This window comes from Peromyscus leucopus, chromosome 1 (genome assembly GCF_004664715.2).
Source record: "Peromyscus leucopus breed LL Stock chromosome 1, UCI_PerLeu_2.1, whole genome shotgun sequence".
In the NCBI taxonomy this organism is placed as follows: domain Eukaryota; kingdom Metazoa; phylum Chordata; class Mammalia; order Rodentia; family Cricetidae; genus Peromyscus; species Peromyscus leucopus.
Genome location: NC_051063.1, coordinates 4,434,891 through 4,501,684, shown reverse-complemented (window position 1 = coordinate 4,501,684; position 66,794 = coordinate 4,434,891). Strand labels below are relative to the sequence as shown.

General features: G+C 50.3%; 1 pseudogene; it reads left to right on the top strand.

Annotated features, from left to right (window-relative positions):
* Nucleotides 1-15,871: 15,871 nt before the first annotated feature.
* LOC114703461 lies at nucleotides 15,872-66,173 on the top strand (annotated as a pseudogene).
* Nucleotides 66,174-66,794: the final 621 nt, after the last annotated feature.

The window sequence follows — 66,794 nt, the reverse complement described above, 5'->3', positions numbered from 1 at the left end:
ACTTAATAGTATTTAACATCTTTTTCTTTTCTTTTTGAAAGAGGGTTTCTCTGTGTAGCTCTGGCTGTCCTGGAACTTGCTCTGTAGACCAGGTTGGGGATCACAGAGATCTGCCCCACCTCTGGAGTGCTGGGATTAAAGTCGTGAGCCACCACTACTTGGCTTATTTAGTATCTTTCTAAACTGCCAATGCACTGGAGATCCTTCTTTTATTTTATTTCTTGAGACAGGGTCTCATCATGTAGCCCAGGCTGACCTTGAATCCTCCCTCCCTCTCCCAGTCCCTCCACCCCTGACCTCTGAGCCTGGGGTTACAGGCAGGCACCACTACACCTGGCAGTGGGAACTCTTTAAATACAAGAATTACTTATTACTATCCATCTCCATCTTCTTTCCTTCATATTTTTACCTATCTATCCAACAAACATGGGTTGAATAGCTACTTTATGCTAAACATTGGCTATGAAGGAGTCTAACTCCGAGCTACCTCTGGGTGCCAGGCATGCAATGCAATCAAGTCAATGATAGAGGGGTGTTTGAGTGTATTCAGTATGCTAGCCCTGCCCGGTGCATGCCTTTCCATCCACTAGCCACCGGAATGCCAGACTTTAGGTGATGATATGCAGCTGACATAAGACCAAGCCCTGCAGTGAACAGTACAGCATGCCCAATTGCAAGTGTGAGTCAAATCCTCTTGAACTTGACAATACCTTAGCCCTGGAGAAATACAGAAGCTTCCCAAATGCCCACTGTGTGGCATCAAGCATGAGTCTCATAAATCGTTGCTGAATTAAGTGGGTTTGAGGAGAAAAGGGAACATAAATGGGACGAGAGAGGAAAAGAAAGGTTATGGGGACCAGGGCGTTTTCATAACAGCTGCACAAAGTAGCCCTGCCATCTACTACAGAGGGATAGATGAGATCATGGACATACACTTCTCTGAGCTCTAAAGAGGAGAGCTAAATAAATGTATTGGTGATATTATTAGTCTGTCCCCATCAGGCCAGGTAAGTCCTTCTAGCTCGGAAACCTCGGCTTCTCCACGACCTGAGAAAATCAGCCAGGCCCCTGTGGCACCTCACTGCTCTCACTGGGGCCTCAGTGTCTCTCCTTCGGTGTACAGATGTGAAAAGGTGTGGTCCTGAGGAGCCCTGGTTCTGCTGGTGACATAGTCCCAGGGTCAGTGCCTGTCTAGGACACACCTTAGTTCTCTCCTGCTTGCCACTCCCTGGGCTGAGCTGAGCTGTCCACACAGTGTCCTCAAGGTCACTCCCTGACATATTTGTCTTTCTGGTCAAACAAGGCCTTGGGGACTTTTCATCAGTGAGCACCCTGGAGCATGGGCTTATAGTTTTTTTTCTTTCTTTTTATCTGTGTGTCTCTGTGTATGCAGATATATGTACATATGTGTGTATGCACATGGAGACCAGCAGTCAACGTCTTCCTCAATTGTTCTCTACCTTATTTTTTGAGACAGGGTCTTTCACTAAACCTAGAGCTCTCTGGCCAGCAAACCCGGGGGTCACTTTCTCTTTGCCTTCCCAGCCCTGAGATTACAAGTGTGCACAGCTGTGTCAAGCTATTTACACAGGTACGGGGGGGGGGGGCTAACCTTGGGTCCTCCACAGGTGCCGGGGGGCTAACCTTGGGTCCTCATGCTTACATAGTGACAGTAAGCCACTTTGCCAACTGAACCCTGTCCCTAGCCCCTTAGAGCCTGTTTTCTAGAACATTCCTTTGCGTAGACCTTCTTTTCCATCCCAAGCCCATGATCTGGCCCCTTGGGGCCTTCCTACCCCAGTCCACACAGGTCTTGGAGTACCAAACCCCCTGGAGAAAGGATGGGGACCGCAGCAGGAGAGACGCTCCTCCAGAGGACCGCCGTGTCCCCTCGGATCATCTCCTGACATCAACCAGGTCCCTCTTGCTTCTTTTTCTTTAACCAGCATGTTACTGCTGCTGTATGTGTTACTTCTGTGTCACTCTGATCAGGTACTGGACAGAAACGACTCACGGGAAGAAGGATTTATTTTGGCTCACGGTTTTAGGGGGTTTCAGTCCATCAGGGTGGGGAAGTCGTGGTGGAACAGTTCCGTCTGCAGCAGTGGGAATGTGAGAAACTGTTCCGATGGCCTCGGATCAGGAAGCAGAGCTGGAACTAGGGACCAGATCAGGACTTTAAAGTCCCAGCCTTAGTGACCTACTTCTTCCAGCTAGGCTTCACAAAATAAAATCATCAGCTGGGGGATAACCACTTTAATATGAGCCTGTGGGGGGCACTTCAGATTCAAAATTTAAGAAATGATAAGGTCCCCCCACATAGTATCCCTCAGTCCACAACTTCCCATTGCCCTCATCCTCTGCCCTCTACCTCTACCCTCATCTCCTCTCCACATCCTCCCTGTCCTCATCCCCTTCCTCATCCTCTGCCCTCCTCTCCTGCCCACAGCTCCTCTCCACATACTCCCTGTCTTTATTCCCTTCCCTCATCCTCTGCCCTCCTTCCCACCCTCTCCCCTGTCCTCATCTCCTGTACTCATCCCCTGCCCTCATCCACTGCCCTTCCAAGGTGAGGCTTGCTCCACAGTCTCCACTCAGCCTCCAGCCTGGCTTCCGCTTCTGTGTGCTCACCTATGGCATCAAAGCATCAGCTCAGAGCCTTTCCGTGGATCCCCTTTGCTTTTGAGCAAAAGCTCAGATTTCCTTCTTCACCGGGCCAGGCCTTTGCAGGGTTGTCAGAGGGGACTGAAGGAGATAGCTCAGCTGGTAGAGCGCTTGCTTAGCATGTAGAAGTCCTGCATTTAATTCCCAGTACCGCATAAACCAGACGTGGTAGTGCACGCCTGTAATCCTAGCACTCAGGAGGCGAAGGCAGGAGGATCAGGTGTTCAAGGTCATCCTCAGCTACAAAAAGAGCTCAAGGTCAGCCTGGGCTACATGAGAAATTGTTATAAAAAAACCAACCCTGCCAAAGGGTTATGGGGAGCACACTTCAGACAGTGGGTGCAAAGGCGTGATGGTGCCTGGGTGGGAAGAGTCAGAAACCTGATATGACAGGAGCCTGGGATGGGCGTCAGGGCATATCAGGCACACCTGCTATGTTCTGAGTTCTCATACTGAGGATGCAGCAGGCTCTGAAATAAAGATCTCTGCCCTTGGAAAGCTGATAGCCTGGCCTGGCATGGTGTCATCAGCCCTAAGCATTAGATATAGAATAAGTTGGAAGACAGGAGCATTGTGGGAATAAGGGATGGCTATGGCAATATTCACCAGGTGAATGGGGCAACTTGCCTTGAGAAAAGGTCATGTGACTAGGCTTGAGGGAGGGGAGGGATTCGGCCCTGTGTGTAACAGAGGTATCGGAGGATAGGGAGTAGCCAGGCAAAGACTCTAAGCCAGGGCTAGAGGAACAGCAGGGACACTGGTGGACATGAGCAGGAGGGGAAGGGAGAGGAGGTGGGAAGGGCAAAGTCACGGCAAGGACTTTGGGCGGCGGAGGGCCACTGAGTGCTTTGTAAGGAACAAGGACAGATGGGAGCTGGCTTCCGTGTTGGGAGAGCCTCTGTGGCGGTGTGGAGGAGCTGGGCAAGCAAAGGGAGGCAAGGTGGATGCTGTTGTGATAATCCAGTTGAGAAATGAAGGTGGTTGGATGACATGGGGGAGGCGGACTGGGGATCTATTTTGAAGGCAGAACCAAAAGGATTTCCTGATGGATTGGCTGTGAGTTGTGACAAAAAGGAGGTGGTGAGGCAGCCAGCAGGGTTTGGCCTGGGTGATGGCAGGGTAGGATTGCCAATGGCTGACTCGGGAGGTTCTCATGCCAGCTGCCCTCCCTTCCAATCCTTTCTCATATCGCCCACCACCCAGGAAACTTTTTAGACTTTTCCCCCAGTTGCTCCTCACTCTGGAATTTTAATTCCAAAGTTACCATAAGTCCATATACTTTGAGAAAACACAAACCATTTCTCTATGTAAGATGGTTTTTGTCATTCAGGAACCAACTTTGTGTGTGTGTGTGTGTGTGTGTGTGTGTGTGTGTGTGTTCCCTGGAGGATGTATATGATGGTTATAGTCGAAAAGGGAGAACTGAGCTCAGCTTTGCCCATGTTGGGCCAGAGCTCCCTAGTACAGGGAGAGATCATATATAGATGAATGGATGGATACTTGAGGGTCAAGGCTGGAGATGAGGATTTGGAGTCATAAGCATATAGATACTGTTTAAAGTCAGGAGAGTGTGTGGGCTCACCAGTGGAGTAAATGAAGAGAGACCAAGATTAAAGGCTGAGCTTGGAGTACACAGGGTTGTCTGGGGGAAGAGAGAAAAAAACCTGCAAAGAAGTTGGAAGGAGCAACCAGAGATGTAGAGAAAGAAGGGAAGGGAGAGGAGAAGAGGGGAGGAGAGAGGAGGGGAGGGGAGGGGAAGGGAAGGGGAAGAGGAAGGGAAGGGGAAGAGGAAGGGGAGGGGAGGGGAAGGGAGGGAAGGGAAGGGAAGGGAAGGGAAGGGAAGGGAAGGGAAGGGGAAGGGGAGGGAAGCTGATGACTCCTGGGAGCATAGTAGAAACCATGTTCCTAGAAGCAGGAGGGCTCTACTCTCAAAGGCTTCTAGAAATCCAGTTGTAGGAAGCCGGCAAACTGATCATTGGTGAACCTTCAGCCATCTTCATGAGACTGTCTCTGACAGAGGAAACTCTAGCTGGAGGTTTTTCAGAGAGGAGGTAGGGAAATGAGCAGTTGCTGGGAGAGGACAAGCCAGGATCCAGGGGAATGCATGAGATTTGGAGAAAAGGCATCAGATTTGTGCACAGAGAGATGACTGATGGGTGGGAAGGGTTGGAGGACGTCCTTGAACAGAGCAGCAGTTCTGGGTTCCGTGCCTGAATGGCTGGGAGCATAGGTAGTCATAGGCAGGGTGTGTTGGGGTATCCTGGTGGGTGCAGACACTGGTGAGGGGAATGCACCATTCAAGCATGGAGGTGCTTCTGGTTGGATTGTCTTCAGGGAGTGGGGAACAGGGTCAACCTCCAAATGAGGAAGAGAAGGGAGGGGAGGCCATGCATGGGGAGGGCACGAATGAAGGGAACAGTGACTGCAGCCCTGAGCTTCCAGACCCTCTCCCTGCGAGACCAGGCTGCTCACCTCCAGGTCTCAAGCTCCCCACCTCTGCTGGACTTTAGCTGTGCTGGGTAGCAATGGAATCAGGTGTCATTCTTCGGATGCCGTCCCCTTGTTAGCTGAGAACCTGGACTTGCTCATTAGACTAAGTGAGCTGGTGATCGAGTTCACGGAATCCACCTGCCTCCACCTCCCCAACACTGGGACTGCAAATGCTCTCTGCCACATCAGGCATTTTGGTGTAGCTACTGAGGATTGAACTTGGGTCCTTGCACCTGAATGGCAAGGACTTTAATGACTGAACCAGCTCTCCAGGACCCAATTTTAAATTTTTAAAATGTTCATTCCTGTGACTCCACCAGAAGAGGGTCCTTATCCTTTAAATCCTAGTGACTAGCAAGGGCCGTGTAGTCAGGCAGCCAGTGTGGGAAGGAATCTGGGCCTTTTTACTGTTTCTTTTTTTTTTTTTTATTTTAATGCCCTGTGCCTTCTGGTCTGTGAAAAGAAGCCAGCACCATGTTGTGGGTGTTTTATTCGTGTTGCCTGGAGAGCAGATGAAGGTGCAGTGGGAGGAGAATGAAGGGGGCACATGGGGTGGGTTTGTTCTTCGCCCCTGCAAGTCAAGGAGAATGAGGAGGATCGTGTCACATCTGTGTCCCCACTGAGAGAAGACTGACTCTCTGAACCCCAGTACTCAACTCCAGCATGTGAGTTGAAAAGTGCTCTGTTAGCAGCTGGGTGTGGCGGCCCCTGCTTTTAATCCCAGCACTGGGAGGCAGAGACAGGTGGATCTCTGAGTTCAAGGCCAGCCTGGTCTAGAGAGCAAGTTCCAGAACAGCCAGGGCTACACAGAAAGACTCTGTCTTGAAAAATAAAAAAATAAAATAAAATAAAATAAAAAGGCACTCAATTATGTGTGGACCCTGGGGACAGACCCACTAGTAAACTCAGAACAGTCAAAGGTCAGGGCCACACTGGTCACTTTCAACTTTCAACAGAGCATACAGGACCAGGGAGGTGAAGCCTCTTTTCCTAGGCCCCACCCTTGGACTTCCTCCCCAGCCTGGCCCTTCCTGTTTGCCTCCCTGCCCTCCACCTCCCCACCCCTGGACACTTCCTCCATGGGTTCAGGATAGGTGTGGCTTTCTCTCTTAAGAGCCTAGAGTTATTCCTATGAGGGCATGTCCAGTGTGCAAGTGTATGTGTATGTATGTGGACACAGGTGTATATTGAATATGTGTGTGCACATATGTGTGTATGTGTGTGAACATGTGATGTATGTATATATGTGTATGCATGGGCGTATCTGGGTATGCATAAGTGTGAGTGTAGAGGATAAGAGGATTGAAGGAGATGGTGTGGTCTTGCTCTCTGCTCATAAAAAGACTTCAGAAAGAGCAGTCATGAGAGGGGCCTTGTGTCCTGCCTAGACACCTGCTGAGAACACACACAGAGCAGGGCCTTTTGCTCCAGCAGTTCACTCTCTATCCCCCGAAACCTGGAGGCAGCAATAAAACCTCATCACAGGGGCCTTCAGGGAGCAAGTGCTAATGGGCCGGGATGGGTTCCATGGCTTGAAAGGACAGCACAATGTTCCCTTCCCATCCAAAGGCCTAGTAGAGGGCTGGGCAGGAGCTGCTAAGTGCCAGGTGGTGGTAAGGCTGGAGTGAAGTGGGTACAAAGTGCTCTGCAGAGCCCTAGCCCTGCTTCTCACCTCTTAATGACCAGCCAGAGAGTCACGGGAAGCCTTGGCCTCAAGTCTCAGTAGAGGCTGGCTCCTGCACTAATGGCTGGCTGCCCCAACCACTCATGTCCTTCAAGCAGGCAGCCTAATGGAGAGCTGGTTATCAGGTGCTCTGGCCCCTCTCTCTGCCCTCCTCCACAAGAAGGTTATGGCCGTGGGTCTAGGAGCAATCAGTCCACAAACGGGTGTCTTTGGGCATCACCCAGCCATGCTCACTCTTCTTGCACCACAAGGCAAACCAAACAGAAAAGCATGGGGCCAGCCTACCGATCTGCAGCCATCATTCCTAGGAAGCCTGCTACCTCTTTGGCCTCCTTCAGATGACTGAGATAAAAGAAGTCATTTACGGCCCTCACTCACGGTGTCCAGCCAGAAGCACAGTAAGATAGGATGATAATAACCACTCTTTTTTACTGAGAACCTACTGTGTGCCACACAGTGTTCTAGATGTCAGGAAGAGTGCTGAATGAGAAGCTTCCCTTAAAGCCCATATTGCTGAGTTCAGTCCCCATCACTGCCATTCCCAGTTTACAGATGGGGAAACTGAGTAAGAATGGCCCCCATAGACTCATATATTTGAATGCTTAGTCACCGGAGTGTGGCACTATTCCAAAGGATTATAAAGATTAGGAGATGTGCCTTTGTTGGAGGAAGTGTGTCACTGAGGGTGGGCTTTGAGGTCTCAAAAGCCCATACCAGGCCCAGTGTCTCTCTTTCTCTCCCTACCTATCAGTATATAGAGCTCTGTTACTGTCCTATCACCTGCCTGCATCCCATCATGCTCCCCACCATAATGATGATGGACTAAACCTCTGAAACGACAAGCAAGGCCCCAGTTAAATGCTGTCTTTGTGAGAGTCACCTTGGTCATGGTGTCTCTTCACAACAGTAGAACAGTGACTGAGACAGAAGAAGGACGACACTGCTTACCCAGTCCTAGTGTCTCCTTTACCCATCTGTTTCCCCAAGACTTGCATCCTTAGCCCCCTCCCATTGTTCAGGGGGAGACCAGAGATGTGGAAAAGATGGAGTGGACCATAGACAGGTCAGGATGGGTGGTGATGAGGACTCTTGGAAGAACATGCTGGGCTGGAAAGGCATTTCTCATCGAGAGCATGCCTATCTAACATGGCTTAGAGAAAGGCTCCCAAGTAGGAAGATGAGCCAGGGGTCCACATCTGGGCTCTGATGGGCAGATGCTAACTTTCAGGACCTCCTCTACATCAATCAGCTACAGACCCATGCCCAATCCAGGCTGCAACTCCAGGCTGGGAGAGAAATGCTTGCTTGATTTTCTCTCATTCAGGTCAATTACAATATTAAGACGTGTGTGTGTGTGTGTGTGTGTGTGTGTGTGTGTGTGTGTGTGTGTGTGTGTGTGTGATGATCTGCCTCTTGTAACAGATTAGGCAAACCAAAACTCAGAGCAGAGAAGTAACTGGCTGATCCTGGGGTATGTGCCAAGTCACAAGCCTCCGGAGGGAGAGGGGGTTCCCTGGACTCCTCAGGTTTGAGATGTCCACCCAGTGAGAGGGGATCAATTCTTTAGTCACAGGATGGAAGGGAATCAGAGGGACAAAGAGGGCCTGGAGCGATGGCTCAGTGTAAGCAGACGCTGCTCTTGAAGAGGATCCAAGTTCGGTTCCCAGCGCCTACGTTCAACAGCTCACAAATTCTTGTAACTCTAGCTCCAGGAGAGTCCAACATCCTCTATAGGATTCTGCAGGCAACCCCCACACACACACACTAAAAATAAAACCACTATTTTAAGAGAGAGGGGCTCTGCAAACCACAGTGAGTCCCCAGGAGGCTGTACCCGCACTGCATCACATATCTTCTCCTCCCAGCCCTTCACTTCCAACAGCCTCCCCCTGACTGGCCAACTTCCATCCATCCTCCAGGGCAGTTGAGGTTCTGTTCCTGCAGGAAATCTCCCCTGGTTTCTCTGGTATTCCTGGTACACTTCCCTGCTAGGGTACTAATCATCTGGTATGTCATGAACTGACATCTCTGGGGTTTTTTTTGTTGTTGTTGTTTTAAATTATGTATGTTAATTATTATTATTTTTTGCAGTACTGGGGGGTGGTGAACCCAGGGCCTCATACATGCTAGAGAAGCCAACTACCACTGAGCTTCATCCCCAGACCCTTATTTGTTTATTTATTTTAAGATTTTATTCATTTTTATTATTTTCTGCCTGCATGTGTGTATATGCACCACGTGCATGCCTGGTGCCCACAGAAGCCAGAAGAGGGCGCCAGATCCCCTTGAACTGGAGCTACAGACCATTGTGTGCCATACTGTGGTGCTGAAAACTAGACCCAGGTCCTCTGCAAGATCACCAAATGCATTTAAACACTGAGCCACCTCTCCAACACCCCAGGCCTGTTTCAAATGTTTTATTGGGAGGCAATGTCTTGCTAAGTTTCCCAGACTTTACTTTTCATTTTTACAAATCATTTGTTTATCTTTGTTTTTATGTGCATTGTTCTTTCTGCATATATGTCTGTGTGAGGGTGTCAGGTCCCCGAAACTGGAGCCACAGATAGCCACGAACCACCCTGTGGGTGCTGGGAATTGAACCCCAGGTCTTCTGGAAGAGCAACCAGCACTCCAAAAACACTGAGTCATCTCTCCAGCACCCCCAGGCTTTTCTTGAAGGAACTTTTCTTTCTTTCTTCCCTTCCTTCCTCCTTCCTCCACCTTTCCTCCTTCCCTTCTTCCTCTTCCCCTTCTCCTTCCTCTTTCCCTCTTTTCCTCTCTGCCACCTTCTCTCTCTTTGAGACAGGGTCTTATGTATCATAGGCTGGCCTTGAACTGGCCATGTAGTAGAATATGACCATTAACTTCCTGGGTTTACAGGTTTGAGCCACACCCAGCTTATGCGCTGCTGAGGGCTGAACCGGTCGGTGCATATTAAACAAGCATTGTACCAACTGAATCATATCCCAGCCTTAGCTTTAAAATTTCAATCCTCCCATCTAAACCTCCTAAACGCTGGGATTACAGCTGTGCAACATCACATCCTGCAATATCTATAGAGATCAGCTACATGCTGTGCCAGGTATCCAGGGCCAAACAGGACCCAGCCCAGCACTGACACGCACAGTAGCCCAGGATGTGTGTGGCTTGAGTCTAGCTAGACGGGTGTAATGGGAACTCAGAGAAGGAAGGGGTTGCACTGGGGTGGGATACCAGACATCTCAGGGAAGAGTCCAGGGACCTTGCCTGGCAAATCACTGAGGGCAAGGATTAGAGCAGAGGGCTGGTGTAATGATCTGAGAGGATGCTGCTTGTTTTGTTTTGGGGCCTAAGATTGTATCCGTGAGTGGTCCACAGGTCTGGGAAACTAAGGCATGCCATGGAAGGTCATTTCCAGGGTGTCCAGAGAGGGTAAGCAAGATGTTCGAGGTAATGTATCTGGGCTATTGTTCTGGACCAGGGATCTGTACCATCATTACCCAGCTTCCCCTGCCTAGCAGCCTCCTGTCTCTGGGTAAATAAGCTGCCACAGGCTCCAGGGATGCAGCATCAGAGGGAGGTGACAATAAAGACTTATCAAACCACCATGTAGGAGGCAGCCACACATTTCAGCGGCTAAGTAATCTGTGTCTACTGTTGACTTAGCAAGAGCTGGGGCCTCTAAAATGTCAGTGTCATGATCTGCCTACAGCTGTCAGGGCTGTTGAAGCTGGGGAAACTGAGTCACTAGAGGAGCATAAAGCACTGTGTGGCAAAAGGTTTCAAAGGTGGGGAGTGGGGGTTTGAGGCTGGGAGATGCTTGAATGTTTGGACACCAGGCCATCAGGCCCCAGCTGGTCATTTCTAGGGAGACTAAAAGTTCCAATTTTTGGCATGGACAGGAGTTAAAAATTTCAGCTGCTCTGGTACAGACAGGGATGGTGCTGGCTAGTTTTATGTCAACCTGACACAAGCTAAAGCCGTCTGGGAGGAGGAAACCTCAATTAAGAAAATGCCTCCATAGGATCAGGCTGTAGGCAAGCTGTAAGGCATTTTCTTAATTAGTGATTGATGAGGGAGGGCCCAGCCCATTGTGAGTGGTGCCATCCCTGGGCTGGTGGTCCTGGGTTCTATAAGAAAGGAGGCTGAGCAAGACAGGGGAAACAAGCCAGTAGGTAGCACCCCTCCAAGGCCTCTGCATCAGCTCCTGCCTCCAGGTTCTGCTTCAGACCTGTCCAGACTTCCTTCAGTGATGAACAGCAGTGTGGACGTGTAAGCCAAACAAACCCTTTCCTCCCCGACTTGCTTTTAGTCATGGTGTTTCATCATTACAGCAACAGAAACCCTGACTAGGACAGGGATGGATGAGGCTCAGCTGTGAGGACCCACTGCTCGGTGACTGTAGAGCCTGGCTTTACCCACGAGCCTCTGCCAATTCACTAAGGACCTTATAACCCGTCTCACACGTGGTATAGGGAGGAGGTCTGCCTTGGCCCAGTGCTTCCCCACCCAGAGCATCCTAGAGAAGCTTCTTGTGGGCAGTGTTGAAGAGTATAGGACTCGGATCCTTTCTGAATGCCAGAGAGGTCACACTCACCTTTAGCCTACATGGGTAGCTTTGGGACCTTCCTCCAACCCAGCAAGTCTTCAGTCTGCTCGGTGCCTCAGTTTCTTCCACCTGTCAAGTGAATGTGGAAGTCTCCAAGGTCCTGCTCTTCCGTGGTGAAGGAGTCATCTTCCCTGCACGCCCCTAACAACCTGCTCCTCTGTTCTCCATGGCAGAGGGTCTTGATTTCTTTTTATTTTATTTACATCTGTGATTGTGTGTGCCCCGACAATTCATGAAAACACAAGCATGTACCACAGAGCACATGTGCAGGTTGGCATACAACTTGCAGGAGTCAGTTTCTACTCTGTGGATTCTGGGGATCCAGCGCAGATCATCAGGCTTGTTGGTAAGCACCATTACCCACTGAGCCATCTCTATGGGCCCTAGGGTCTCGGTTTCTTTCATTACAGTCTCCCAGGCGCCTGTCACGCAGCTCAGACATGCTACTGGCTCCCAGCTCCCAGTGACCATCCTACCTCCTCCTTCCAGGTCCCTTTTCCCAGGAAGCCCGGCTGGTGCACCAACCCCCCCCCCTCAGGTTCAGCTGGGCCCTGCAAAGCTGGGCTGTATCAGGGCTCCTGGGCACGTGTTGGGATACAGATCTGGAAGCCTCCCCCTGCTTCTCTTCCACCTTCTCTTTTCCATCGGGGGTGCGTGGGCACAGTGTCTTCTTTTAGATTCCCCTCGGCACGGCTAGGATGAGTGCCAGGGCCTTGGTGGTACAGCCGGTGCTCCAGGGGGTTGTTTACAGCCTGCAGTGAGTCACCCACAACAGCCCAGAGAAGACTGGGCTGGCCTGGGCTCAGGAATGGAAACAAGGAGACCATGGCATTTTTATTCTTTAGACAGAGACTCCTGTAGCTCAGGCTGGCATCCAACTCACCGTGTAGCTGAGGATGACCTTGAACTCTGGACCCTCCTGCCTACAGGACCAGAGTGCTGGGATTTTAGATTTACACCACTAAACCTGGTTTATGTGCTACTGGGGTTTGAGCGCAGGGCTCAGGGCATGCTAAGCAAGTACTCTAATAATTAAACCACATCTCCTGTTTGGGACCGTGTTTTGTGAGGCTAGGGATGAAGATGTTTGTAGAGGGCTTGCTCAGCATGCACGAAGCCCTGGATTCTAGCCCCAGGCCTGCATAACCAGTGTAATTCCAGCACTCTGGAGGTAGAGGCAGAGGATCAGAGAAGTTCAAGGTCATCCTCGGTTAAATAGTGAGTTTGAGGCCAACCTGGAATACATGAGACCCTGTTTTTAAAGGGGGAAGTATGGAGAGATACCTTAGTGGTTAAAATACTTGCTACACAAGCATGTAAATGAGAGTTTGAGTCCCTAGAGCCCACATAAATGCTAGATGGGCCTGTCTGTAATGTCAGGGCTCAGAAGATAGAGACAGGGCCTTCCTGGAGCAAGCTGAGTGGGCAGACTAGCCATATCATCAGGCCCTGAGTTCAACTGAAAGCCCTGTTCCAGAGACAGGGGGAAGAGAGCGACTGAGGAAGACTCCTGACATCAACCTCCAGCCTCTCCAGGAACACTTTAGAGCTCATATGCATGCATGCATGCAAGCACATGCTCCTGTATGTAACACCACACACACACACACACACACACACACACACTCATACACCACACACACACATTCACACACACCCACACTCACTCACATACACACATCACATATACGCACTCATACAATATACACCCACACACATCATACATACACACTCATACATGCACACATACCCCACATACATACACACACATACTTATTCACATACATACAAACACACACACCCCACCATACACACATACTCACACACACCCACTACATACACACACACAAACACACATGCACACCCCCCACATACACACACACCCACATACATACACACACACCATACATACACACAAATTCACTCACACATCCCCATATACACATACTCACATACATGCACACACCCCACATATACACACCCACACACACCCACACACACACTCATAGACACACACAAACACTCACACACACGTACCCCACATACACATCACATATATCCATATAAGCCTTTTGAGATGCTGGAACAGGGACCCAAAGTTCTCCTAGCTCTCCCCAGTCCTAGAGGAGCAGGGACTGGGATTTGAGAAGCCAAGCTGGGCCAGGATGGAGCGGACCTATTCCGTTTAAGTCCACTGATTCATTCATTCATCTCCCATACCTAAACAGGGCATCACTTTGGGAGGTCTTGGGCTGGGAACCCCAGGTGTTTATGTGTGTGTCTCACTCAAGAATGAATTATTTCAGACCTTGGCCTCTAGGCGCTTATAAGGGGTGTTGTGAGCCATTGGAGGCCATCATGGGGTGATTTGAGGTACCATTTATTTGGTGGCTCAGGCATCACTGGGGCAAAAGCAGTAGCATATGCCCAATTGAAGAGGTTGTGTATCACAGTGAGTGTCTGGGTGCTGGCCTGACCGTCTGTGTGTGCCTTGGGTCCAATTCTCCTCGGGTCTCGGTTTCCTCATTCAGAACATTGACATGATGCATTAGTAGGGGGCTGGGGCCGGCCTCAAAACTTTCATAGGTCTCCCCAGTGATGACGGGGTATCCCACCAGAACAAGAGGTGTGAGTTGTCCACAGGGCAGGGATCTGGGTATTGGTGAGGTCCTGGGGGCTGGGCAGGTAGGGCAAACAGGGCAGTCTGTTTAAGCAAGGAGGGGAGCTTAGAATAGGACACTGCCAGCCAATAAGACCATCTCTCCAGGCCCGGTGTTTGCGGTCGGAACAAGAGCCGGGTGTGTCAACAGTAGAGGATGAGGTGGCCCTTCACTGCATACACAGCCTGTCCCTGGAGCCAGCTAACAGAGACCTGTGGAGCCCAGTGTTCCCATAAAGTGGGGTGCTCAGAGAGCACCCGCCTGAGCTGTACTCTAGCCTGAGGTGAGGAGCAGGGATGGCATGCCCCCTCAGGAAAGGAAAGGGCCCCTAGTGCCAGCAACTAAGGCCTCCAGGTTTTCTCCGTGGGGAAAGCCTGTTGCCCACAGGCTCAGTCTTTTTTATTATGTTAATGACATTTTATTTATTTATTCACGGGGTAGGGGAGGTGCACACCATAGCGTGCACATGGAGGTCAGAGGCAACTAGCAGGAGCTGGTTTTCACCTCCCACTGTCTGGGCCCTGGAGATCAAACTTGGGTCATCTAGCTTGACAGCAAGTGCCTTTACCCGCCCCGTGAGTCATCTTACCATCCCATAGGCTCAGTCTTGACTCTGATGCCGATTTGATGGATGACCCCGGGCCAGTCCCTTGCCTCTCTCAGATGAGTCTCAGTGTCATTTTCCCTTCCTGAAATGAGAGTAGGAGAGATAATATATCAGTCATTTGCCCGTGGGACCCTGCCTCTTCTACCTGATGGAGCTTGCAGGCTGACTCCATTATGTATTAGCCAATGGTCACGTGTCTGCTAGGTGCCAGATGGTGGGGACATGAGGGTGCAGCTGGCTCTCCAGCTTTGGTGAGCTTCTCCTTTAGAAGGGAAGGCACTATGGGTCCCAACTGTGCACAGGGGTCACCTGTGGCTTCATGGCTCTGCAGAGGCTCTGGAGTCACACAAAGCTTAGGTCACATCCTGACGCTACCATTGGCTAACCATGTGGTCTTACACAGTGCGTGTCATCTTTGAGCTGGGGGTGATGATGCCAACCTATGGGATTGTGGCAACACCACTTAGCCCTAGCATTGTGCCTTCTCAGGATGCTTGGAAGGTGTTCAGAAAGCCTTGCTGTTATTATTGTAACCAAGGATCCTGACAACTCCTCTCAGCCATGGAAGAAAAATCTCTGGCCCTAGCATGGGTAAGACAAAGTAAATCAAGTGCCCCCAAATTGATGGGCAGCCTGGGGCTGCACGGGACAGAAGGCTTGGGAAGCAATGATTATGCCCCTCTGCCTTCCATTTCATCCCATCCACACCCCATTAAACTTGTAGTTCAGATGTCCTCAGAAGAACCCCCCTCGGGCTGGATAAATGGCTTAGTTGGTAAAGTACTTGCCTTGCAAGTGTGAGAACTAGAACTCTATCCTCGGATCTCACATAAAAAGCCAGGTCCAGCAAGCAGGCTGAGTTTGTAATTCCCATTATGACGATGGGAGGAAGTGGACACCTGAAGCCCCCTGGTCAGCTAGCCTAGCCTACATACATAATGCAGTTCTAGGCCAACGGGAGACCCTATCTCAAACAAACAAACAAACAAACAAACAAACAAACAGAAGGCACATGGGGAACAACACCCAAAGTTATCCTCTGATCTCCACATGAATTGCATGCATGCATCTGCACACACATGTGCACTCTCCCACAGGCACACACAAGCCTGTCAGATCCTGGCTAGCTGTGGTTGGTCAGAGAAGAATGAGGGTGCTGGCTAGGCGGGCTTCCCACCATGCAGGTAGGGAAACTGAGGCTCAGGTGTTAGGAGAACCATCAAGAGCCCCCAGCCTGACCCCTTACCTCTTTATAGACAGCAGAATGAGGGATGGACGCTCCAAACCCTAGACCTTGTGAGCCTGAGCCCTGCCCTGCTCTTTCAGGTCCCCAGCAATTCCAGCACCCCCACTGAGGAGCCTGAGTCTGGGGAAGCAGATGGTGCCAGAGCCTGCCAGGTACTGGCTGCCCTGGAGCCCAGCTGTTGCACAGATGTGGGGCAGGGGAGGGTGTGTGGAACCAGGTTCAGAAGGCAGGGGCCCTTGGCAGCTCCCGCCTGAGTCACGCATCAGCTGTGGGAGTGGTAATGAGGGGATCAGGGTTATTACCGCCGAGTGACTGGGAGTGTGCTCGCTCACCCGAGCAACCGCCGGCGGCGGCAGCGGCGGCGGCAGCTTTTTCCACTTAGCTGTCCAGCTGCCTCACCCCTGCCCTCCTGTCCACCCTCAGTCTCTGGCCTCTGCAAGCCTCATTAGAGCTGCCAGGGTGTGCCTCCCAGACACGTCATTTCTCCCAGCGCTCTTCCTGGGCCCAGGTCTTGGGGGCCTGGCCTTGGAGGTCAGATAGGTACAGTGATCCTTGAAGCTGATGCAGATAGGGTATGGCAGGGACACCATCACCACGGCCAGACTTTGGTCACTCAATGGGACTCTGAAGTCAGCAGAGCCAGGAACACCTCACTGTCTAGGGAGGACTGTCCCTTCTCCCCAACTGGGCCTCATGTCTTTGCTTCCACTCCAATCAGCAGAAATAGATCCACACATTTGAGTGGCCTAGAACTGGGATACGAGACAGAGGACCAGGGTAGCAGTCATAATCGCAAATGACAGATGGCCAAACCTTAGTGCTTGCTCTGTCCCAGCTGCCCTGGTCTGTGCTGGGCTTGTTTTAATTTACTCGGTCCTCCAAACAGCTCTGTGGACTGGTGTATTATCACCCCCATTCTATAGATGAAATAACTGGCCCCCAAAGGTTAAGTAAGTGGCCTCAGGTCACAGAGCTGGTGAGTGCTGGGCTTTCATCCAAACATCCTGGCCCCAGACACGTCTCTTTCAACTTCAACCTCACAGGGCTTCCTGACACCTGCCCCCAGGACCTCTCTGCTTGAGTCAGCTCCTGCTCCCGTCCTTATATTCATGTTCTAGAGAGACAGCGGCCGTCCCATGCATTTTCCAGAATCTTCGTTTATGTTCTCAGCCGTTCCTCCTCTGTGTGCTGGCTTAGGTCTTTCCATGGCATAAACCTGGCTTCAAGGCCATTGCCCCATGACTGATCTGGCTCAGATACATGAGCACTCACGAGGCACAGGGCGAGGAACATGAGGGGAATAATGGAGAGAAAAGGACCTTGGGGTCAGTTCAGCGGCTTAGGGACATGTAAAGTGGCCACCTCCCTGATCTTCAGTCTCTGGAGGTGGGGTGTCCTCCCAGCCTTCCTTGAGGATTCATGATGCCAAGTTCCAAAGGTCCTGTACCTAATGGATTCATAAGCAGCCAGTGTGACCAGTGCCGGGTCCCTCTCCTCCACTTGGGAAGCTGAGACAGGACCTTTTGGGTTCAGGGCGCCAAGAAACCTTCTCCCCTCAGTGTCTCTGTGCTGGAGTCCTACACTCATAGCAAGACCTGAAAAAGAGACCACTGCTCGCCAGGCAGCCCCTTGTGACCTGTGGTGGGCGACTACCCTCATCCTGTCTCCTGGAGCCCAGCACCCGCCCTCGTCGCGGCTGGAAAGGTAGGTGGCACCCTGCCGCCTCCATGCTGTCCTCTCCACCTCAAAGAGTGAGAACCCAGGAGACCGTCTCCTGGCAGCGGAGCTCCTGCCTACCTGCATGGGTGTGTTGGATGCGGCCACACCACTGAGGGCTGGCTAGACCCTAAGAGGGGGTTTGGGGATTCAATTCTGTCAGGGGCACAGCACCCCCGTGGGAAGTGGAGGCAGATGAGATGGCCATCCTGCTGTGACTCCTGCTTTTAGGTGAGAGGAGGCACAGGTGCATGGCAGGTGCCGGACCAACATCCCTCAGCGGGGTTCTTGAACACTTTGGCCACCAGCAGGGTCTGAGTGCCTGGGGGGAGTTTCTTAACAATGGCTGTTGAGAAAATATTTGTTCAGCCTTTTCTCAAGTGAGTGATAGTGGTGGGCTCTGCCCAAGACTGCCCTCTGTCCATTCATGCACACCAGCTCCTTCTTGGCCAGTCTCAGTGGACAGGATATTGAATGGAAGAAAATGAGGACAGACCTTTCCATGGTGCTCAAAACTGCAATGAAACCATGTCTACGCAGGTGCAGATGTAGCCTCGTCCCAAACTCTCCTTGCCTCGGGAGGGTGCTGAAGCCATTTCTATCCCTGGAAATTTTTATGGAGCCCAAAACACATTTGAAATTTTGTCTCAGTCAGAAGGGTCTGAAAATGAAACCAATAAAATAATGAGAAGTTGTGTGTGTGTGGTTTAATTTTGAGGCAGGCTGTAGCTCAAACTGGCCTTGAATTCCTGATCCGCCTGCCTCTTTCTCTAAGTTCTGGGATTCCAGGCATGCACCACCATGCGCAGCTTAATTAACGTTTATATTTTGAATGAGCAGCACATGCACAAGGTTCAAAATTCAAGTTTAAAAAGAAAAAAAAAACCCACAGAAACAAGCTGGGGATGCTGGTGTGTGATAGCAGCACTCTGGAGGCTGAGGCAGGAGGATTGCCATGAGTTCCAGGCCAGCCTGCAATATAGCAAGAGATCCTATCTCAGACAAACAAACTAACAAAAAAATCTCCAAGCCAACTAAACAAACCCTCTCTAAAACAATGACTACAAAACCCCAAAACAGAGCTAGGAGGTAACTCAGGGTGTAAAAAGGCTCTTGCACTGAATCTGAAGACGTGAGTTTGATTCCTGAGACCTACAAGGTAGAAAGAACTGACTACCGTAAGTTGTCCTCTGACCTCTACATATGTGCTGTGGAATGGGAGAGTACACACACACACACACACACACACACACACACACACACACACACACCAGGCAGCCAAGAGTCCTTTCAGCCTCCCCATTTCCCCTCTGCAAAGAGAGGCATCCTTATTTCCTGGAACATATTATGTATGAACCATACCCTTCACTGGTGTCCATGCCCGCAGTCTTTTACCTTGTGTGCACATCCTTCTCCTACCTGCCTTTCTTCCCTGGCAGATGCATCTTGGTTACCACTAAGGCATTTTTTTTTTTTTTTTTGGAAACAGTGCCCTCATCCCCAGTTTATGGCTATGCAGGACTTCCTTATATGGAGGGACCACAAGTTAGTTAACAGATCTTATTGATGCACACTTAGCTTGTTTCCAGCCTTTGGCAATTACTTTAAATGTTGCAATAAATAATCTCCCACGTGTGCTGCGTCAGTGGGTGCTTGCAAACCTGCAAGTGGAGGCCCTCCTGGGGGAGGTGTGGGGATCTGAGGTCCTGACGGGGTGGAGAGGGTCACAATGCCTTCCACAGTGGCGTCCCCAAGCTGTACCAGCCCAGCCTTGTCTGCTTGCCCTGCTCCCCTGTGGCTTTGCCAGCAGGCATGTTATCAAACTGTGAGCTTTGCCAATCTGATATTTGAACAGGGCTGTGTCAGTGTGGTAAGAAACTTTAAGACAGCAATTATAAAGTCGGCTGTCTGTTGAGCTGAAGAACATTGTGCCAGGCACGTGGCACACGTGACGTGGTGCTCATTTCTCCTGAAGGACCACTGGATGTAGATAGCAATTGCCTATTCCATACAGGAAGAAACTGAGGCTAAGAGGAGTTAGGTGCTTTCTGAAGACCCCACAGCCTCAAAGAGCAGAGTGAGATTTCAACCCAGATCATCTGCCCTAAGCAGCCCTGATGCTCTTACCCTGTTCCGGGCGGCCTTCCGATGATAGGCTTCTGAAGGTACCCGAGGTTGAGATCACTGGGCCCACCCAGAGTTATTGCCCTCACTAGGGAGTGATGGACAGAGATTCAGTCCCCACAGCCTGGCCTGACATGGAGCCCTCCCTGATTTGAGCCCTCTGAATCTCAGCTCTGTCTTCAGGACAGAGGGCAGGCTCAGTGGGAAGTGGGCAGGTCAACATCCCCTCCCTTGGCAATCACAGGGTTCATTTCCAAGCCCTGACTCCCTCAGCCTCTCCCGGAGGACTTCCCTCTCCGGAACCATCCGCTGTGCTCTCCCAGGGAGTCTATCCACAGTTAGCCCGGGATCCAGCATGCGGCCCCTCTGCTCTCTGATTTCCGGCCCGGTGACACTATGCCTTCCAGATACACCTACTCTTCTTCTAGAGCTGACCTGGTCCCCAGGGAAACCGAGGAGACTCCAGCGGCCAGGATTTCTTCTGGTTGCACCCAGGAGGTGACTCTGTGGACCCAAATGGCTTTACAGAAACTCTGAACTCTGATCCTGGCCAGCGTGGGTGGGGCAGGAGGTTCCGTCAACAGTGGGAGAAACTCGTTAAGTGAATGTCAACAGGGATTAAAGGCTTGGATGGTCCTGGAGACACCAGTGACATCACCTGACCGTAGGGAAGGACTCCCTGGAGCGGGTGGGGGTGGGGGTGGGGCAAATAGTAGCACAGATGTCGCGAAGGAGGGAGGGAGAGAGAGGGGTGACTTATGAGATGAACAAATGATGGGGAAAGGCAAGCCACCCAGACAGACAGACGGTCCAAGAGGAGAGAAAAGAAAAGCAGAGAGGGCTGGCAAGATGGCTCACTGGACAAAGGAGCTTTCCGCCAAGCCTGACCACCTGAGTTCAATTCCTGGGACCCACACACACGGTAGACGAAGAGAACTGAATGGTACAAATTGTCCTCTGAGTTCCACAGTCCCCCGGCGCATACTCCACCCCTACAAACAAACAAACAAACAAACAAACAAATAAATGTCCTTGGAAATTAAAAAAGAAAGCACGAAAGCCCAAGAATGAGAAAGAGCATTTAGAAAGGAGGATGAGAGGGCGATAAAAAGATTTAGAACCCAGAGACATACCCAGGACGCAGAGAGAAAACCAGAGAACGGGAGAGAACGCACGCATGGAGGCTGAATGGGTCTGTAGACAGAGGCAGGAAATGAAGATTGAGCTACTGGCCGTGTTCTGGCCCGAGAAGCCTTCTCAGGAAGCTGTGGACGGCATCCCCAGGGACTCCGAGTGGCAGGTTTGTCACTCAGGCAAGAATAAGATGGATTGGACACCCACATGTTATCCAGCTTGGCTATAGGTGTCCGGGACAGGTGGGAGACTGGCAGAGAGAGGAGGAGATGGTCTCTGTCCTAGGGGTTATAAGCACACAGGGAAACTGACACCGGTTGGCCCAGAAGAGCCCCTGACCCTGGAGACCCATGGTGAGGTCACATGGCAAAAGCTAGAAGTAGATGTAGTCCTAGTCACAGTGCTTAATCTATGGAACCACAGTACTGCACAGTCCAGGGTGTGTGCGCACAGGAGTCCTCAGCCCTTTAACACACAGGAGGAGGTGATGTAGCCTGCCTGGTGTCTGGTGTCTTTCACCTGGAGCTTGCTAGGCTGATCACAAAGGTTGGGGAAAGGCAGGGTTCTGAGCAAAGACTGGGGTCTGACCCCTATAGGTACGGGTTAGGGACCAGTTTGAGCTCCAGCTCTGCCGTTGTTTGGGGTACCATCTTGTCAAGGGACTCTCTTCTCCAAACCGTTTTCTGGGGGATAACGGCAGGGCTACTGAGGGATTCCCAGAAAGTTCCTGCACATTGAAGGGCTCCATCAGTCTGCCTTGCCTTGTCCCAAGTTCATGGAAAGGTCAGTAAGATCCCCTTGGCTGCCCTTGACCCTGGGAGGAAGCTGGGAGAAGCAGAATGTGTGGGAAAGAGAACTGGTCTTGTTCCCTGGCCCTTCAGCGGTGGAGCCAGGAGAGGTGAGGGTGGGAGGAGGAAGCTGGGGCAGATAACTGGAACCCCCAAGGCTACATCCCACCCAGCCCTTGCACACCTAGGACCACAGGACACACGGGAATTCCTAGAGCTGTCTAGCTCCTGGCAGGGCCCAGGATTTCTGCTGTGCCTGCCAGGCCCGGGCTGCTGGTTGGCATACAGACAGGCAAGGCAGCAGGCAGGCTGGCCGGCCAGCGGGCACTGCAGGAGGGTAAATTCCACATTTGCATTTGGATGTTCCTGGCCCCAAGGGCCGCTGACCTTTACAGCTGTTACTTCCGCCCCTCTTCCAGGCCCACTGAGCTCAGCCATGCTGGCCATTCAATGTCCCAGCCTCATAGGTAGGTGTCCAGGGGCCTGGGAAATGCCCTGCAGACCCCCAGCTGGCCCTCCTCACTTATCCAACTGTACCCCAATATCAGCTGCTGCCCCCTCCCCAATCCCCTCACAAGCCCAGGATCCCCTCCTTCCCCCACAGCGAGTCACTGACTGATACACAGACAGCTTGGGCCCCTGGATTAGCATTGTCACAGAGAAGTCAGTCGCCCCCAGCTGCTGTGACATCTCCCGGGGAATCCCCGTCTATACTGAGTGGCAGCAGTGCTGAGCACAGAGCACTGTCAGCCTTTCTGGGCTCAGCAGTCAGGCCTGAACCTCTGAGAGGAGAAATGCTTCCCAGCCCACCTGGTCCCCAAGGACTCTTGTCACGGGTGACTTGGCTAGCCAGCTGACTGAGCAAATCCCATAAGATTTTTGTAAATTAAAATCCATCTCCCAGATGGCTCAGTGCAGAAGACTTCTTGCTCTACAAGCATAAAGACCCGTGTTCGAATCCCCAGAACCCACATACAAAGCTGGGTGTGGTAAAGTACACTATGGGTAGCAGAGACTGATAATTCAGTGAGATACCTAAGGTATAGGGCATAGGGCAACGGATGGAGCAGGACACCTGATGTCTTTCTCTGGCCTCTGACCATACGTACATGCATGCACACCTGCACACACACACATACAAAGTTTGGTTTTTTTTCTTTAAAATTTTCTGTATTTTGTGTGCATGGGTGTTTTACCTGCGTGTACGTTATGTACCACATGTGTGCCTGGTACCCACACATGCCAGAAGAGGGTGTTGGATCTCCTGGAATTGGAGTTAGACAGTTGTGAGCTGCCGTGTGGGTGCTGGGAGTCAAGCTCAGGTCTTTTGGGAGAGCAGCAAGTACTCTAAACGGCTGAGCCATGTCTCCAGCCCCCACTTACAGAATCTGAAAACAAAGTCGATCCCCTAGCCCTCTGGGGACAGGTTCTCTATGCAGCCCCAGGAACACAAAGACAGGACATGACTCCTTTGTGACCAGTGCTAAGGACTGAGCCGAGGGTTTGGGGATGCCCGGAGAGCACTCCAGCACTGAGCCCCATTCATTCTTTTTCAAAATCAACACTTTGTTATCTTTTTATGTATTTACTTCGTGTGGTGGAGGCGGCGTGGTGTGGCACGCGTGTGGAGGTCAGAGGACAACTTGTAGGAATCACTTCCCTCCTTTCTCCTGGCTTCTGGGTGTGGGGCTCTGGTTGCCAGGCTTGGCAGCAGGTGACTTTGCCATCTGAGCCATCTCGCTGGCCCTGCTGTTTCTTCTTCCTCCTCCCACCTCTCTGGCCAGGAGTGTGTGTGTGTGTGTGTGTGTGTGTGTGTGTGTGTGTGTGTGTGTGTGTGTGTCTGGGCTGGGGGGAGCTTGGTGATTATCAGGGGTTGAATTGCCGGTAGAGGATATGCTCAAGTGCCTTCCCCCATTACCTCAGAGTAGGGTCACATTCGGAGACTGGCATTGACCATGCAGGCCTGCTGAGGTAGGGTGGCCCTGATTCTAATACACCTGGTATCCTTAGGAGGAAAAATAGTAAAGACTGACGCAAGAAGAGGATGTCACATGACAGCAGACACAGGCTAAGCCTCAAGGCTCCAGGTAGGGAGCAGCAAGGGGGGCCAGGAAGGGGCAAGGAGGGGTTGTCCCCCCAGAACATGCCTGGAGGGAGGCCCTACCAGGACTTTATTGAAGATTTCAGAGCTGGGAGATAATCCGTTATTGTTTGAAGATGCCCAGGTTGTCATTAGTTACCGCAGCCCTAAGACGGGAATGCAACCAGGGACAAGGGCCCCAGTCTGCTGTCGCTTCTAGGAGAGTGGGGGAGAGATGGCGGCAATCCAGGAGGCTGGCAGGTGAAGACACAACAGCGGGCTGAGGGGCTGAGAGAGCAGCCAGCCTTGTGAATGCTCGCTCCTGCCTGGCACTGTTAACAGATCCGTTTGTTTCTTCCCGTGTTGCCCAGGCTGGCTCAGAATTCCTGTGCTCCAGGTCCTCCTGACTCTACCTCCCAAGAGGCTAAGCCTGCAGAGGCTGGCCACAGCACTGACTTGTGGAAGGTCTTAAGGCAAAATTCACCTAATCCTATCAATCCCAACACCAAGGCTGTGATATCCCACTCTATTTTTATTGTTGTTGTTGTTGTTTTTGTTTTCCAAGACAGGGTTTCTCTCTGTAGCTTTGTGCCTTTCCTGGAACTCACTTGGAGACCAGGCTGGCCTCGAACTCACAGAGATCAGCCTGGCTCTGCCTCCCGAGTGCTGGGATTAAAGGTGTGCGCCACCACCGCCCGGCAATGCCACGCTTTAGGTGGGGCTCAGAGAAGTTGACGGTGCACAGTGCTCTATGGCAGGGGAGGACTTGAACCCAAGATCTGGATTCCAGACCCCACACACTTAACTATTACTCCATGCCCTGGGTAGGAAGCAAACAAGGGGCTATGGGTAGGAACCACTTGGAGAAAGAACCAAAGACTCTTTCCAGCACAACCTGGTCGTGCGTCACCTTCCTCTCACTCAGATCTTCCATAGCTCCCCGTCTTCCAAGTCTAAGCTCTCTCATCTGGCACACAAGGGACTCACCCAGCACACACACACACACACACACACACACACACACACACACACACCTGCTCCTCACCCTGCCGCAGCTGCAGAGAAACCAGCTGGTGGCGGGCGAGGCAGAAAGGCTGAGCTGAGTAGGATACCTGTGTTGTCACTTGCGAATGTGGCTTCTGACCCTGGTACTTCACCTGTGAGGTAGGAATGGGACCAGGCACCGTAGTTGAGGGAAGGCTTTGTGGAAGTCACCTGCCCACAGGTCTCCTCCACCTGGGCTTCTTTCTGCCCTTATTGATGAGGTTTCCAGGCTGGCCTTGACCTGCTGGTGAGTCTCGCTGCTACTGTTCATCCATGCTTCTGACTAGATGCTTTTCCCAGAATTCTCTGCTCTCCTTCAAGATCCACCTTGAGGCATCCTCTGCTCTGCCTGTCCCCACTAGGACCTCTCAGGGACCTCTAGCCTGGAGACTCATCTACTAGAGACCTTATATCCATTACCTCATCCTTTCCTCCTGGGTTAGCAGCAGGGGGCACATAGGTTTCTTGCCTCAGTTTACCTATCTCCATGATACAGCATGCCTGATATGATTTCTCTACCCCTGCTCCCATTGCTTCTTATCATTTGTCCATCTGCCCTCTAACTGGTCTCCATGGCTCCAGCTGGCTGCCCTGCCACCTCCTGTCAGTTGTGGCCTCAGCAGGGGGTGGGGGAGGGGCAGACCCCTCTCTCCATCTGACAAGCAGATTACAGAGCTGTCTTTCCCAGAAGGCAGTGGGTGACAAGGGTAATTAGCTGCCTGCCAGCTAGCCACCCTGATGAGCTGGCTGTGCCCTGGGGGTTGGTGACAACTGTGGCCAGTGTCTCCCTCCCCATTGTGGTTCTGGGTACAGAGATCCTTGTACTAGCCCCAAAGTGTACTAAAGGGGGCTTGCCGACCATGACATCATCTCCTGCTGGGGGCCTTAGAAGGCCCGGGTTCCAGTCCCACTCCTGTTCGGCCGCATCCGTGATTGAACCCTGGTGCCAGGTGTACAGGTGGGTCTGAGTGGGGCGCAGTGGCCTGGAGGACACCATGCCTGCAGGCGCCCCTCCATTGGGTGATGGTGTAAGCTCTCCACTACCCATAGCCTGCCCAGTACCTCCCACACCACATGCTAATCACACAGGGTTGTACAGGGTTGCCATGGCTCTGGGTGGATTGGGCTAGCCTCAGTTAATTCTCTTCCTCTGTTACCTACCTGTTCTTTACTCTATGTCTGACCAATAGGCATGACTGGAAGTTGACCAGGTGGAATTCCAGAAGAAATGTATCTTGAAAAGTAAGAGACACACTGGGATAAGTAAATTCCTTTCGACCTTAACCTCCTTTTTTTGGCCAGGTGTTGTAGCCATGCTGCCTGGAGGTAGAGCAGCCATTGAGCTGCTGCAAGACTGAAAGTCAACCTTGAAAGCTGGAGACACCCTGAAACCGGCACACGAGCCCTGGGCCTTCACCTCTTAGACCCCTTGTTACACGCGAAGAACACAGCTTCCAGGTGTTCTTTGGCTGGAGATCAAATGCGCCGCTACCGATGTTCCCATTGTGCCAGGCCACTTTGGGCCTGTGCTTGAGTGGCTGCACCACTCAATACCTGTGGATGGGCTGAGATCTCAGGATGCCACAAAGTCCCCCTCATCTGTCCCTGCAGTGGCCCTCTGGGTGGATATCTGCTCGTTCCCCTGAGACCTAACCAGAGAGAAGAGTGTGAGGAGGAGGTCAAGGCCAACCCTCCCCTGAGCCTTTAGAATGTGACTCTCACTTGCTCAGCCAGTCAGCCATACCAACATGGCCAGGGGACGTCCTGGGTGGAAAAAACCACCAGGCCAGTAGTCCCTCTTCCTGTGGGCATACCCTGCTCAGAGGGAAGGAGCCCAATCCCGACATGGAATATCAAGGGACAGCCAGAGCTGAAACTGATGGGGGAGAAAGGCAGAAAGCAGAGCGGTGGCTGGGGTGTGGCTCGGTAGGTAGTGTGCTTGCCTAGCATGCGTGAGGTCCCAGGTTCAGTCCCCAGCACCACATCAGCCAGGCCTGATGCCCACTCCAGCACTCAGGAGGTACAGGCAGGAGGACCAGAAGTTCAAGGTCATCCTCAGCAGCATAAAAATTCAGGGTCAGACTGGGATACATGAGACCTTATTAAAAAGCATTTTAGGCCAAAAGGGTGTCTCAGGGAGAGGAACCAGTCTGTGAGTAGGCCTTGCTAGCTCAATGTGAGGGACAGGTGAGAGAGAAGTTAGTGGGAAGTGAGAAGCCAGCCCTGGGCCTGATGAGCTGTATTGGGTTTTATATACAAGGGCATGGAGGAGCGGGCAGTGATCCAGCAGAGAAGTAACCTGGGGTTAGAATTACAGCATCCCTCGGCTTCTCCTGACCCGAGTCTCTGAGGCTGCAGCTAAAAACCAAACAACTCTGTAAATCGAATGTTGGCCACATGGAGATGTTCACAGGGCAGTGACTATGGAAGGTCTGAGATTTCCTTCAGTACCACAGGGAGACAGGAATAAGAGGTAAGACATCCCTTAAGTTCAAAGCCAGCCCCATACAGCTCTTGACATGGGCTCTAACTACCAACACCGTCAGGGAGACAGCATCTCCTCTTCTCCTGTCTGGGCTCTGGACACAAAGTGTGATCTGAGAGAGAAAGCCATCATTGTTCATGGATTATGTCACTGCTCTCCCGAGAGGGGACTGCTGCTGAGGATGGGAGGGGGGAGAGTGTCCTGAGCGGCAGACGTGCTTATTAGAAGGCTGTAGTTTGATTCTTCATGTCTCCCGAAGTCCAGGGCACCAAAGGGCTGTGTGTGAAAGACTTGGTGCTCAACTTGGCATTATTAGATGGTGGAGAGGGGCCTAATGGTAGTTTTTAGGCACACATTGGGGGGTGCCCTGGAAGGGTAGAGTGGAAATCCACCCTCCTCTTATCTCTCTTTCCTTTTGGCCACAATAAAGTGAACAGCTTACTCCACCCTATGTTACCTTGACACAGGGCCAAAGGCAAGCCTGGCCGACGCCTCCAAAGCTGTGAGCTAAAGTAAGTCTCCCGGGCGACGCCTTCAAAGCTGTGAGCTAAAGTAAGTCTCCTGACCGACGCCTCCAAAGCTGTGAGCTAAAGTACGTCTTTTCTTGAGTTGTCTCTGGTGTTTTGCTACAGTAACAGAAAGCTAACATGTTAAGGGACCTGTTTGGCCCTCTGTAGAAAGCAAGAACCCTGTGCATTCTTGCAGACCCAAGTCTTTTCTCGGAGGGGTCCCTTTCCCTGCTTTTCTTGGTGCACTAGCTCTCAATTCCAGAGATCCTTGTGAATTGATGCAATATCCACAATGATGCCCGCTGTGGCTGAGGGACCTTTTGCAATGTTTAAACAATTCATACTACTCTTATATTTGTATATATAAATTTAGATATAATGTGCATGAAATATGATGCTGATTTTTTTTATTTTATTTTATTTTATTTTTTACTGCTTCCTGGGTGCCGAACACTACAATTGCTAATCATTTTTTTTAAATGGTTAACAGGATTTTAGTAAAATTTCAAAAAACAACTCATTCAGATTTGATTTCAAATGAAGATTTCAACTATCACATTAATTATAATTTCTATTTTACCTCTTTGTTTCAATGAATAATTCTGAATGTTAGAAAAAGTATCTTTGGGGGACAATACTTTAAAATTTCATTTGCTGGAGAGATGACACTTACTGTTTTTGCAGAGGACCTGGGTTTGGTTCCCAGCACCCGTGTGATGGCTCACGACAGTCTGTAACTCTAGTTCTAAGGAACCTGACTCCCTCTTCTAGGCTCCTCAGGTACCTGCACACACATGGCACACACAAACTCCTGCAGGTACACATACATTCACTAAACAAGTCTTTAAAACTTTCATTCACTGTAATTTGTCTTTGACTACTTTTGTAGTTAGTAGAAATCGAACCCAGAACCTTCAGAATGCAAGGGAAGCACCCCAGCACTGAGCCCTTCCTCCAGCCCCTCAGTTTATATTTTGGCAAACTCTATTTCTTTTGATCACTACCATCACTGAAATTAGTCATTTTTGGTGAAATGAAGATGTGGACATTTTATAAAATAAAATAAAAATTTATGAATTATGTATCACGCTATCGCTTGTCTAAACACAGCCGTCCCTGTCAGTGGGCTACCCAAACAACAGTTTCCAAGCATTTAAAAACCAAGGCCTTACACACATTCCTGTTTTGCCACTGTGAAGGTGTGTATGTCGAGGTAGGAGAAGAGAACATATTTTATTTAACAGCTTGTTGGGTTTGGGAATATTTAGGCATATGGTATGTGGGTCTTCATCTGCAGTCCAAAAAATTTCAGAGGCTGGTCTGGATTTAAAAAAAAGAAATAGCTTCATTGATACGTAATTTACATTCTATCAAGCCCCGTCTAGACGCTGGAGGGATGGCTCAGCAATCTAGAGCATGTACTGCTCTTGCGGAGGACCCAGGTTCAGATCCCAGTACCCATATTGGGCAATTCACAAATGCCTGTGACTCCAGCTCCAAGGCATCTGACTACCCATTCTGATCTGCTAGGGCACCTGCACACACACACACACACACACACACACACACACACACACACACACACAAATAAAATTTAAGATGTTTTTTAAGTGCTCACCCTTCTAACTGTATGCTTCATTTTTTAGGATATATTTCCAGCCTTGTTTTAGTCACCATTAATACCATTTAAATCTTGTTGCCCTCCATGAGCAGTTGTTCCTCGTCCTCTAAAATTCTCAAGTGTGCTTCCTGCCTGCATACATTTGCCTGGGTGGTACAGAGGCTCACATGCCGTGTGGCCATTTGCCTTTTCTTTTGCCTGGCATGACGTTTTCCATGCCCTTTCATTTAGTAGCGTGTATCAGTGCTTCTCTCCTTTTCATTGCTGAATAATATTCCACTGTGTGGCCACAGTCATTCATCATATAAGAGACCTTTAAAGGATTTCCATTTTATTTTATGTCTAAGAACACTCCCATGCAACTCTTTGGGGGACATTTGTTTTCAGTCCCTGGGGCATGTACTTGGGAGTGCAATTATTGAGACATCTGGTAATTCTACGGTTTATTGTCTGAGGAGCTGCCGAGGGGTTTTCCAAAGCAACCATGTCGCCGCCTTGCCTTGCGTCCGGCGGTGCACAGAAGTTCTAATCCCTTCCCACACTTGCCAGCTCTTGCTATTGTCTGCCTGGCTTTATAATCCAGCCACCCTAGCGTGTGTGAAGTGGCTTCTCATTGTGGCTCTGATTTGCATTTCCCTGGTGAGTTGTGTAGAGAAGTAGCTTTGCATGTGTTTATTGGCCATTTGCAGATCTTTGGAGAAATGTGTATTCAAATCCTTGCCCATTTTTTAATTGGGTGATTCAGGTCTGCATTTCATGCTGCCAAGGATAAAGCAGCAGGCAGGAAGACCCCTGCACAGATACCTCCAGCTGTCTTTGCAGGCAGCCTGTGCCCTTTGGGTAGCTCACTTACCTGCTTTACAGAGGCACTTGATGGGAGTCCTTGTCTAGGACGTGTAAAGCCCTGGGTTTGATACCCACCACCTCATGAATCAGGCATTGTGATATAACCTATAACCCCTGAACTTGGACGTGGAAGGCAGGAGGGTCAGGAATCCAAAGCCACCTTCAGTTATATATGGAATTTGAGGCCAGCCTGGAATACCTGAGACAGTGCTTCAAAAACCACAGGGACCTGGGGAGATGGCTTAGTCAATAGGCGCTTGCCGTATAAGCATTAGGACCTGAGTTCGAATCTCACCACCCAATTGAAAGCTGTGGTGTGTATTTGTGATCCTAGTGATGTGGAGGCAGACAGGATGGCCACTGGGGTCTGCTGGCCAAGGAGTCTAGTCAATCAGTGAGCTCCATCATCAAAAATCAGGTGAGGTGCTGGAGAGATGGCTCAGCAGTTAAGAGTACTTGCTATGTTCTCTCTCTCTCTCTCTCTCTCTCTCTCTCTCTCTCTCTCTCTCTCTCTCTCTCTCTCACACACACACACACACACACACACACACAGAAATAAAAATAAGCCGGGCGTGTGGTGCATGCCTTTAATCCTAGCACTCGGGAGGCAGAGCCAGGCAGATCTCTGTGAGTTCGAGGCCAGCCTGGGCTACCAAGTGAGCTCCAGGAAAGGCGCAAAACTACACAGAGAAACCCTGTCTCGAAAAACCAAAAATAAATAAATAAATAAATTTAAAAAATAAATCGTAAAACAAACTTAGGGAACAACTGAAGAAGATACACAGAGTCAACCTCTAGCACATGCTCCCTACATATAATAAATTAACCAATTTAATTACATTTCAACCCCCCCCCCAAGGTAGTTGCTGTGTTCCAGGGTCCTGCTATTGCCTCTCTTCTACAAAACTTCCTCTAGCGTCTCTCTTACAGAGCGATAGATGACCATGTTTGGGCCAGACTCAAAGAGGCCATGGCTAAGGTCTCCCCAGGCAACTCAGTTTCCCCACCATGGATGGCTGGCCCCTTTCTCTGGGGCAGAGCTCTTGAGGGTTACAGCACTAAGTTAGGGATTGTGAACAGTGCTAATTAGAGGAAGCCCTTGGGGTGTGTTGTGGAAAATTGTCCTCTGTAACCTTTCCTGCGGGGTCCCAGGGCCCCAGGACACCATACAGCCCAGGCAGCCCCTGCGCCTCAGAGTGTGAAGCCCTCAGGTCTGGACGCCCTGCCCCCAAACCCAGCTGTCCATCTGTTTTTTTTCTTCTCTTCTGGGCCACCCAAGCCTCCTCCCTCTTTTCCCGAGTGGCGAGTGGCGTGTGACTGCTCAAGGGATGCAATAGGAAAGTGGCAGAACACCCCTTAATTACCATCTTCCTTCTGCATCCCAGCACCTAAATTTAGCCAACAGAGCCTGGGCACAGGGGGTGAAACCTCTCCCTCTCCAGTCTGCTGTGGATATCACTCTATATAAATAAAACACTGATGGCCAGTGACCAGCAGGAAGTATAGCGGGACAAGGAGAGAGAGAATTGGGAAACAGGAAGAAGGAGGGAGACACTGCAGCACCGCCAGGACAAGCAACATTAAAGACGCCGGTAAGCCACCAGCCATGTGGCAAGGTATAGATTTATAGAAATGGGTTAATTTAAGATATAAGAACAGTTAACAAGAAGCCTGCCACGGCTATACAGTTTATAAGCAATATAAGTCTCTGTATTTACTTGGTTGGGTCTGAGCGGCTGTGGGACTGGCGGGTGACAAAGATTTGTCCTGACTGTGGGCCAGGCAGGAAAACTCTGGCTATACCAGTCCCCTGTCCTTAGAGGGTCTTCTCACCAGCCTGGGGATGGGTCAGGATACAGCAGAGGCCAGTGAGGGCACCGAGTTCCAGGGGGGGGACACTCCCTGACGTAAATGGCAGCTGGGGCCACAAAGCACCCAGGAACAGAATGGCACTGTGACCGTGACTGGAAGCCTGGGAGAGAAAGAAGGTGAAGGGGAGAAGGAGTCAGAGTGTGAGCGACCCAGGATCCTGGATCCCCACCATGCTCCCAGACTCTGGACTACCACGTGACTGCTGTGTAGCCTCTGGCCCGTCAGCCAACCTCTCTGGACATGTTTCTTCATCTGAACACAGTGCACCAGCCGAGTAAAGTGGTTGTGAAGTTTCAGTAAGACCCAGATAACGCATGGAGCACCAGGCAAACACTGGTGGGGCCGGTCGTGATGCCCATCCAAGTTCCGTGCCAGGTTAGCCCTGCAGTAGGACCTAGGGGTCTAGACTCCTCATCCAGTGCTCATCCACGAAGCCCTACTCCTGTAGCCATCTCCCCACTTCTCTCTTTTTCCAGGATCTACAGCCCAAGCTGGTCTTCCCTCACTACACAGCTTGAACTTCTGATCCTCCTGCCTCTTCCTCCTCTGTGCTAGGATTACAGGCACGGACCTCTACACCCAGTTTATATGGTGCTGGGCATCGAACCCAAGGCTCTGCAAGCACTCTACCAACCGAGTCACATCTCCAGTCCTGCAGTGACTCTGCTTTACACAGGGACACACAGGCAGAGGCAGAAGATTTGCCAGGCCCCAGGTCACCAGCCAGCTGGCAGCAAATCTGGCTGGTGCAGGACCTTCCTGCCGTGCCTAGGGGGAGCTGCCCACACCAGGAAGCCCTCCAGCTGCCTTCACACCCTGCCTGCAGGCTCCCTGGCTGCAGAGGCCCGTTGTGGGTCACACGCTGCCGCTGTGCCGCCCCCTGCCCCCCAGCTCCAAGAGTTCTAGAGACACCTCACTTGTTGCTTCTGTGACTCACTGGGGTTCAAAGTCACCAAATCTTTGTAAAAAGTGAAAAAGAGGACACAGCTGGAGGGAGCTGGGAAGAGAGAGTGAATGTGTGCCTGGCTAGCTGTGCACCCCAGGTATATAGGCAACGGTTTTATCTAGGCACGGTGGGGTCAGGTGGGGATTCTGGGATCAGGCGGGCCCAACCTGGGTCTCAGGTCTTGGTTCCTCATAGGCAGGACTGGGCAGTAGAGCCAGCCTCCTGGGGCAGGAAGCAGCTGGGAAGAGAACCAGCTCTCCCATCCTGAACTGTCCTGGGCACCAGCTTCTCATTCAATGCCGGGATAAAGCCACACTCAGCTGCGGCAGGAGCTGGGGCACATCATCCCCACGTAGGGAACTGCTGGGTGCCAGCCTTCAGGGGCATCCACTGGCCAGTCCTGGGAAGCTCGTGCCCCTACACTGCCCTGGCCCCAGGTATCCCTTGCCACCAACTCCAGACTGTCACCAGCTGCATGGAGTCAAGTTTAAACCCGCAGGCAGGCGCTCGCACCAGCCTGTCTCATAACCAAAGGAACCGGTGCATATTAAGCAGATCTCAAATTCAGCCTGGGCAGGGTCTACGCTCCAAACCCCTGGCCCACCTCTGACCCTGAGCAGGATGCTGACTCCTCACTTGAGCTAGAGTCACCAAGGCCCTTTCAGGAGTGGGACGTGATACATCAGGAGAGTGTTCTTTTACAAAGTAGGAAGCGAGAAGCCACACACTCCTCCTGGTCATGTCCTTCTTCAAGAGGCCTGTGGGGGTCTGAGTTTCAGTGAAGTTACTCCCCTGCAGCGACGTGCTCATGATGCTGATGACGTACAGGCAGCTCATGTATCGTGGGCCGGTTTCGGGCACCACGCCACTGTCCTAAAATCTGACGCGTGTTGAGTCACCTCTTGCTCACAGTGCCTTAGGAGATGCCACCGTGACTGGGAGGCCGGGCCAGGTCAGAGCACCGGGGCTCTCAGAACTGGTGGGGGAGTGAGACTCCCACCCGGGCAGTCTGAATCCATGTTTGCTCACCCTGCAGCGTGCATGCTCCCTCTGCCTCACCTCTGCGACTTGTTCCCCCAGGCCTGGGATGTAACGCCTGTTGGAGGATGGATGTTGGGAAGGGAGGTGTGAGCCCAGGGCCTTGCACGGTCCCTGAAGCCCCCTGAGAATGCCCTTACCAGCTCCCCAGTCCCCACTGAAGGTCCTGTGACCTCAACAAAAGCAAATGTAAGAGTCAGAGAGACAGCCCAAGCTGCAGGGCAATGTTTTCTCAGCTGCCTCCTGCTCCTTCTCCTGCTCCCCTCCAGTGAACCTGATGCACAGGGATGTGCACTGGCCTTGAACAGCACATCCCTGGGTGACACAGTGAAAAGCTGTTCCTGTGAATGGCAGAATCTAGGTTTCCATCCTCGCCAAGGGGAAGAGACGTGTTCACAGTCCCCTCATGGAAATCTGGGTACTGCAAGGGCTGCCCTGGGGTCTTCATGGCACGGTGGCTTTCATGGTTGGCATTGTCACGGGATGATCATTCAATCCACCCACTCAGGGAGGGGAACAGAAGGAACCAACGGGGTGCAGGGAGATGCTCAGGGAGTGAATGCCCTTGCTGTCAGAGACTGACGACGCTGAGTTTAATCCTTGGGATCTATGTAAAACCTTGGATGTGGTGGCTCAACGCTGTAATCCCAGCAGAGATAGATGGCAGAGACAGGAGCGTGAGCTGGCAGCTCATGGCCAGCTAGCCTGGAATACACAGTTTCAGGAACCCTGGTGATCCCAGGGTGCTAACTTCGGGAGTAGAAAGACAAGACTGCCTGGAGGGAAGACTGCCCTGGTACAGAGTTCTCTCCGCATCAACTATGCCACATGGTCAGGCCTTCCACTGATATTTCCCAAGGGAAGATTCCAGAAAGGATCAAGTCCTGCTAATTTCTTGCATGGAATCACATAGCATGTCCGTGGTGTTTATTGGGTGTAAAATGGCCTAGGAACAGAATCCCTGTATATAAGGGCTCTTGAGAGGGTCACAAACGACCTGTGTGTACTCAGGATACGTTCATCTATAGGAGAAAGAAAACCCCAAAGCCACAATAGTGCAAATACTGCAGGTTTCTTTTTTTCCTCCAAAGTAAACCCAATGTGGAGGTGTCGGCTCCGGGGCTGGTATGGCAGTCCCACGGTGGTGCCTACACCGCCACTTGTTTCTTAGTCATCTTAGATGTGGCTTCTACACGGCCACAAATGGCCGCCCCAGCTCCAATAAGCATGTGCATATTACAACCAGCAAAGAAGAGATGAAAAAAGCTTTCTATCCCACAGAAGAACTGTAGATATCTTAAAGGGAAAACTGGAATATACAGTCTTCATTTCAGGTGACTTTGTGCCCAGCCAGGCGTCAGGAGTTCAGTGGAGAAACATGCTTGGAAACAGCTGGCAACCTCCGGAATCCCATAATCTGCTCCTGTTCCACGGGAAGGCTGGCTGTGTGTTTCCTGGCACCGTGCCCCCAGCGGCCTTGAATCACTCACTCTTTGTTCTTACGCCTTTCTCGTTCTTGGACGTTAGTCCAATTCAACACGATGCCAGACTGCTGTATGAGCAGACTCTGCACGCAGCACAGAGCCTCCCCTCCGGCCTCCAAAGCCCTTGGCCTTTGGGACCTGCCGTCTGCCACAGCTCTGCACACTTCTGCCCCACCCTCTGGGCCAGTGCCTGCCAAGACTCCCCTCCTCAGCCTTCTGCAGGATTCCAAGCTGACCTTGAAGGCCCACTGCAGGAGGATGCCTCGTGTGTGTCTTCCTCAGTCTCTAGGGAGAATCGACTCCCTTTCTCTGGCCTCCCTTGGGCTTCCGGAGCCTTCCGTCATCTCTCTATTTATAGTTAGAGTCAGGTGGCTCTGGCCTCCACGTTGCTGGGCCTGGCTGGGAGAGCGGGTTCTGTCACCTGCCTGGGAAAGCTGGGATTTTCCAAGACAGTCCTGTGTCCCCCTCACCATGCTGATCCCCTAGAGATCGGCTCCCACACCGGGGAGACCCTTACCACGCTCACCCTGCTAGCTGCTTGCCCCTCGCTTTGCCCCTCAGCTCGTCATCTCTGACAGACAGCTGGAGCACCCTGTGCAGGACTTCATTCTCTGTCATCACTGTGGCTTGCAGGACTGGGGACCAGCACCCTCCTGCCCCTGCAGGTCAGAACCCCACAGTCCTGCTCTGTGACCTCAAGTAAGTTACCAGTCTTTTCTGAGCTTCTGCCATTTATAGCTGACTCCATTCTGACCTAACACATTGGGGTTTCCAAGAGAACCGAGGACAGAGATAATAGGCCCCTTGGTTCCTGTGGATTTCAGAGCCCCCTCTCCCTGACCCTCAGAAGTTGAAGGGAAAGATTGCTGTGCCTCTGGACATGGTCCCAAGGGCTGGCAGTGCCCAACCCACCTAGCTTAGAGACCACAGAAAGCCACTCTAGCTGAGGGTCCTAAAGGCATTGGTGCCAACAGGGAGAACCGGTGTGGGGCGCCCCCTAGCGGAGACCAAGAGAATGTCTTCCTGACCATCCTGTGGTCCAGACTAGAATGTCTCTGAGTCTGAAGTCAGGGTCTATGCTGAGGCTATCAATCACTGCCAACTGAGACAAATTTCATCTCATTCAGCAAACCTCAGTTTCCTCAATCTCGCAAACTGAGATGATACCCCCCACAGGACCACACCAAGGCTTCCATCGGGAGACTCGGGAGACCAGCCTTGCACAGTGGTGTTTCCCGGGTCTGCAGGGGCAGGCAGGGACTTGTTGGGGACCACAGGGAGCCGATAGTGAGGAGGAAGGAGACAGGGCTTCTGAGCTGTTGCTGAGAGCTCTCTGGGTGCTGTTTCACTGAGACCTTGGACTCTGGCATATTAATCTCTCCCTCCAGCTCTGGGCATTCTCAGAAGTTTTAGCTCTTATTAACATACCTGTCCCAGGAACAAGCTTATAACTGTACCCAATTAACCTTTCTGCCAACAACAATTTGCTATGAGTTCTTTGTCAGTGTTCACAGGGATATCTCTGCTTTCCCTCATCCTGAAAAACACAAGCATTGCATATGTGAGCTACACCATGATGGGCCTGTAGTCGGGGCCGCAAGACCCTGGCCTCTGGGGAGAAGTCGAGGTCCTCCAGGAGCTCTGGCTGCTGTGCTGGCTGGACCCTAGGTGAAAGCTGTGTGTTTGGACGTGGGTGGGGAGAAGAGGCCTCCCTGTGTGTGCCAGTAGATGTAAAAGAGGTCTGATACCTCTGGGTGGAAGGGAACTTTCTGAAATGCATATTGGGTATGGAAACAGGTTTGGGTTCCTTTGTGCTGTCAAAGCTGACAATGGGTGGTGCCACCTGAGGGCTTCTGACTGGACCTGCTGCTGAGATTGCCTGGGAGCTCTTTGTATTAGGCCGTGTGTTCCTTTGGGGGGGACTGGAGATGAGATTGAAACTGCAGTTCTCCCCCTCCCTTAGGATGGGCCTCTCTTACAGTGACCCTTGAACTCATCTCTGATGTCCTAGGGAGATCCAGAGGCCCTAGTGGAGGCAGCGTCCGAGGATCTTCAGGGGATGCCCTCTGAGACCTTTGTACGCTATGGCCCACCAGCTTTTACTAACCACCTATTGTGAGTGCCTAGAGGTAAATCTGTAGACAGACAGTCTGGCTGGATAGTGGAGAGGAGGCATGATCCATAGGCTGGCAGGAGAGGAACAGAGCCCTGGGAGGTGAGCTGAGATAGACTAGATGTGTGTGTGTGTGGGGGTACCTGGGTACAAGATCACCTTCCCTAAAACCCCTACTCAGGAGTAGGGAAAACAATGAGGGCAACCTGGAGCCTGCGACCGGATCCCAGGCCTGACGCCACCTTGGGGGTGGAAAGACAGAGGCAGTCCTGAGAGTCCACCCCCCCTGTCCCTAACCAGTCCAACTGGCTTTTTCTCTTCTGTATACAGCTCTCCCTCCCACTCCCTCTGACCTCACCATTGCAGCTTTCCTGCTCGTCACCTGTGAGGTGTACCTCCATGTCCTTGCCCTTCTGTCCCTTACCCTGGGTCCTACCTCCTCTTGCCTCCCCCAGGGCTCTGGCCAACACTACCTCCTTTTCCAAGGCTCAGCTCCAAACACCTGTCTCCTTGGGAAGCGTCTCTCACCCCAGTCCTGTTCTATCTCCTGGGCTGGGACCCTGGTGGGACCTCTGCCCATACCCAAGGCTCCCTGGCCCAGCGTATTGCCATCCCTCCCTGAACAGGCCCTGCTGAAGTTGCTTCTTCTGTTTTACAAAGGACAGCAGGAGGCTGGTATGGGTTTTCATGGAGCTGCAGGGCTGCGTGCCTGCATGGGATTTGTGCTTTAGAAGTTCACCAAGGCGGCTGGCAGAGGCAGGGTGAGGGCACAGGGCTTCTGTGATCGCTAGGCAGGGAGGCTGTAAGGGGAGGGGGAGGGGAGGACTTCTCATGGTACAGCCTTTGCTTGATCTGAGCCTGGCCCTGCACAGAAGTCATGTGTCTGATTCCCCACCTCCCACCCCCAACCAGGCGAATGAAAATCAGATTTCTCAGATGTGTGTAATAGGCTTCCAGGTGCCAGGGGCAGGATTTTTAAAGAATTTTTTAAGTGCACAAAAAGTCATAATGTAAAATTTATCATCTTAGCCCCACCTCCCCCTTTAGAGTCAAGGCCTTGCTCTGTAGCCCAGGCTGGCCTTGAGTAAGAGATCGTCCCAAGTGCAAGATTTTTTTTTTTTTTTTTTTTAGGATCTCAACTGCTCAGGCTGGCTTTTTTTAATGCATTCAAAGATGACCTTGAACTTCTGATCCTCTTGCTTCTCCAGATATGCAGCACGCTTGATTTATGCAATGCGGGGATTGAACCTAGGCCCTTGTGCATGATAGGCAAGCGTTCTACCAACTGAGCCGTATCCCCAGCTTCAATTTTAACTGCTCTTTGTTTTGTTTTGAGACAGGGTCCCACTGTGTTGCTCTGGTTGGCCTCAGACTCACAGAGATCCACTACCTCTGCCCCACAAGTGCTGGGGTTGAGGTGTGTGCTCCTACATCCAGCAAGTGTTTTTTTTTACACATTTATTTAATTTGTGCATGGGGTGGGTGAGTGTCCGAATGTATGTGGGCACAGGCGTGCCGTGGTGTGTATGAAGATTGCAGGACAGCTTTTAGGCGTTGGTTCTTTCCTTCCTCCGTGTGGGTCCTGGGACTGAACTGAAGTCAGACAATCGGTGGCACTTGCTGTCTGGCTGGTCCTTGTGTTTGTGTTCAGTTCAGTAGTAAACAGATTCCATTGTGCATCAGGTCTCTGGAGCTTTCCTGCGGTGCAAGGCTGAACCTCTGCGCCTGCTACACAGAGCCTCCCATCTGCCCATCCCCCTTTCCTGCCTTTGGTGCCCACCCTTCTGTTTCAGTGTCTGTGAGAGACTACTTTCTGCCTCCTCTCAGGGAGTCCTACACTATCTGTCTTCTGGGACTCGAAGTCTGTACATTTTAATCTTCACATAGTTCTGGGGCATGTGGTGTACTCGGTCAGGTTTGGGAACCAGTGACTTGTCACCCAAGCTGATGGAACCCTCACCCTGTTTTTTACCCTTAGGAGAAAAACCAAATCCTGAGCCTTTAGTGAGGATTCCCTGTGACCTCTGTGGGTAATTTTCTCTCAGACAGGCCATCAAAGTCTACCCTAGTCAGATCAGGCTAAGAACCAACCCAACATCCCAAATTAGGATTAATTTTCAAGACCTGCATTTTTGTGGTGTTTTTGGATGCTGGAGACTCGGAGTGTGATCCTGCATCCTTTGGAGCTGCTTAGAAAAGTCCTCCCAGGCCACTCCTCTACTGCAGCATCTCAATGAGTGTGTTAGGCAGTTCCTCAGGGGCTCATGAGGGGGGTGGATGGGGGGAGGGCTGGGAGTTGGGTCCATGGAGGAGAGGGGACTTGCACAGAGTTGGGGACAGAGGCCTGACACCAGAGCTCCACCCCTTACTCCCACACCAGGAGGGTAGAGAGGCTGGTGGAGAGCCTAGGCTGATGGGGGGCTTGGCCTACTCCATGGCTTTGAATAAACTGTTTTATATGCCTGTCAAGAGCTTCCTGGTGCCTTAGCTCCTGATCCTCAGTCGTGGGCCTGGTGTCCAGCTACCCTAGGCCTCAGCTACAAATTCCCAGCACTGTGGGAACCTGGCCTTGAACTTGGCCTTCTCTTTAGCTGTCTGCCCTGTCTATAATCCTCCCAGTAGGGCACCTGATCTGCTGAGGCAGTAGGCGTTATCATATGCAGTCCTATTTTGTCATAATGGTTTGCAGAGTACCAAGGAAGGGTTTCACAGCCATAAGATTGCTCAGTCCCCACAGAGACCTAGGAGGTTGGCAGAGGGTAAGTCCCGGGATGGTTGAAGACTCGTACAATGTCCCACTTGTAGTAAGTGCCCAAGTTGTCATTTGAACTTGAGGTTCTCTGTTGGGGCTGAGGTCCTCATCCAGGTACCTATGTTTTTTGCTCTTTTGTCTACTCCAGGGGACAGCACCATATGACTGTTAGGTGGTGGCCTAGGATTTGAACTTAGGGTTATGCATGCCCAGCTCTCGAATTCTGAAATGCTGAGCCCAGCCTCTTCTCCCCGTTTTCAGACAAGAATCTGCACAAGCCAGCCTGAGCATGTGAGGATCCCTGCGGACCGGCTTTCAGCCACCCTGACTCCCCCTGGGACTGTCATCTCAGCAGCAACCATCACTGATGAACCTGGTCCCAGGAGCTGTAGTCTCATGAGCTCAGCACCACGAGGAAAAGATGGAAAGTGACACCTTCTGGTCCCAAAGCTCTGTGCAGGGGCAGGGTGGCGGCGGGGGTGCAGATTGGACACCTGGGCCTGGGAGGTGGCCTGGTGCAGTAGCTGTCACATCAGGAGGTGGCAGGAATGGAAGCTGACAGCATGGGTAGAGCTATGTGCCCTCCCAGGCACTGTGGGGTGCCCGTCACAGCCAGGATGGAGGCTGAGGCAGGGCAGGGAGGGGTGCAGAGCACATGGGACAGCCCCTGGCCAGCCAGGCAGGGCCTGTGCTGGCTGCCACACAGTGATAGGAGGCACTGGAGTGAAAAGCGGTGATTGAAATGCCAACCCTCCCTAGCTGCAAACTGTGGTGAGTGACTTCTCCTGGACCTCAGTTCCTGACTCTAACAGGGGGGTCCCCGCGGTGGTCATAGCACCTCTTACCCTGCTGGGAGCCTTTGGGGCACCAGTATACATGAAGTACCTAGTGCCTGGCATGCCTTCTCATGTGGGTTGGCTGAGATGAATAGAAGCAATTTACACCTGGCTGCTGTGAGGGGCAGGTGAATTCCATATGGGGAAAAAAAATGCATGGTGGCAAGTGTACAGCAAGCTCTGTCGGTAATTGGTATTATTATTAGGAACAGGCCAGCTACATAATTTGCAGAGCTCAATGCAAAAGGAAATGCAGGGCTCTCGCGTGTGACTGATTAAATGCTCCCAAACTGTGAGGCCGGTAAGGTTGGCATAGTAGGTAAAGGTGTTTGCCACCAACCCTGGCATTCATTGGATCCCCAGGATCCCCTGGGAGAGCTGGCCCCTACCAGTTGTTCTCTGACTTTCTACATGTGCACTGTGGCAGGTGCACGCATGTGTGCATGTACACACACACACATTTTTTAAATATAAAGTAATAATAATAACAACAACAATGACAATAATAATAATAATTGCAAGACAATGGCTACAGAGCTGTGGCTGGCAGCAGGGTCTGTCTGAGCATACATACCTGCAGAGTCCATAGCTGGATCTGGTGGGGAGACAAGATACCCAGGTTCTTATACTGGGCTTGTCTGTGCTGAGTTAAGGATTCCCCGGCCCTGTGTCCTGGTCTCCAGATTATTCTGGTAAAATTCTGTGTATAGTGAGAGCCTCTGCCTCCCCTTCCCTTCCAAATTCATCCCTCAGCATGAGAGAGCAGAGTCCTTGAGGTTAAGGCACAGGACCCTGCAGCATGAACTTCTCCTGGAGGGATGTGAGCAAGTGGCTGCTCACCCGAGACAGGTCACCAGTGACTGACTGATGCAACGATTCCAACGGGGAGCTTATAAGGTTTACTTGTAGGAATGTAGGCGGCACCCCCAAACAGTCACATCACTGAAAAGTCTCATCAGCACACAGTAAGACACCCCCTCCCTTCCATAACCTCTGCCACACTTCCTGAGCCTACTAGACCACATGCAACTCAGGCAGAATTGCATGCAGCAGGTAGGGAGGCTCGGGAAGGCTTAGCTGCAATCTCAAGTGGGTGGGGTCTAGTGACCCTCCCCACCTCTTCTATGAAGGAATGTCTGTAGGCCCAATCCTGTGTGTGTGTGTGTGGTGTGTGTGTGTGTGTGTGTGGTGTGTGTGTGTGGCAGCGTGCAAGCATATAGAAACCAGAAGTCAGTATCTCCACCTTATTTTTAATTTTATGTATTATTAGTGTGTGTGCATGTGTGGTATGTATGCACATGATGACGTGTGGAGGACAGAGGACAGCTCTCAGGAGTTGGTTCTCTCCTTCCACTGTGGTATCTGGGACTCGAACTCAAGTCCGTAGGCTTGTGTGGCAAATGCCTGTACTCACTGAGCTGTCTGTCTTACCAGACTCTTCACACCTTATTTTTTTTTTTTTGAGTTTCTCACTGAAACTGGAGCTCACTGGTTGCCTAGGCTGGCTAGTAAGTGCTGGGGAATCTTCCTGTCTCTACCTCCGAGGGCTGTGGTTCCAGATGCATGCCGCCACACCCGGCTTTTTATGTGACTGCTGGGGACCCAAACTCAACCACATGCTTGTGCAGAAAGTGCTTTACCCACTGAGCCAGCTCCCCGGTCTCAACAGAACCAGTCCCGAAGGTCTCTGGTGAGCAATCCTAGCTGCTTTGATGAGTGTGCTCTGGGGACAGTGTTCCACAACAGAGCCTGTGAAATCATCCTATACCCTCTCCAAGCGAGCAAGCCCAAGGGTACATAGGACCCTGTCATAATGCACTATGATGACCCAGAACAACCTTCGACAGGACAGGGACTCCAGAGCCCTGTGGCAGCAGAGGGTGTGCAGAGGAGGAAAGGGTGGGAAGGACCGTGCACATGTGTTAGCCTGGGCTGTCCCTGGGGGTGGGGACGGGGGTGGTTCTGTTCTCTTGGTGTCTCTATGTTTTCTCCAATAGCAGGGATTGCTTTTGTAATAGCAGGCAAAACCCATAAACAAGCTCTATTCAAGAAAAAACACTGTTCTCATAGGAACCAGGAAGACAGGCCCCCGGTGCAGAGTACATTCAAGGAGGAGAAAATAAAAGCCGTGAAGATGGTGAAATTAGAATAACTCATCTATACTAACCCTTCATAGCTCACCCCCTCCACAAAAGCCTGGTGTGAGAGGCTAGGACTGAGTTCTACTGGGCTGGCTGGTGTGTGTGTGTGTGTGTGTGTGTGTCTAAGTGTGATGGTGTCTGTGAGAGACTGAGTGTGGGAGGTGGGAAACAGTTGGTCTTTCCAGGAGCTGGACCCCAAGTGTCCTCTGTGATGCTGAGTGGCAGGATGACCCAGAAAGAACACAGGCTTTGGAACAGGGCAGAATGGCGTCTGAATCCCAGCCCCACCAAACCTGTCACGATGCTTCCCCAGGCAGCTGCAGCCTGGTGTGTAGAAGACAGAGCTCAGTGTCTAAACTGCAGGATTATGGTTCTGACAGTGACAGAAAACCAACTGGTCCCTAGTGCCTAGTAGATATTCAACCAGTAGAGACTCCTCCGCTCCACTCCCTGACGCATCTTACAATGTTACACCATTACATTGAACTTCGACATCTTCAGAGGCTAGACCTCATCATGACCTGTGACCCGACCCTTGTGGACAGGAGAGAGGACTGATGGCACTCCGGGGGGGCCAGGGTCTGGAGTCCCTGGTCCACTCTGGTCACTGTGTGTGCTTCAAGACGGCTGGGAGTCAATCCCTTGATAGGACCATGGAAGGAGCCATTTGGTGGAGCGTGGAGACCCCTAGTGGTCTCACCAGAGACTGCACTTCTCGGCCTGCAAAAGTGTCTTGAACGTGTCCTGGACATATTGATAGTGCTGTAGATGAAGATGGGAGGTGATGATCAGTCCTAAGAATCCATTGCCAGATGCAGCAGAGTCCAGGCCATTCTATTTCTACTTCTTGCCCCTGCAAACATTCCTATAGAAAAGGGGCTTGGGCAAGATGCCCTTACAGTCCATGGGAGTGATGTTCTACAAGGCACCTACGGAACGTACGGGAATCTGAAAAATTCATATGATTTTCAAAGTCCTAACTTGACCAATAAATTGAGTCTGAAGTCGCATTCCCTTCCTCCTCAGCAGGCATGATGAAAACCCCTAGACTCGTGCTTACAGAGGCTGGTGCTTGTGGTGTACCAGCCACTGGGAGAAACCCTTCATGTATGGCTTCTCATCCCATTCCCCACAGAGCAGAGACCATGAACTTAGTAAGCAGCTCATGTTCCAGGTGTGGCTGTTTGGCACACCTGTAGAGAGTAGAGTGGAGATTTGAACCCAGGACCACTGGGCTCCAGAGCCCAAGCTCTTGTTCATGAGTCAATGCCTGCCTAACAGGGACTCAGAAAGCACATTACTCACAACTCTGGGTCTCAGAGTCCTCCTTGGCCAAGCCAGATGTTCTGTTTGTTTCTTGTTTGGTGACTGTTTCCGAGGCCCCTGAGGGTGCTGGTTCCCAGGCCGGGCTGGACTTTGGATTTATTACCTGGGTTCTCTGTGTCTGGGCTTTCAAAAGCCTTCCTAGATTGTTCTAATGAGGATCAGAACCCAGAATGAAAACAACACTGGTCTGCTCAGTGTGAAGCCTGTGGAGCTGGAAAAAGTGGTGTATGTCTGCAATCCCAGAACTCAGGAAGCAGAAGCAGGAAGAGCCATAGTTCAAGACCAGCCTTGGCTATATGAGAACTTGTCTCAAAATCTACCCTTCCAAAGCTTTCGTGGCCTCCACCCAGGTCTTATCAACTACCTTATAGATGAAATCACACCTGTAACATATACAAGTGGATGCAGCTCAGCAAAATTTCCAAATTTTGCAAACACTACCAGCAGATGGACAAACATCCCCCCCCCCCGCCCGCAACTCCTGCAAGAAACCCTGTACCCATTAGCAGGCGTTCCTCACTTCCCACCCACCCCTAGCCCCACAACTCAAATCTGCTTCCAGTGTCTATGGACTTGTGGAATCATAAAAGATGTGCCCTTTTTAAAATTGCATTTCTGGGGCTGAAGAGATGGCTCAGTGGTTAGGAGCACTTTGCACTGCAAAGGACCCAAGTTCAGTTCCCAGCACTACTGTCAGGCAGCTGGCTCCTGCCTATAACTCCAGCTTCAGGGGATCAGACGCCCTCTTCTGGCTTCTTTGGGCACCAGCACATACATGTGGCATATATTCACATAGACTATATATATATATACATTAAAATAATTTTTAAAAAATCATGCATGTGTGTGTGTGTGTGTGTGTGTGTGTGTGAGAGAGAGAGAGAGAGAGAGAGAGAGAGAGAGAGAGAGAGAGAGAGAGAGAGAGAACATGCTACAGTGTGCATGTGAAGCTCAGAGGACAACTTTGTGGAGTCAGTTCTCTCCTTCCATATTTATGTGGGTTCTAGGGATTGAACTTAGGTCCCCAGACACAGAGTAAGCACTTGGGAGGCACTTGCTTAGTGAATTGCTCTCCCTGCCTGCTTACTTCACTCCTTAGATGGTAAGCCTCTTAACCCACACAGATCTGCCCTGGTGGCTTAAGCTTGGAGCGGCTAGTGAGAGGGCCATATTACTTTAATCAGATAATCAGATTATTCCCCTCCTTGGCATCTGGCAGAGATCAGAGCATTAGGCAAAGGGAAATGAAAGCATAAAGCACCCATCCCACTGGGCAGATATTATCAAGTGCCTGCGATACTCAGGCCAAAGGCCCAAGCTCGGCAACACAGCAACCCCTGGAGCTTCTTTGGCACAATGAAGCCTCAGGCCTGTCCTTCCTATCCGGTCCTCAGAGCTCACGTCTATCACCATAAAGTGCCATGTTGAGCATTTCGCATGGAATCTCTCACCTGACCCTCACGACAGCAGGTACAGGAAGTGCCTTATTGGAGACTGACAGGTTCAGGAAGAGGAGACTTTGTCGGTTCACATACGGAAGGTTGGTAGACTTCAAGTGTGGTGTGGTCAAGGCTCCCTTGTCTCTCTGCTTTCCTTACATCCCATGGCTTCCTTGGTGACTGTGAGGTGGCCACCAGGGGCAGCCAGGCAGAATGCTTCCTTATTCTGTTCCTGCAAATGAGAGATGCTGCTTTCCAAGATTATCTTTCAACAATGAGGAGGATGTTCACCCCCAAACCATAAATGAGTCTTGACTTACATTTTGTTATCCCAGATTGGCTTAGACCTACACATCTGCTGATCCAGGGGTCCTCCACTCTGACTGATGGAACATCAAAATCACCCTGTGAGTTTTGGAGAAAATAAAAAGTATTGACACTGAGGACAACGTTAAGAACAATCTCCCTATTAAGTTAGGACTCTGGGGGTGACCCCAGGCACCAAGGTTTTAAGAAAGCATCCCAAGAATGTCTAGCACATAAGGAAAGCTTTGGGGTTAGAATCTGGACACCATATCCAAAGGAGGTCATCACCCCGGGATGAGGACCCCGGCCAGAACAAATGAAGACATTCATCAGAAAACATCATACCCATGACCCATTGCTAGACCCCACTGCCCAGTGTGTGCCAGTAATTAATAATTTTTAAAATCCTGTAATTTTCTTGTGAATAGCATAATTATATTGCTTGGCAATTTGCGTGTGTGCTAAGAGCATTAATTTGCTAAATGTAAACATCTAAATCTATGCCGCAATTATTGTAAACCGTGTTAGCATGCCTTGATTTTTAATATCCGGGGAGCTTCTCCCATTATAAGGTGTCCAGGAGCAGGGAATGCGGCTCAGTCAACAAAGCACTTGCCTCGAGAGCATGAGGGCCTGAGTTCCACCCCCAGAACCCACATTTAAAAAAAAAGGCAGGCGTGGAACAAACCCGTGCTGTCAGAGTTTGTGAGGCTCACTGGCCGGGCAGCCTAGCCTACTCGGTGAGTTCCAGGACACCGAGAGACACTGCCAAAAACCAAGGTACATAGATAGTGCTTGAGGAACGATGCCTGAGGTTGTCCTAACACACACACACACACACACACACACACACACACACACACACACACACACACACACACACACGAAGGGGCCCGAGACTTCTTCAGCTTCTAGAGATTCCATGCCTGATGTTCAGCCGCAGGCTGACCTGTACAGCCCTAAACACATCCCTACTGTGGTAGTTGTCAGACTTGATCCCATTTCTCCACAGCCCTAGAGTGCCATTACACCTAGTCCCTTGGCCAAGGCTTTGTAGTAGGTTGGATTTTCCCTCAATCCCTCAACTCTGATCTTATGATGCAGTTTGTACCGAGCAGTGAGCTGAGAGGTGGAAAGAGGCTAAACAGGTTCCATATGGCTGCTGCCCATCAGTCTGTGCCTGGGATGGTTCATTGTATGGGTGCACTGGACTGAGCCAAGGGGATACCCGGATAACTGACAGGCATAATTGGTGGGTGTGTCTGGAAGGGTGCCTCTGGAAGAGATTAGCATCGGACTCTCTAGGTGACCACCCATAGTAGTTACTTTCCTTGTTTCTTTGACAAAATATCCAACAAAGGCAACTTAAGAAGGGAAGGGTTTGGGGCTGGAGAGATGGCTCAGCCGTTAAGAGCACGGGCTGCTCTTCCAGAGGTCCTGAGTTCAATTCCCAGCAACCACATGTGGCTCACAGCCATCTATCTATGGGTAGATCTGTATCTACCCACATCTATCTGTAGAGGGATCTGATGCCCTCTTCTAGAATAAAGGTGTACATGCAGATAGAGCATATATATATATATATATATATAATATATATATATATATATATATATGGATAAATCTTTTTTTAAAAAGAAAGGAAGAGTTTATTCTGGCTCACAGTTTGAGGGAACGGCCCACCGTGGTGGGGAAATCATGGAGGAAGGAGAGTGAAGGGGCCGGTCACGTTGCCTCCAGAGTCAGGAAGCAGAGGGAGATGGACGCTGGTGTTCAGCTCATGTTCTCTTTCTATTCAGCCCAGGCCACCAGCCCGTGAATGATGCTGTCCACATTCAGGGTGTGTCTTCCCACCTCAATGAACCTAATCTGGAAAGTCCCTCACAGACTTGCTCAGAGGTTTGTCTCCATAGTGACTCTAAGTCAATTGATAATCAAGATTGACCATCATGCCACCCTCCCCGTGGGGGTGGACAGCAGCCAGTACTCCAAGGGCCTGGACTGAAGGAAAGGCGGGGGAGGGTGAGCTCTCTCTTCAGCCAGGCTGACATTTTGTCCTCCTCTTGGATATCCATGCTCCTGATTCTTGTTCCTTTGCTCACAGGCTAAAGCACACCACCAGCTTCTCTGGGGCAGCGGCTTGCAGGGGACACACAGTGGGACTCTGGCCTCCAGAGTCATGTGAGTCAGTCTCCACAATAAGCTTGTGCATGCACATGTACACACTATTGGCTGACACAGGACCATGGGAAGAGACGGGACCCTGTGCTGTGCCGGATGCCGTGGTGACCTGAGAAGCTCTGAGGGGATTAGCCAGCTCGCTTCTGGATGCATCTGGAAGGGCATTTCAGAGTGGGCTAACTAAGGGGGATGGATGCCCTGCCTCCAGTGGCCTCTTCCTGTCTCCTAGAGGTGAACAGCGGGTTCTTCCTCACTCTCCTATGGCCATATTGTTCTTTCTCTCTGTGATCCCAAAGCAGTAAATCCGGCCAACCATGGGCCAAAACTCTGAGACCACGAGCCAAGGAAACTTCCGTCCTGAAACCTGTCTCTCAGGTATTTTTCACAGAAATGAAAAGCTGACCGACACACTCTTCCTGGAGCAGAGTCACAAAGTCACGACAGACTGTGCTGCAGAGGGCGAGAATACTGGATCACTTTTCCAAGCACTCAACTTTGAGATGCTGGTTACGCGGCACCATTGCGGCATTGGCTACCTAATACACATCTTAGAGTAGGCTGGAGGGAGATACTCAGCCTTAATGATTTTTTACTTCAGAGGAATTTAATGGCCGAGCCCAAGGGCACAGAGTGACTGAACCGAGAGTCTTTCCCTGTTGGTGCCCAGTGATCACAGCTAGCCTTTTGAGGGTGTGGCCAAGTCTTAATCTAAGGCTAGAGATTCTGCACCCCAATATTTCAAAATTAAACACCCTAACTCCATCTCATCTTCTATGTGGCCTTGGATAGGCCTCTAAACTTCCCTGGGCCTCAGTTTCCTTATCTGTAGAAGGGGACAAACAATAGATGCTTGTGCTATGCAGATTAAAAAAATCTCTGTACAAGATGCACAGAGCAGGATGTGGTCCACAGTAACCATCAGAGAAGCAGGATACACTCCGCCCACACAGTTCTCTCAATAACTAGCTAGGGTCTTACCATTTTTTAGAAGATTTATTTATTATGTATGTATGAGTGCTCTATATGGATGTACACCTTTATGCCAGAAGAGGGCATCCGATCTCATTACAGATGGTTGTGAGCCACCCTGTGGTTGTTGGGAATTGAACTCAGGACCTCTGGAAGAACAGCCAATGCTCTTAACCTCTGAGCCATCTCTTCAGCCCCAGTTCTTATCATTCTTAGGAGCTGAAGTAAAGAGAGATGTACTGACCAATATTCTACTATGGTGGATTGAATGAGAAAGGTCCTTCATGGTCTTGGGCATTTGGACACTTGGTCTCCCATTGGTGGCACTGTTTGGGGAGGTAGAGGAGGTGCAGCCTTGTTGAGGGGACCACAGCATCACCGGGGATGCCTTGCGAGATAAAACCCTATTGACACTTCCGGTTTGCTCTCTCAGCTTTGTGTTTTCGGTTCTGTCTGAACTCTCAGCTTTCTGTTCCTGCCACCATGTCTGCACTCCATTGCTGTGCTTCTGCTTGGCTATCATGGACTTGGACTCCTCTGTAACCATAATCCAAATAAACTCTTCCATACGTTGACTTAGCAAGGTTTTTTATCACAGCAACAGAAAAGTCACTGATATAACTATTCACTTTTGTGTGTGTGTGTGTGTGTGTGTGTGTGTGTGTGTGTGTGTGTAGAGAGAGAGGTCAGAGGACAACCTCAGGTGTTGTTCCTCAGGTACCAGCCCCCATTTTTTTTTTTTTCCTTTGAGACAGTGTCTCTCACTGGCCCGGAACTCACCAAGCAGGTTGTCTGACTGACCATACAGCCCCAGAGACCTTCCTGTCTCCACCTCCCCAGCGTTGGGATTACAAGTAAGCACTGTCATGTCGGACCTTTTTAAAGTAAGTTCTGGGACTTGAACTCGGGTCCTTATGAACCATGTCTCCATGCTTGGCTCACATCTGGCAACCATGGAGTAGCTGAGTGTAGGAATAGCATGGTAGGGCGGAAGGAAGCACACTCAATTGTGTAAAGTTAGTGCCCCCTTTGTGTCAGGGAGCTTTGAACTGGGCTGAGGACTGGTTGGTCCATGGGGACCTCCCTGAGATTGGCTGGTCAGAGGAGGAGCAAGTTCCCTGGGTTGACCTGTGTGTCCTGGAATTGCCTTCTAGACTCTGAGACTCAGTTTACTCCAAAGTGAAAGGGGGATGCTGCTGGGAAGTGGGTCAGAGCCTCCTGTCCAGGGTCCTCTCGCTGCCTGTAGCAAGGCCCCTCCTTCCCAAAGGGAGCCTGAGCCCTGCTGAGCTGGCAGATCCTGGGGGCCCTGATATCTGTGTCCACAACCCCACGCCAGTGCAAAGCTGGTCTCTAAAAGGCAAGGATAGGCGCAGGGCTTTCTCTGGAGAGCAGTGTGCCCAGGGCCTGACCTCTAGGCTAGGCCCAGAGGGCTCCAAAGCCATATGCCGGGAGGGGGGTGGGGAGGGAGGGCTCTGTTGATGGAGAAGGATGGCAGAGCCCTGAGCTAGGCTCAGGGGAAACAGAGAGAATGTCCCAACTCTGGTCACTTTGCTCTGGGAGTCGGTTTCCTTGAAATGAGACTCATAGTCTCATGTATCTTGGGTCTGTACAGATGTCCCCTGTGGGGGTTGGGATGGGGAAAAAAGACTCTTGCTAAACAGCAAGGGTTCAAGGACTCAGAGGCCGCCCTTGGGTCCTCCGTTCCTGTGCTGTAAAACCCAAGCAAGAAGTTTGAAGAGCCTCCCAGCTGGGACATGCCTCACAGTCCCGCGTGGCACTGTCTCTCTAACTCTGCCTCACCCAGGAATGTGACATGTGGGTGGGAGACCCCACCAGTCCGATTGCTATGTATATGTGTGTTTAGTTTGTGGGGTTATTTTTCCCCGGTACTGGGGAGAGAAGCCTGGCCCTTGTACTCTATCACTAAGCTACTTTCGCAGACCTCTATTTTCTATTTTATTTAGAGTCAGGGGCTTGTTAGGTTGCTCGGGCTGGTCTTGAACTCATGCTCCTCTTGCTCAGCCTCCCAGGTAGCTGGAATAACAGCCCTATGCCTGTATCTGAAACTAAAATGTTCCCTTATAGGCTTACGTTTTGAATGGTCAGCCCTGCTTGTGGCTCTATTTGAAGGCTGTGGAGTCCTCAGGAGGTGAGGCCTGGCTGACAGAAGTGGGCCACTAGGGCGGGCCTTTGAAGAGTACACACCCCCATTTCCCATCTAGCTCTCTCTGCTTCCTGGTCTGTCCCATGTCAACAGTCACCATCACGCACGTCAGATGCCACGAACCTGCTTTGCCTCACCATAAACTGGACCCTCCAAAACCGTGAGCCCAAACCCACTTTCCTTCCCTTAAATTGTGTTAGATACGTTGTCATAGTGACCGATGCCCTGGCTTGAGCCTGGAAATACAGAAGACAAAGGGATGAAAGGAACAAAATGACAGGATGCCACCAGGATAAGTCAGTCCCAAAGCGAGGCTGTTTCATTTCCTGTCACTGATTAAAATACTCTTAACAAAAAAGCAACTTACATGAGAAAAGGTTGATCTTGGCTCACAGTTCCAAGTACAGTCCTCCATGACGGAGAAATCAAGGCAGGAAGAATTTGAAGCAGCTGGTCACATCACAGTAAGAGATGGAGATGAGAGCATGCTATTGCTCAGTCCCCTGATTCGTGCAGTCCAGGCTCCCAGCCTGGGAATGGTCCTGCCCACTGCAAAAGGGTTCTTTCCACATCAATGAACAAAATCACAATAATAACCCCTCACAGGCAAGCCCAGACGCCCATGACAAAGCTAGCTTAGTCCTTCCAGATCTTCATAACACAGGGACTGGTGAGGCTGAGACTTGAGGGCACCCAGATGGAGGCCTGGTGGTGTCAAGAGGACCCATACTCCCAGCAACCAGCATGAGGGATACTGGGGACAACGAGGGAACTTGGGTGTGGACCGTGGAGTGGAAAGACGCAGATGAGGGTTAGGGAAGGGGCTTGGCTCTTAAGAGAGCTTGCTTGGCAAGCCCAAAGCCTGAAGACCAGGGTTAAAGTTCCCAGCACCCACATCAGCTGTCTCCCAACTGTCGGCAACTCCAGATTCAGGGGCTCCGTGTAGCCTCCAGGGGATCGGTCTGACCTCCAGGGGACCAGTCTGGTCAGGGGACGGTCTGGCTCCAGGGGATTGTTGGCTCCAGGGGATTTGTCTGGTCTCCAGGGGATCGGTCTGGCCTCCAGGGGACCGGTCTGGCCTCCAGGGGATCTGTCTGGCCTCCAGGGGACCGGTCTGGCCTCCAGGGGACCGGTCTGGCCTCCAGGGGATCTGTCTGGCCTCCAGGGGATCTGTCTGGCCTCCAGGGGATCAGTCTGGCCTCCATGGCATCTGAGCATCCGTGGCTCACATACATGGAGAAATAAACACACAAACACATACAATTTTTTTAATCAAATAAGTACTTTTTTTTTTTCAAGACAGGGTTTTTCTGTATAACAGTCCTAGCTGTCCTGGAACTCACTTTGTAGGCCAGGCTGGCCTCGAACTCACTGAGATCTGCCTGCCTCTGCCTCCCATGTGCTGGGATTAAAGGTGTGTGCCACCACCACTCAATAGATACTTTTTTTTTTTAAAGAAGAAAGATGTAGTTTGTGGTGATATATTATGACCCCAATATATTGTGCACCCTAATAAACTTATCTGGGTCAGAGAACAGAACAGCCACTAGATATAGAGGCCAGAAAATGGTGGCACATACACCTTTAATCCTAGCCTTCTGGAGGCAGAGATCCACCCAGATCTCTGTGAGTGCAAAGCCACACTGGAAACAGCCAGGCATGGTGACACAGGCCTTTAATCCCAGGAAGTGATGGCAGGAAGCAGAAAAGTATATAAGGTGTGAGGATCAGGAACTAGAGCCTGGTTAAGCCTTTTAAGCTTTTAGCAGCAGTTCAGCTGAGATCCATTTGGATGAGGACTCAGAGGCTTCCAGTCTGAGGAAACAGGATCAGCTAAGGAATTGGCCAGGTGAGGTTAGCTGTGGCTTGTTCTGCTTCTCTGATCTTCCAGTATTTACCCCAATACCTGGCTTCAGGTTTGATTTTATTAATAAGACCTTCTAAGGTTCATGTTACAGTAGTTAGGCTGGCAGGAAGAGGCTGGAGCTGTTATTGACAGCAGACAGTAGGCTCTCATGTTGATTAAAACATTCACATTCATAAAAGGAGGCCAGACAATAAGATGTTTACAGTAAGACTCACCAGGGGCGCAGAATGACAGCTTTGTTTCCTTATTTTTTTTTTCTCATCTGCATGTTTAACTTCCAGGATAACAAAAGTTTGTTAATTGTATTTTGAAACAAGATCTCAAATACTTAGACTCAAGCAATCCTTCTGCCTTGGCCTGCTGGATAGCTAAGACTACAGGCTTTGTTACTATGCCAGGTCCTTTATTTTATTCTTTGTTGCAGGAGATGGAACCCATGGCCTTTTATATTCAAGGCAAGTGCTGTGCCCCTGAGCTATAGCCCCAGCCCTTTAAAAATTATTTTATTTATCAGTTGGGGATATAGCTTGATTGGTAAGAGTGTTCACCTAGTATAATCAAAGCCCTGGGTTTGATCCTCCGCTCTGCCAGTATAAACTGCTTGGCCTCAGGCATGGAATTATTTTTCTAGACTTCAATTAACCTGGCACCCCATGCTGTTGCTTTTGGTGGTGGTGGCGGCGGCGGCGGCGGCGGCGGCGGCGGCGGTGGAACACAGGGCTTTGGACTTTCTAAGCAAGAGTTCTACCTCTGCCTGGCAGTGGTGGCACACACCTTTAATCCCAGCACTCGGGAGGCACAAGCAGGCAGATCTCTGTGAGTTGGAGGCCAACCTGGTCTACAGAGTGAGTCCAGGACAGCCAAGGCTACATAATAAAGCCTGTCTTAAAAAATTAAGAAAGAAAAAAAGAAAGCTACATCCCCAGTCTGTTAATGTCCCCATTATAAATGATGTTGAGTGCAGGTCCTGACTCCCAGGTCTTGTTGAAGGCCCTTTGATGGGTCCTTAATAGCGGGTCCCAGTGCTTGGTGACTAAGAGTTATGAATGTCATTTTTATTGATGATTCACCATTCATATAACTGACTTGTGGATGGTGTGAAGATGGGGGGAAGGGATTATAGCCCAGCTTTCAAACCTCTCACAGAGCATGTACTTGTCCTGTTCAGCATGTTTTGCTGATCACATCTCAGGGAAGGTCTCCACAGCCCCAAACCTCCAGTCAGCTCTGGTCTGACGCCATTCCCTGGGACCCCACTCATCTGTTCTCCTGACCCCCTTCTTGGCCACCCGAAGTTGGCTGCCACGCTCTGCTTTTTGTGGTTGTCATCACACACGTGGCTCGAAGAACAATGGTGCCGAATAAGTGCCGGATGGCTCCTCGGAGGACTCTGGGAGATCTGCAAGGACATCTTTTTGGTCACAATAGCTGTGTGCATCTGTGTGTGCATGAGTGTGACCTGTTTATATATAAACACAGAGCAATCTTTCATGCTTCTTATATACACAGAATTTTCTGGGAACGAGACTATTGTGTATGGGAGAGAAGATTGTCCTTTGTTTTGTTTGGCATCTTTCCAGGACTTGGTGCCTAATTCATGTCACTGGCAACAGGGCGGCTCGTGGTGTCTGAGTCAGCCTCATAGCCACCTGTGTCCACTGCCTTTGTGGCTGCTGTGGCCCTCACGGTCACACCTCTCTCTAGGAGCAAATGTGGGGCCATGAAATCCCTGCTATATTCAGTTTGCACCCTGCATCCTGAAATCTGTATTGCTTTATTATGGATTGCCTTTCATTTTTCCTTCACAGTATAGTTAAGACAGCACATTGATTTTTTTTTCACTTGTTTAAAAGCATATGTGCACACAGGTTAGATTATTTATGAATTTCATTTCCACCCAGTAAAGAGAGCATTAGGAAATATTTGTCATCCACAGAGGAGCCAGGCATGACCGGCCTGCAAACCACCACGGAAGGGCCCACATTTGTATAATTCAAGAGACCCGGTTCTGAACTGGCCTCGGCACCAGCCATCATCAGCCAGGAGAAATTTGCTGAGAAGAAGTGGTCCGCCGCTCACTTGCCTGTGGGGTGTGGAGTGTGCCCCCATTGCCCGTCTGTTAAATGGAGCTTTCCCTTCTCCTCTGAGGATTTGCAGCTCTGTGACTGGTCTCCTTGTACCCTCCCGTCAGTGTCTTTCCAGACCTCCCTGAGTCTGGAAAAAGCACATGCTTGGCTCGGCCAGCCCGTCCCCTTCCATGCTGCCACCCGGCATCCTTGCCTTGGTCCCGAAGCCTCTTCTGTCTGGAACGCACAGTCGCCCTCCCCTCCTCCAGCTCCCACACCTTCCCCTCCACATGGCTGCACCCATAACTTCCGATTCTGCTCTGGCCTGTGTAAGACACTTGTTTGTTTGTTTGTTTGTTTGTTTTGTTTTGATTTTCAAGACAGGGTTTCGCTGTGTAACTTTGGAGCCTGTCCTGGAACTCACTCTATAGACCAGACTGGCCTTGAACTCACAGAGATCAGTCTGCCTCTGCCTCCTAGTGCTGGGATTAAAGGCGTGCACCACCGCTGCCCGGCCCTCTGTAAGACACTTCTAGAAAATTGTTCCCACCCAGGTCTGGAACTGGCCAGAGAAAAGCGGCTGCTGGGGAGGAGGAACCAGATGTTGCCTTTGAGAGGTTCCAAGGAAGAGCCTCTTCCCATCCAAGACTGAACCAACTGGGAGGCAGAGGGTAAGGTGTTTCCCTACCTCTGTGACTTCCTATCCAGGCCAAGTGGACTTTGGATGTTCCCATCCTTGAGCCTGCCCATTCATCTATGAAACTGCCCAGGCTCTGGCTCAGTGGGAATACCGTCGGCTGCTGTTGGACAGGTCAGTAGACACTTTGCACAAAGGCAGGGCCAGGCGTGCCCAGAAGCTCCTACCACAGACAGCTAAGTCATTTCTCTGCAGAGGGCATCTCTGGGACCCAGTGGATCGTAGAAGGGAGGGCAGAGAGGGCCTGGCACTGGTGCCCAGGTTAGTGCTGATGTTCTCTCTTACGCTGGAGGTCCCAGAATTGAACTTGGGTCATCAGCCTTGGTGGCAAGCACCCTTACCCACCCATCCGTCTCACCAGCCCAGTAGCAGAATTTTGATATATTCGCTGGCTCAGAAATCAGCACAAATGATGACTGCAAATTCTGGAATGCTTTTCAGGGAATAGGTGGTATTAATCACCAGGGCATATGCATACACTTGAGAGCCTTTGTGTTGTAGAAGCCAAATGCTTTCGAGTGAGGCTGCCTATGAGGCACACAGGTGGGAAGCAGGAAAAACACAAGAGGAGCAACTGATGCTTCCGCCTCATGATTGCCCCAGGTTCCAGGTCATCCCATTGAGGAGAATCTGGGTCCCCACCGCAGTCCTGATCTATGCTGCTAACTCCTTGATGGTGCAGGATCTGGAGAGAGGTTTTGACTGAAATATGCTGCAGTTCAGATATGGTTTGAATGTGTCCCCTGTGGTTTCAGGGTCTGAAGTCTGACCATGTGTCCAAAGACGTGGCCCCTGGGAGATTAGAGTTAGATGAGGTCAATTGGTGATGCCCCATGATTGAATCCTACTAGCTTTACAAGAAGAAAGAGAGAAGAATGCGCTCTCTCTCTCTCTCTCTCTCTCTCTCTCTCTCTCTCTCTCTCTCTCTTCCTCCCTCCCATCTCACCATGTGAGATTCTGTGTTGCTTAAGGATGCCACCAGCAAGAAGGCCATTGCCAGTTGCAGACACTTGCCCTTGAATGGACTTTCGGAACTGTGAGTCAAAGTCGTCTGTCTGCCTTCCTTCCTTCCTTTCTTTTTCTTTCTCTCTCTCTTTCTTTCTCTCTTTCTTTCTTTCTTTCTTTCTTTCTTTCTTTCTTTCTTTCTTTCTTTCTCTCTTTCTTTCAAGTCTCTGTGTCTGAGTGTTTTGCCTTTATATAGTATGAGCGCCATGTGCATGTAGTGTCCAAGGAGGCCAGAAGTCTGCATTTAATCCCCTGAAACTGAAATTACAGACGATTGTGAGCTGCCACGTGAGCGTTAGGAACTGAACCTGGATCCTCTGCAGGAGCAGGAAGTGCTCTTAATTACTATGTCATCCCTCTAGCCCATAAGTCACCTTTTTTTTTTTTTTTATAACTCCTCCAGTCCACAGCTCTGTGTGAGTTACAATAGAAACAGACTAACATGGGTGGACTCAGTGCCACTCATTAGCAAGCCATCCCACAGGCTTTATGGGCAGGGATCATCCTCAGGAGGAGTGAACTGTTCAACTCATAGAGAAGTGCCTTCATGTTGGAAGCCAGGCCAGGACCATCAGCTGTGACCAGTTTCGGTGGGTGGAAAAATGAGCAGGCTGGGGCCATATCCCCCCAAAGGTGCCTGGAAATTTGGCTAAGACTGAAAAGATTTCTGGCAAGTATATAAAATGACCAGGATTGTCTTACATGATTGGTGGGAGTAAAATGAGAAAACCACTTTGGAAAGCAGAGAACATGGATCACAACACACCCCAAACATCCACCCCTGAGAATGAATATACTTAACAAAAGTGGACGTGTATCTGAAGAAAAAGAAGAAGAGGAAGAAGAGGAGGAGGGAAGGGAGGAAGCAAAAGGGAGAGGAGGGGGGAAAGAGGAGGAGGAAGAGGGAGAAGAAGGGAAGAGGGGGAAGGAAGAGGGGAGGAGGAGAGAAAAGAGGAAAAGGAAGAAGCAGAGGAGGAGGGGGAAATGGGAAGCAGGAAGAGGGGAGAGAGGAGGAGGGGGAGAAGGAGGAGGAGAGAGAGCCAGCTTCCCTTAGTCAGTAAGGGCAAGGCATGATGGGCCATGAGCTAGAACATGTTGTACAGGTGCCTCTTCTCCCAATGGACAGAGAACTCTTGGGTTGGGGTTGGGCCAAGGGCACGTGCATAGCACATGTGGCTTTCTTGCTGGCTCAGTCTGAGATGTGCTAAAAAAGAAAGAAGAAAAATGAAAAAAGAAAGAAAGACCTATCTCAATAAAGATGATCTCAGTCTCACCCACTTTCCACCAGAAGATGTATAAAATCCTGCCAGGCTGTGCAACATGATGGTTCCTCCCTCAGAGCCCCTCCCACTCTCTGAAGATGTTTCTCACTTTCCTTCATAAAACCACGTTCACTCTGTTCACTTCTTCTCTATGTTTCCTTAATTTTCTCTGGCATGAGACGATGATCTCAAGAGCCACTGGCTGGGGTGGCTTTGGCGGCCATTGACTGTCCAGCACCCTAGCTCCCTGAGCTAAGTAGCCATTCAGTATCAGACACTTGAGCATTGGTGAGGTTATTATCTTTGGATATTTTGGTCTATGGTCTTGGAGCTCATCATCCATAGACACCGAGGAGCTGCTCTCCCAAGGAACAGGTGTCAGAGATCTGAGACTAAACCCAAGGACTCCTGGAGCCATGGACTATTCTGAAGGACTCATTGGACACCTGCCTCCTGTGTTCTGGGGTTCAAAAGTGTGCTTGCTTCCCTTATTAACTCTGATCCCAAAAGGCAGGAAAGCCTTGTGAAAGGCTTCAGGCCCATTGGGACCCATTCCAAAGTCATCATCCTTTATGTTACCTGAAAAGCCACCTCTAGCTTCTGTTTCAGAGGGGATGGATGATGGTTCAGGAGGTTCGATCCTCGTGTTCAGTTGAGAGCTTCCAAACTCAGGGCAAGACTTATGATGGAGTACTTGTCACGCACCAAAGACCACATCTAAACACCACACACTGACCCTAAAGGCTGATATTGGTAAACCCACTTACCATATTGAGAAATGGGCTTCTAAGAGGGTCCCCAACAATGAAGCAGGAGACTTCAGAACTGGATTCTCTTGGCTCTGAATTGCTGTTGAAGACCTGCCTGCCTGGACTAATCCTTTTCTTAGATATATGGGGAGGCAGAAAAGAGGGGCAAAGTCTGTGCTTATTGGTATGGCCGTTTGCTCCCACACCAAACAGGGCAAGGGCTCATTACCCAGAAGTCAGCTGGGTAGAGGAGGTTGATAACTGCTGGAGTAACTCCCTGCATCTCTTCCCTCTTTGTGAGCCAACCCTTTCCCGGAAAGGAGACTCTGAGATGAGAAACAGGAAAGGGGTCCTGGAGGAGAGAGCTCATCTTGAGTGGGTCGGAGCAGGGCTCTGTGGGAAGGGGCACACCTGACTCACTAAGGGAAAGGAACCCGGTAGTGGGAGCCGGCTTTCGGCTTGGTCATAGGTCAGCCTCCACCATGCTGTGCAACCTAAGGTGCCTTTCTCTCTGTGCCTCTGTTCCCTGGCCGGGGCAACTCAGGAATTGATGCTCATGACTCTTCTAAGGGCTCATCCACAGAGAACACAAGTATTAACTGATCCCCTACTTCAATCACCAACCAAACACTGGGGACAGAGTACAAGTTAGGCCTGGCCTTGCTCCTGGCGTGGCGCTGAAGCCATGAAGACTGCTATGGAGGAGAAGTTGCCCCTCCCCAGCCCACAGACCCTAGCCAGTCTGAGATTGGCTCAAAGAATGAAGAACAAGCTTGCTCTCACTTGGGCATTACCCTGGAGCCCTCAAGCATGTTCCTGTACCCCCAATACTCCAGGCCCTGCCTAAGACCAGCACACCAGGAAGCTTCAGCTTTTAGGGGTGCTCTCGCCCCCATTTCCTGATGAACCTGATGAAAGACATCAAGTGTCCTTCTCGAAATTTGGCCAGGAGGGCAGATGACACTGTGGATAAATTTGCGAACAGGCGACCTAGCCAGAGGCTAGAATCTGTGCACAGGCCAAGGAGGAAGGAGGCCAAACAGGTCAGAGGTTGCTCTGTCCAGGGCCAAGCAGGCTGGATTCTGGACAGTGTGGGGCCCTGGAAAGGTAGCAGGGCAGAGGTCAACCCCAGCTTACATATCAAGCCCTATACCAACCCTCAGATGAAATAAAGCCAACTGGGTTAAAGGGGAACTTCAGGGGGGAGGCTGGAGGGCAGGAAGAAGAGGGGGATCTTTGATTGGTGTGTAAAATGAATGGAAAAATTTTCTTAATAAAAAAAGGGGGAACCTCATCTGGACCACAAATAATATTTTGGTATAAATATATCTTGGTAATCTTTGGACTATACTAATATTTTAAACAATTGTTTGCTGTTGAGATAAGATTCAAATTGACTTATTTTTTTTAATTTTTTTTTATTTAGGAGACAGAATCTTAGGTAGCCCAGCCTTGACTTGGTTTGAACTTTTTTTCCCTCAAGACAGGGTTTCACTGTATAGTACCAGCTGTCCTGAGATTCTCTATGTAGACCAGGCTGGTCTTGAACTCACAGAGAACCACCTGCCTCTGCCTCCCAAGTGCTGGACTTAAAGGCGTACGCCACCGCTCAGCTGGCTTGAACTTTTTATGTAGTGGTGGATGGCCTTGAGCACCTGGTTTTCTTGCCTGTGCTTTCCAATTCTGGAATTACAGACTTGCATCACTGCCCTGTTTTTGCAGTGGCTAAATTGGCCACCCTGACCACCTCAAATACACACTGAGTTCAGAAACAAGAGTCCCGGGTTTGAATCCCAGCTCTAATTCCAACAGGCTGGCCTTACCAACTCACTGACCCACTTTCTTACTTACAATATCCGCCTCCCTAGGTACTGAGTGATTGTTTGCAAGTCAGTGAACAAGAGCCACAGAGTCCTGGGATGTGCTGAGCTGTCTGTACGGGAACACTGGTTTCTCTCATAAAAAAAGATCACCTTTTCATCCTGGGTTGAATACATGGATGGATGGGGTGTTCTCTCTCTCTCTCTCTCTCTCTCTCTCTCTCTCTCTCTGTGTGTGTGTGTGTGTGTGTGTGTGTGTGTGTGTGTGTGTGTGTGCGTGTGTGTATCTATGCATGGACATGCACACCCTCAAGTGAATGTCAAAGGACAACTTTCAAGAATCAGTTCTTGGACTGGAGAGATGGCTCAGAGGTTAGAAGCACTGGCTGCTCTTCCAGAGGACCTGGGTTTAATTCCCAGCACCCACCTGACAGCTCACAACTCCAGTTCCAGGGAACCTGACACCCTCATGCGTGCAGGCAAAACACCAATGTACAAAAAGAAAGAAAGAAGAATCGGTTCTTTCCTCCCATCATGTAGATCACAGCAGCGAAACTCAGGCTTGGTGGGAAGTACCTTTACCCTTCTGAGCCATTCCACCAGCCCAAGTGGATGGTTTTTAAAAGGCTTCATAACCCTGGGTGATGGAAAGGAAAAGGAAATCTGAGGCCAGACCCTGGACCATGATGGCTCCCAGGATGTGCTTGCTAGTCCGATTTGTGTTGTGGCTCACACTTTTTACGGAAAGAAATTGCCTTGCCAAATTACTTTCACTTTGTTTGGGTATTTCTTTGTACAGCACTGAGAATACTTGTTTCTAATAATGTATTTGAACTTTGTTTCTCATAGCTCCAAACTCAGGAAAGCCTAAGATCAAGGGCCAATAGATTCAGAGTCTGGAAAAGGCTGGCCTTTCATTTCAAAACGGTGCCTATTAGTCTTCTTTCTCATTTTTTTGTGACAAAGTACATTACAAAAGCAAGTCAGTGAAGAAAGGGTTTCTTTTGGCTCCTAGTTTCAGGGGATATAGTCCATTATGGTCGTAAGGCATGGCAATGGGAATGTGAGGCACATGGTCACATTGCATCCACTGTCAGGAAGCAGAGAGACGAAATCTGGTTTTAGCTCACTGTGGTGGTTTGAATGGGATTGGCTCCTGTAGGCTCATAGATTTGAAGGCTTGGTCCCCCGTTAGTGGAACTGTGTGGGAAGGGTTAGGCAGTGTGGCCTTGTTGGAGGAGGTGTGCCACTGGGGGTGGGCTTTGAGCTTTCAAAAGCCCACACCATTCCTAGTTAGCTCTCTGCCTCATGGTTGTTATCTCCATCCGTAAACTCTCAGCTACGCGCACCATAAAGCTCCATCCCCATACCCGACTGCCTAATGCCATACTCCCTGCCATAGTGGTCATGGGCTCTACTACACACTGGAATTGTGAGCCACCAATTAGATGCTTTATTTTTTTTTTTAATAAGTTACCTTGGTTGTGGTGCTTTGTCGCAGCAGTAGAAATGTAACTAAGACAGAAGTTAGTTAGTACCAGGCGAAAGATAAACAGTGCTGGTTGGTGGTCTAATACTGACTGGGTCGTGTTGTAATTAGGGATCACTCTTAATGGTGATCTATAATGAAAAAGAGCATGCAGGGCAAAGAGAAATACAAAATGCACAGTTGAAGAGAAAAAGAGCACAAGGAAATTTAATGTTGGAGCCTTGGTTTGTGCTCAAAGAGACAAGAAAAAAATGGAATAAATGGAGTGGTGTCGTCATGTCAAGACCCCACTCAGCTAATCCTGAAACCTGTGAAATTTCCCTCTGTCTGAAAAGCAACTGCAAAGGAAATTTTATGCAAATGTAAATCAAGGTTCCAGCCCAAGCAGGCTGCAAAACTTGGCTGTTCTGTCCCTGTGGTTCTGGCTTAAGAATCATGAAGGATACAGGAGGAAAGGAATTGTGGAATCTTCCTCTGTGGTTAAGGAGAGCCAGAGCCCTCTAAGCCCTTTGGCATCAGACATAGAGCGACAGGATTAGGAGCTTGCTCTGCTGTGATTTGGGCTGGCTTTGGTCCAGTTTTCCCTCACTATGCCCTATTCCTCCCTTTTGGAATAGTAATGTATATTCTGTGCCATTGTATGTTGGAAGTATGCAATTTTTAAAAAAATTTCCAGGTTGTCATAATTAAGAGATTGCCTTGAGTCACAGAGGAAACTGTGTTGAGACTGTGAAAGCCCATGGGGACTTTTGAAGTTGGACTAAGTGTATTTTCTTTTTTCTTTCTCTCTTTCTCTTTCTTTCTTTCTTTCTTTCTTTCTTTCTTTCTTTCTTTCTTTCTTTCTTTCTTTCTTTCTTTCCTTCTCCCTTTTTCTTTCTTTCTTTCTTTCTTTCTTTCTTTCTTTCTTTCTTTCTTTCTTTCTTTCTTTCTTTCCTTTTTAAATCGAGATAGGTTTTCCTTGTGTAGCTTTGGTGCCTGTCCTGGAACTCATTTGTAGACTAGGCTAGCCTCGAACTCACAGAGATCCACTTGCCTCTGCCTCCTTCGATTAAAGTGTGCTGGGATTAGAGGCGTGGGCCACCACCACCGCCTGGCCTAAGTGTATTTTCATTATGATATGGCTACAAGCCTGTGAGAACCAGGGAGTGGAATGTGATGGTGTGAATGAGAATGGCCCCACAGAATCCTTCAATGTCTCTTCTCCTCAGTTATAAGTCCACAGTCATCAATAAAGTTTCCTTGCCCATAGGAGCCAGAGGCAGGCCGCACGGATCATGGACATCCACATGGTCTGTGGCAGCAGCATGGATCATTAACTTCAGCATGATCTATGCCGGATCATGGGCATCAACATGGCCTCCAATGGCAGCACAAACCACTTTCAATCCAGAAGAGACCCAATCCAGAAGACGAATCATTCATCTCTGACATCTTGTTGTTCAGAGTCAGGGTAATCATGTGGCTGGACAGCAGTGTCTGGGGCAGGTCCCTGAGAGCTTCAGGTTGCTGTACTGCCGTGCCCTTGGTGCTGGACACCCCATTGGTACCCTAGGCATGAGCATTATGTTTGCAGCCCAGAAACAGCGCGGCTGAGCTCTTACGCCCCCAGCAGGGGGAGTGGTTCCATGCTGCTTGAGGGCTGGAGGGCCAGCTAGGCTGGTGATGGCCCAAGGACTGGCCTTACTCGGCAACAGCATTCTCCTTTGTCTGCAGCAGCCACCTCTCATACCTGTCGCCACTGTGTCCTTCAGGCCCCACATCTAATACCATCATCTTGGGGGTTAAAGTCCAACAAAGGAATTTTGGTGGAATGCAAATATTTAAAGCATGGCAGATCTATTTATTTATAAAAGTTCTGAAGTGGAAAAAAACCTTATTATGTATCAGCAGCAGACCACACTAGCAAGTTTTATATATATATATGCATCTAATGAAAATTGGATAGCAGTGAAAGAGAACAAACTATTTCTACAGTCTAACAATGGCTGTCTACAATGGAAGGTACAAGAACCCAGTAGTTGCTCAGTCCATGAGGCTAGATGTCTCTGTTGGTCTTCAGTATACAAAGAATCCTGAAGAAGTAGGCTCTAATGCCAGTGTAGGAATGGACTTGCTAGCAAGAACAGACAAGCAGGCAAAGGGAGCAAGCTTCCTTCTTCTGTGTACTTATAGGCTGCGAGTAGGTGTGGTCCTGATTAAATTGTATCTTCCCACCTCAGAAGACCTAGAACAGAAGTGGATCTTTCACTTCAAATGATTTAATTAAGAAAAAAAATCTCTTGCCAGTGGTGGTGGCTCACGCCTCTAATCCCAGCACTCGAAAGGCAAAGGCAGGCAGATCTCTATGAGTTCCAGGCTAGCCTGGTCTACAGAGCAAGTTCCAGGACAGCCAAGGCTACACAGAGAAACCCTGTCTTAAAAAACAAAAAAACAAATGAAAGAAAGAGAGGCGGGGAAGGAGGAAAGGAGAGGGAGGGAGAGGGAAAAATTCTTCAAAGCAAAACAAAACAAAACCCGGGCAGTGATGGTGCATGCCTTTAATCCCACTTTAATCCCAGCATTTGGGAGGCAGAGGCAGGTGGATCTCTGAGTTTGAGGCCGGCCTAGTCTACATAGCAAGTTCCAAGATAGCCAGGGCTACACAGAGAATCCTTATCTCATAAAACCAAAAAAGACTTTTCTTCTGGCATGCCACTGAAGATACTATTGTCATCGTGGCTACCACTCCACCTGATATTACCAACAATGTGAGAACAAGCCTCTACCCGGTGTTACCAATAATGTGAAAACAAGCTGTATTGAAAGTCTTGCTTCTGCTGAGACGTCCCTGATGCCAAGATCTGCATCTTTGATTTGGGGCAGAAGAAGGTAAAAGTTGGTGAATTCCACTTTGTGGCCACATGGTGTCAGGTGAATATGGGCAACTCTCTTCCAAAGCCTGGAGGCTGCCGGTATTTGTGCCAACAAATGCATGGTAGAGTTGTGGTAAGGACGGCTTTCAAATTTGAGTGAGGCCCCACCCTTTTCATGTCATCCAAATCAACAAGATGCTCTCCTGTGCTGGAGCTGACAGGCTCCAGACAGGTATGTGTGCCGTCTTGAGAAGCCTCAGGGCACAATGGCCAGGATTCACATTGACCATGTCATCTTGTCCATCTGCACCATGCTGCAGAATTAACATGATTGAGGCTCTAGTTCCTTGGCCACCAGAGGATCCACACCTCAAAGATGTGGGCTTCACCGAGCTTAGTGCAGATGAGTTTGAAGACATGGTTGCTGAGAAGCGGCTCATCCCTGATGGCTGTGGGGTCAAGCATCTCCCAAATCGAAATCCCCTGGACAAGCGGCAGGCCCTGCATTCCTGAGGCTTTACACATGTTCTCCTGTACCCTACCAAATCAGGTTCAGTAATAAATCTCACATCTAGTCTGAAAAAAAAAAAAAAGAAAGAAAAGACCAAAAGGAAAAAAGAAAATAATCCCTCATAGGTGTTCCAGCCATGTGGGTTTTAGTTAATTTCAGATGTAGTCAAGTTGACAACCAAGAATAGCCATCACAAATACCTACTATGTGATTGTATTAGTAGGAAGTTTACTGACAGACAAAACCTGTCTACAGGACAGAAGTTCAAATAATGGGTACTTATAGGGAGGCAGATTCGGACTGTGAAGGACACAAGGAACTGGAAATGTTCTGAATCTTCACTTGGTTGTGGTAGTAGTAGGTTAAGTACATATACAGAAATTGGTCAAGGTACAGAGTTTACCGTGTTTGAGTCATATCCAAGAAAAAAAATGGAGTCTATATTTTAAGAGCAATGGGAAACCACAGCTGGGGTTTAAGCAGTGACTTGACGTAATTTGATGTCCATTTATAAAAGGTCACTCAGCTGGCTGGAAAATGGATGAGAGGTGAGGGCCACTACAGCTGCTCTTAAGACAGCCAAAGGCACCCTGTTGGGAGAAACTGATAAAAATGGGCAGAAA